This window comes from Talpa europaea (assembly GCF_964194135.1).
Source record: "Talpa europaea genome assembly, chromosome: 9".
In the NCBI taxonomy this organism is placed as follows: Eukaryota; Metazoa; Chordata; class Mammalia; order Eulipotyphla; family Talpidae; genus Talpa; species Talpa europaea.
In genome coordinates this window covers 114,136,491-114,208,579 of record NC_140076.1, presented here as the reverse complement: position 1 = coordinate 114,208,579, position 72,089 = coordinate 114,136,491, and the positions used below count along the sequence as shown (strand labels likewise).

Below are 72,089 nucleotides of genomic sequence, written 5' to 3'. Positions count from 1 at the left end.
TTATTCCCCTGGTGATCTTACTTAGTTTTATAGTTTAAAAAAGTCACCTGAATGCTGTTGATTCCAAATTTGTCTCTAATTTAGGCTTTTCCCTGAACTCCAAGCTCTTACACCCACTGGCTACTGAACATCTCCACGTGGGTGTCTAGAAGGCTTCTCAAATGTGCAAAACTGAATTTCAGATCCTCTCACTTTTCAAGTGGTGTTTTATTTTATTTTTTTAGATTTTTTTTAATTTATTTATACAAGAACTGGGGTACAGGTCAGAGGTACAGGAGGGTGAGAGAATTCACCAGAGACAGAGCGGGGAGCAGAACAGGCAATGGACCAAAGACACTCCTGAGGGGAGCAGCTGAAGACACTGCTAAGGGGAGCAGCGGTGAGGCAGGAGAGGTCCACCATGCCATATGGGTTTCTCCCTGGCTGGCCGGGAATCGAACCAGTGCTGTGGAGGCTGCGGACAGCCTCACAGCGTGGCGCTCAACCCCCTGTGTCACCGGGGAGGCCCTCCAGCTGGTATTTTAAATGCTTGCTTACACTGTCATACAATAGATAAAATTTTGAGGTCATACTTCTAGGAAAAACTACAAAGTCTATACTTACCATTTCCATCAGGATATCTCTTGGATGTCCAAATATTATTTGCTTGATATCATTTAAAGTGAATTAATATTTCCTCACCAAATGTACTTAGTAGTTCAGAGTAAAAGCTAAGTTTGTCCTGTAAATTTGCAAATATCCTTTTCTGAGTGAGCATTGCAAGAGAAATGAAAAATATGTCCACAAAATACTTGTACTCAAATTTATTTATAACAATTTTATTCAGAAGGAACCCAAATGGAAATGACCCACATCTCTGTCAACAGAGTGAATGAATTTAATGTGGTCTGTTCATGCAATAGATAGTAATTGGAATTAGAAATAAAAAGCTAATGGTACACAGAGTCTGAGAAACTGTTGGTTGTATCTGGAAGCTGGGTATATGGCCACCTTCACTCATTGTGACATGCAAGCAAGGGGCACAGGGGAGTGGAGGCAGGTGAGACGTAGCCATCTTGAAATGGAAAGGCTGGTCTCCTCAAGGACAGCTGAGATAAGATATTAGGAACGAGAATGAGTCAGGCATCAGAAGAGCTCTAGGGAAAGTAAACCACAGGAGCAGCAAGTGGAAAGGCGTGATGCAGGAGACGTTTTTCTTGTTGAAGAAGAGAGACCCCTTGTGGCTGAAGCAAAAACAGAAACGTGAGCTAGATGGAGCATTCTGGACGTCTGAAGACCAGCAGGAACCAGCTTATTATATGTGGGGTAAAATATTATGTAGGGATCTAATTTATGTTATATATGATATATAATTTGTATATCATATATTGTGGAGTTATATATATAGTATAGGGACATACTAGCTGTGTCAGCTACATGGAATGCACTCTTTCTAAGTGTAATACAGCTTAAGGAACTTGCATTGTCAGATGTGGTTACTTTGAAGAACCACAATTAAGATCAAAATAAAGAATATTTCCATTATCCACAATTTTCCCTTCTTCCTCTTTCTGGTTAATCTCCAAATTCAGTCACAAGTCACCACTTGGTCATTAACGTAGACTAGCTTTGCCTGTTCTAGAATTTCTTATCAAGGGAATCACCAGAAGGTAGTCTTTTGTTTCTGGGCTTATTTTTGTCAGCACAAAGATACCGGTATGTTCAATTTGAAAAGGATAACCTTTTCAACAAACAGTGTTGGAGCAAATATATATCCAAATGGAGAAAAATAAGCCTCAGTTCTTAATTCACCCCGTAGCCAAGATTTAATTCAAATTTAATTATCAGCCTAAGTACGGTATTGCTGGAAAACTTGAGAGGAACACATAATCTTGGCAAAGATTTCGTGTTTAGGACACTGACGGGCAAGGAAAATTTAAAAAAATAATAACATCCAAAATAATAAGATTAGGTTTCATCAAAATTCAAACTCCTTAAACATGTCTGCTCTTCACAAGACACTGTTAATAATATGAAAAGACAAGTCATGGCTTAGGAGAAAATATTAACAACACATATTTCTGACAAAGTGTGTCTAGAATATATAAAGACGTTTTAATAACTCACCCTTCACAAGGGATTTATGAATGGCCAACTAACATGAGGAACGATGCTTTTCTCCTAAGCTACCAGAACGCCAAAAATTAATATAATGAGATATCAATATATATCCAATAGAATGTTAAAATAAAAATCATTGACAGTAACACAGTAACGCATATGAGCTGGAATATGGAACAACTGGAATGCCCGGATCTTGCTGGTGGCAGTGTAAAATAGTGCAATTATTCTGTAACAGTTTGGCAGTTTCTTTTGAAGATAAACATACATTTACCATATGCTCAGAAATTTAATTCCATTTTTAAAAATTCTGTTTTATCTCAACTATATGCTTATTAGCTATGCCTTTTTTAAATGAGTTGCTCTAAGGTTTTTAACACATCTTTTATTTATCATAATCTACCTTAAGACACTATTCTGCCATTTTACAAATAATGTTTGAACCTTCCTTCCATATTTTTCCCCATCCTGTGTTTTTTTTGCAATCATGGATTTTATTTCAGTGTGTGCTGTAGACTCCACAATGCATTGTTATTGGTTTCAAGTAGTCCGTTAGCTTTGAAAGAATAAAAAGAAAAGAAGATTTTTTATATTTACATATGTACCATCTCAAGCATTTTCATTCCATATATAAATCCAAATTTTTACCCTGTGTCCCTTTTCTTACCCTTGAAGATTTCTCTTTAACATGTGTTGTTATTGGCTGATGATGCGTCCTCCCGGAGGTTTTTTGTTCTGTTTAATTACCAACTATTTACTTATGTGATTCAATCTCATGTTATGTACTTTGGGGGCTCTAAGTGTCTCCTTTTATTTCTTTTAACAGTGTCTTACGGTTCTCCATCTACAGGTCCTCCTCCACTGGACTTAGGGTTACTCCCAGGTGTTACATTGTTTGTGGTGCAAATGAGGGGGGAGTGCTTGTCTCCTCTCTCTTTCTTCTAATTCATTGTTTGCGAATAGAAACATAACAGGTTTTTATATATTGTGCTTGTATTTTGCTACTTTACCAGATTAATTGATTACTCCTAGTATTTTTCTTTATTGTAATCTTCTGGATTTTCTCTGGATAGTATCATGTCATCAGCAAATAGTGATGCTATTGCTTTTTTCTTTTCCAGTCTGGATTCCTTTCATGTCTTTTTCTTGCCTGATTGCTCCGGCTAGAATTTCCAATACTGTTTGTGAACAGTGGTGGTGATGCTGGACATCTTTGTCTTGTTCCTGACCTCAGGGAGACACTTTGCTTTCACCATTGGATGTGTTCGTTGTGGGTTTGTCACATATAGCCTTTATCATATTTAGATGTGTTTCCTTTATTCCCAGTTTATTCAGAGTTTTTATGAGTGGGTGTTGAGTCTTGTCCATTGCTTTTTCAGCATTTATTGATAGGATCATGTGATGTTTGTCTGTCTTTTTGTTGATGTGGTGAATGATATTGAGTTACACATGTTGACGCATCTTTGCATCCGTGGGATGAATCTCACTTGGTCATGATGTATGTGTGTGTGTGTGTGTGTGTGTGCGCGCGTGCGCGCGCGCTCTGTCTATCTGATATCCTTGCCTGGTTTGGAGGTCAGGGTGAGATTGGCCTTTCCCTCTTCTTCACTGTTTTAAAGGAGTTTGAAAAGCATAGGTGTTGGATCTTTCAGAGCTTGGTAGAATTCACTAGTGAAGTCATCTGACCTGGGCTTTTGTTTTTAGGGAGCCTTGATTACTCTTCTGGTTTCTGTTTGTGGTTAATCTCTTCAATCTGTCTCTTTCATCTTTGGCTCAATTTTAGAAGGTTGTATGAGCCTAAAAATTTGTCCATTTTTCTGAATGTTTGCATATAGTTACAGTAGCCTTTTATTCCTTTGTGGTTCTGCACGATCAGTTGTAATCCCGCCTCTTTCATTTCTGATTCACTTTTTTCTTAGCGAGTCTAACCAAGGGTCATTGATTTTTGTTTTTGCTTTCAAAGGAGCAGTTCTTAGTTTCCTTGTTTTTTTTCAGTCTTTTCTATTTCATTTATTTTTGCTCTGTTATTTCCTTCCTTTCACTGTTTTTTTTTGTTTTATTCTTTTTTCAGTTCCTTTATATGCAAAGTTAGAGTTTTTTTAGACTTTCTGTTTATTGATATTATCATGTATTGCTGACTGTCCTCCTAATACCACTTTCGCTGCGTCCCATAGGATCTGATAGTTTGTCTCTTTATTTTTGTTGGTCTCCAGAAAATGTTTTATTTCTCCTTTAGTTTCTTCATTGACCCAATAATTATTCAAAAGTTTTTTTTGTTTAGTTTTTGTCCCCCCCATTTATTTTTGTGGTTGATTTCTAACTTTATAACACTGTGATCATAAAAGATATAATTTCAGTTTTCATATATTTTTGAGGCTTATTCTGTGTCCCAGCATTTGATCCATCCTTGAAAGTGTTCCATGTGCACTTGAGAAAAATGTGTGTTCATTTCTTTGGGGGTGGAAAATTCTGTATATATCTCTTAAGCCCATGTGATCCATTATGGTATTTGAGGTCATTATTTCCTTATTTACTTTGTGTCTGGATGATCTAGCCATTGAGGTCGGTGTGCGGAGATTCCATATTATTAACTGTATTGATGTCACTGTGCTGCTTTAGGTCTGCTAACATGGGTTGGGCGCATAAATATTAATGACAGCTATGTCTTCTTAATGAACTGTACCCTTACATAGTGCCCATCTTTGTCAATAATCATCTTTTTTGGCTGAAAGTCTACTTTATCAGACATGAGAATAACAGTTTCTAATTTTTTTCCTCTGTGTTATTGATGGAAATGCTTTGCTCCAGTCTTTTACTGTAAGTTTATGTTTGTCTTTAGATCTGATGTGTGTAATATAGATGGGTCTTTCTTTCTTTCTTTCTTTTAAGTGCAACCTGTCACTCTGTATCTTTTGATTGGTGAGTTCAGACCATTCACACTTACAGTAATTATTGATATGAGGTGCTTAATTGCTGCCATTCTAGCTTTTGATTTTTTTTTTTTTTGGTGGTTTTATCCATCTGTTGCTTTTCCATGTGTGTCTATCTGCCTTTTTATTTAGTTGGCTTCCCACGGTGGTTCTCTCAATTTCTTTGTTTCTGCTTCTTTGAGTCTCTGTTCCAGATTTTTGTTTTGTGGTTACCATGAGGGTTATACAAGCTTTCTCTGTCTAAAGTAGTTCTTTTGTGCTGTCATTGACTTGTCATGATTTGAGTACATAGACTCTGTCTTTTATTTCCTCTCCTTTAATGTTTTGTTGTTGCCAGATACTCTTCTTATTTATCTTTCTGATTCTGTATTAATATTTATCACCTTGCTCAAGGTTTTGTGTTCTTTTGTCTGTTCTTTTCATGTAGGAGAACTCCTTTCAGTATGCCTTGTAAGGCGGGTCTGCTGGTGGTAAACTCCATTATCTTTTGTTTGTCTGAAAAAGCCTTCATTTCTCTGTCACACTTGAGTGATCATTTTGCATTTTTTAAAATTTGTCAGTTTTTTTTTTTTTTAATGAAGTAACATTGGTTTACAGCACCGTATGTGACTTAGAAGTATAGGATCAAAGCTCTTCAGATGTATGTCACCAGGCCACAGCTACCACCAACATACCTATAATTTTCCACCATAGTCCATTGGGCCTCCTGGGCACCCTGTACTCTGTCCTCCCCCTCACTCTCTGGTAACCTCAATTCTACTATCAGATTTCTAGGGTTTCTTATTTTTTTGGCTCTGTCTGACCCTTTGTTTTATTTCTCTATGTTACACATGTAAGTGACACCACCCAGTATTTCTTTCTCCTTCTGACTTATTTTGATTTGCAATAATTTCCTCCAGTTCCATCCAGATTATCACAAATGACAAGAGTTCATTGTATATATATGAGTAGTATTTCATTGTGTATATATACCACTTCTCTTACTTTACTCATCTGTCCTTGGGCATATAGGTTCTTGGGCAAATTGGCTATTGTAAATAGTGCTGCAGTGAACATAGGGGTGCATATGTACCTTTGAATGAGTGTTTTAGCATTCTTTGAGTAGATACTTAGAAGAGTAATTGCTGGATCATATGATAGATTAATTTTTAATATTTTGAGAAAACTCCATACTGTTTTCCATCAGGGTTGAACAATTCTACATCCCCACCAACAAAGTATGAGGATGACTTTTACGCACATCCTCACCATTTTTTGTTTCAGATCTTTTTGATATGGGCCCTTCTTACAGGTTTGAGATGGTATCTTGTTATGGTTTTCATTTACATTTCCCTGATAATTAGTGATAATGAGCATATTTTCATAAATCTTCTTTAGAGAAGAGTCTTAACTCTTCTGTGCTTTTCATTTGGTTATTTGGGGGTTTTGTTGTTGAGTTCTTTTTAGATCTTGGATATCAAGCTCTAAATTGGATGTTTAGATCTTCTTGGATATATGGTGTGCACATATGGGTGTTTTGTTCTTGTTGTTGTTTTGATTTAATGATAGTCTCTTTTGCTGTGCAGAAGATGTCTTAGTTTGATGTAGTTCCATTTGTTTATATGCGCTTTTGTTTCTCTTGCCTTTAGAGATGAATCCACAAAGACATCACTGAAGACAATGTTTGAAGTGTTTTCTTCTATGCATCTTATGGTTTCTTCTATGCATCTTATGGTTTCAAGTCTTACATCCTTGTCTTTAATCCATTTCAAGTTAATTCTCATATCTGTGTGAGGTATTCTAGGTTTACCCTGTTGCATATGACCACCGAGTTTTCCCACAATGGTTGGTTGAAGAGACTTTCTTTCTCTTAGCTCCTTTGTTGTAGCCATAGAAGTGTGAGTTTATTTCTGGACTTTTCAGTTCTATTCCATTGATCTATGTGCGTATGTTTACTTCAGCACCATACTGTTTTGATTAATATGTATACTGTGTAGTTTAGCTTTAAGTCTGGGAGTATGATACTATTGTTCTTTTCTATCAAGATTGTTTTGGGGGTATGAGGGTGAACTGGCTGTGCCATCTGTCACCCCCATTGATTTTCACAGTTGATTGGCCTGATCTCTCCCAAAGCTGGGGCTCAGTGGAAGAGGACAGACTTCCCTGATCAGAGATGGGCCATTTTTCAGTCAAGGGCATCTGAGTAGCTGTGCTTGCCTGTTAGAACCTCCAAACAAGCTCTCAAGATTGTTTTGGCTATTTGGGTCTTTCGTGATTCCATCCTAACCTGCAGGAGTGTTCTCTTTCTTTGAAGAATGCCATCAGGGTCTCCACAGAGATTGCACTGAATCTCTGTATATTGTTTTGGGTAATATGACCATTTTAGCAATGTTAATTTTCCCAGTCCATGAATAAGGACCATCTTTCCATTTCTTTGTGTCTTCTTCAATTTCCTTTAACAATGTCTTAGAGTTTTCATTCTACAGATCCTTCATTTCCTTTGTTATGGTTGTAAATGGAAATTTTTTTTTAATTTCTTTCTCTTCCATTTCCCTGTTCTGCTACTCCATTGAGCCATCAACCTCAAGTAAAATATCTATGGGTCAGTAGCCCCATTGCTGGTGATGAGCTAGCAAAATTTCCTGTGAACAGTATTAAGATTTTTTTGTGTGGTATGTAGGAGAGGGAGTTTATCAAAACCTCCCCATTCTACCATGCTGTGAGTGAGCTACATTGTAGGATCTCATAAAGTCTTTTAATTCCTACAAATACATTAAACGGACTTTTAATAATCTTTCATTAGTCAGAAACAGCACAGTTTTTATAATTATTGAAAAGTAGAATCTTATTTTAAGGTGCTAAGTATTTCTTATTATTAATTGAGGAAATAACTGTCTTGAGAAGATTGGTGACACAGAAAAGCTTTACAGCGATGAACACAAAATGTTTGGTAGTTAACTTACTGATCTAATTTCTCTAAAGTCTGCAGTAGAATTGACTTCACCTACCAGTCTCATTAATGAAAGTTTTCTCAGATCGGGTAGTTTTCATCTTTAGAAGAAGTTGTACTTGGTTCCTTTTTATATCTTCCATTGCCCTGCTCTTTATGTTCATGTTTTCTACAACATTATTGAACATACCGAGCATGTTTAGAGTAGCTGTTTTAATGTCTTTATTGCTTCATTTATCATCTCTGTCAGTTCTGATTATACAGGCGGCTTCTTGTTCTGAAATTACATCTTTGAATTTTACATCTTCTTACATATAGTGAATTTTTAATTGGAAGCTGGAAATAATGAATTTTATATTCTTGAATTCTGTGTTTTTTTGTATTTTATTAAAGAAGTTAAAAAGGAATGCTTTCTGTCCATCTGTTTAGTTAGTTCCAGATCAATTTGGCTTCTTTTCAAGGTTGTCCTTAAGCTCTTTTAAGACAGATGTAGAGGAACCTTCATGCTTGGGTTAATGTGGTGACATGTCCGAGGTCTGGCTGGTCTGGCACCTCTACAGACAGCCCTGGGGTAACTTGGTAGTTAGCTTTCACCAGAAACTCTTCTCGCCGACTTCGTGGGACCTCATCTTGTGCGTGCACAGATGGGACTGTGTCAAAGACTCAAAGGGATGGTGATATAAATGTCTGAGGTTCTTTCTCCACATGGCTACCTCCTTTTGAGAATCTTGCTCCACATATTCCAGTTTTGTTAATCTCTGTGTGCTTCTGTGTCTCCCCAAATGACTGTGACTGGGCTTTGTCTGGATTCCCTCTCCCTTCAGTGCAGCTGGGAAATCACCTCTTGGTGGGAAGCCTGGCAGGGTAGGGTCTGCCTTGTTTGTTTCCCTTTGCTTAGGGTCCCCAGCCCAGCGCTGCCTCCTGTCCGAGGTCAGAAGATGATTGCTTCCTATATATTTTCCACAGTTGTTTTCTGGTATGTATGATTAGATGCTTGCTTATTCATGACTGAAAGAGGAATCTCAAGAGTATCTATTTTATTGTAAGCTCACCTTACACTGGGTGACTTTAAGGGGGCCTGGAGAGGAAAGAGGAGCGACATGATTTCTGGTTCATATTTTCAATATATTATTTGGTGAGCTTATATAAAATGAATTGGAGTGACATTAACAGTGTAATCAGAAAAACCAGTAAGGAATATTCCAGGAATTCGTGTCAAGTCTGTTAGTGACTAGGTCTAGGTTTATGGTATGATAGATGATATAGTCTTCAGAAATACAGAACTTAATCATAGATTGAATATTAAATGTGGCTTGGGAATTGAGTGGCTGGTGGAAGATGAATAGAGGATCGGCTAAAAGGCAGGGATAATCAAGACTTTATTTTGAGCATAGTAAATCTGTGCTGCCTATTAGACGTCTAAGAGGAGATGTCAAGTAGGCAGTCAAATACGTGTCTCAAGATCAGGGGAGATGTATATGCTAGAGATAAAATTTGAGAGTTGTAGACATATGGGCTTTAAATTTATGGGGATGAATAAAGCAATCCTTAGAGGCTGAGTGGTGAAAGTACTAAAACTTGACATCCTCTCCTTGAAGGCAAGTGTTATTTTTAAATAAAATAAAATTTTATTTTATTTGTAAATATACATCTCTAGACCATGAGAGGAGGAGGTCAAGCAGATATGGGCTTTATATATGTCATGTTTAAAGCAAGCCGAGTTGTTAGTAGACGCGTAGCAGATGTCCAAGAAACTCAGGTTGCTGAGGAAGTCATAGTGTGGCGGGCAGGACTGGCCCTAGTTGCTGTTCTTACGAGCATGCCCCGTAAATGATCAAAAAGAATAAATTCCTCTACGTTAAATGGTTGGAAAATCCCAACCTGTAGGTTAGATGGTTGGAAAGTGGATTTAGCAACATCAGCTTGATTGTTCATTTCAAATCATGTCATAGCTACAGAACTGAGGGAAAAGAACCACAGTGAAAATGCACATCGTTCCCTCGATGGTTTTGTAAGCTGGTGGGCTTGTGTCAGATGACTTTGGTTAAGAGGCAGCCTGGCCTGTGTGGAAAATGTGAGGATGGCCATCACTGACCCTCACTGGACAGCTCGCCCGCTCGTCCAGACACCTCCCATTCGGGCTTCTTGATGCCAGAAGTAAGGAGGAGAGTGGGCTTGTTCCAAGCCTGTGTGGGTCTCTGCATTACGTAAGCCCGCTTTCCACTAGCTGTGCAAAGTCCTCCCGGCTCCCTTGCCTTCACTCTTTTATTTTAATGTGTTTTGTAATTTATAAAATAGATGTTTATGGATAAAAACAATACAAAAAAGATGCTTGAATCCCACAAAATCAATGTTTTTCTCTTCTCTTTTCTCCTTTCACCTATTCTGTGTCTTTTTTCTATCTGTGATGGAGCTATAGCTCCACGAAACAGATCTAAGGTTGTGTTCAATTTTGTATCTTTTTTTTTTTTTACTAATATCAGTGCACAAACATTTTCCTATAGCCATCAATATTTTTGAATACACAATTTCCAATGGCTGCTAAACATTCCATTATGTGGCAGTACATACTATTTCATCAATCTTGTATTGTTGAACATTTAAGTTGCTGTCAAGATTTTGTCATTACAGAAATGTATGATGCGATCTTTTACAAAATTATATGCAATCCTTTGCTAATTTCTTTAAGATAATTGTGTCGGTTCTGTGCTTTTTTCACAGGTTTCTGGAGAAGGCTTTCTTTAGGAGAGCACTTTTTCTCGTATAGATTTTATCTTACTAAGATTGTTTCTCTTCCAGAGTTTATAAATATTTAGAAATTTCGTTCAATCTACTAGTAATAGGCCAATTTCTTTGATACATTTCCTCATTGACATAAAGTGTTATTAAATCCAGACTTACTATCTGACAAGTATGTTGTTTCCTAAGGGGATGATCAAAGTGATCGCCAGCTGTCTGTTAGTTTATTCACTTAAATTTGAATCAGGGCTGGGTTCTTTGCCGGCGTGTCTGCTCTAGATTTGCAGCCTTTGAGCTCTAGTTAAGAATGACTTGAACCTTGACTTCTACACTCCGGATCCTCAACACGTCATCTGTCCTGAATCTCAGTTTACTAATCTACATGAATAAGATGTTGTCATTTATCCTTACCAGTTTAAGGATTAAATTTGATTGTTAGTCCATGTAAAAATCTCTTGAGATACAATATGCTACTCAGCTCCATCTTCCAAATGCCTCCAAGATATGTTCTTCCCAGCTCCACTGCCATCTGGCTTACCAGCACATCCCCCTGGATTATACTCCAGCCTCGACACTGACCTCCTGGTGTCTACTCCGCTCCATATCCTCTGTCCTGCTGTCAGCAGCCGGGGGAATTCCAGGGTACAAACCCTGTCATCTCACTCTTGTGCTCGGTCTTCCAGTATTTTCTTGTCATGTGTAGGCCCAAAATGCTCCAGGCTTTGACCCCTGAGGCCCTTATGATTGGGTCCCTGACTACTTAGAGATAAATTCTTCCCACTGTTCCTAGTTTCTCTTGGCCCCCTCTACACTAGATGTCTTAACATTTTCACCTGCATCAAACAGATTTCAACATGCTGTCCCCTGTGGCTATAATTACGCCCCCCACCCCCCCACCCCGCCCCAACCAGGATAGTCACACAATTCTTTTTCATTCAGCTTTCTCTGCACAGGCATTTCCTTGGACAGGGGTTCTGCCAGCTGCCCCTTGTCTGCCTTATTTTTCTATTCATCACCACCTTACACTGAACAAGACAGAGATGGCTAATTTCCATCTTACCAACTAGAACGTGAGCCCTGTGAGCCCAGGGACTCACTCAGTTTTGTTCACCCTCTAGTGCACTTAGTGTCTATTATAATAGCTGGTGCTGAAAGGCACACGCGAGTTTTTCTTAAATAAATGAATAAGTAAATCAATATGTATTTAAAATGTTCCTTGGGTCTAGTACATCTATCTGGGCAAATATAACTTAATTCTTTTCTGTTTGGCTTGATTCTGTGTAGTCAGTCTTCCTACCCACATACTCCTCCCTCATGTTAGAAAATCAGTCATCACATGTATTTTAATATTTAAACTAGAAAATGTTACATACTTTCAAGATTTTATGTATTAACTTTCATACCAGTGATTTCATCACAGCCATTTTAATTGGTCTTTGAATTGCATCTTTTCTTCCTCCCAAGAGCTGACCAACACACTTCACCCCAGTAGGTTTTGACCCCAGATGAACATTATGTGTGTTCATTTAAAAGTACCTCAAATTCATTTCTCCAAATAACAGCAGGAGATGAATATATTAAGTCTTTTAATGTAACCTTGCTTGGCAACTAAAAAGTAGCGCTTTTAAACTCTGGGCAACATTAAAAATGGACGCCATTTTGATGCTGCTCTCACCTTCCACGATGACCTTTTCCTACCTCAAGATGGAGTCTGTCCCTTTCCAGCATGACATCCTCCCCGGGCTCTTCCTCCCCTGGGGCCTGTGGAGCACGTCAGAATCCCTGGGAGAGCTGCTTAAAACAGCCTACTGGGTCCACATCCAGAGTTTCTGACCCAGGAGGTCCAGGTTGGGCCTGTAAATGTGTCCTGCTAGTAAGTCCCCAAGCCCGGTTACTGTCACTGGTCTGAGACCCAGATGTGGAGAACTGCCGCTCTGCAGAACACAGTTCAGGCTCCTTCACACAGCCTGGAAGGCGGGATGGCACGGCGCTTAAGGGTGTCTGTGACTGGGACAAATCCAGCTCTCCCATTCCCCGGCAGTGGGACTTTAATGCAGTAATTTTCATCTATTTTTGCTAGGAGGAGGGGGATTTTAATATCAGTGTTTTCCTCATAGATTTGTTAAACGATATAATACCCATAATGCATTTGGCACCGGCATCAGTCCAAAATGTCAGGTTCTACAAGGCATTCCAGGAAACCATTTCTACCTCTTCAACCTCAGAGTCTATTTGGGGATCTCTCAAACACACCAAACACCAACTCCTTGACTCCTGGCGGGGACACCTTTACTTTCATTTTACTTTGTAGACATTACTCTTCCCTTAATAATGAATTTTTATATCTCACCCCCCATAGAAAGCATTTTCTGAGCTTAGGTGGGACTAGGTGTTTCTTCGCATGAACAGTCTGTTCTCTGTCTTATATTGTGATGTATATTTGTTGTGATGGTCCCGTAGCAATGATGACAAACTTTATTTTACCAAAAGTTATATATAAATTTAATGTAATTCCTATTAAAATTCTAATGAAAACAAAATGGAAGCCAGGGGGGAGGAGACACATGAACTATGGTGATGGATTGTGGGTATTTCAGTGGTGGGAAAACTATGGTGACCACACCTGAGGGGAGAAATCCTACATTGTGGAAAAACCAAACAAGGTTGTAAAATGATGGTATGTCATTAAGAATAAGATAAAATTCTGATGGTTCTTCAAGGACATAGACAAAAATCTACAATTTATATGGAATCATAAAAGACCCTGAATATCTAAAGCAATCCTAGAGGAAAAGAAGAAAAATAAGGCACTGTGTACCTGATTTTAAACTATTTTATAAAAAAAAAAAATGGGGCCTCCCCTGGTGGCGCAGTGGTTGAGCGCTGGGCTGAGAAGCTGCCTGCAGCCTCTGCGGCGCCAGTTCAATCCCTGGCCACCAGCGAAGGTCCTGCATGGCGCGCAGACCTCTCCTGCTGCCCGCCGCTCCCCTCAGCAGTGTATTTCATCAGTCTGCCTGTTCTGTTCCCCGCTCTGGCTCTAGTGAATTCTCTCACCCTCCCATGCTTCTGACTATACCCGGTGCTTGTATAAATAAATAAATAAATCTTAAAAAAAAAAAAAAAACCTTGGTGTTGGGGTAAAAATAGACACATGCACCAATGGAACAGACTCAAAAGTCAGAAATAAGTCCATATCCACAGATATATCAATACCTAATTTATGGCAGAGACGTCACTACTTTATAATGGAGATGGGGGGGGGGTCTCTTTAACCAATGGACCTGTGAAAAATGGATGGACACAGGTAAAAGGATGAAGTTGTAGCACTCTCTAATTCCATGCATAAAAATACATTCAAAATGATTAAAAGCTTAGATAAATGACCGGCACCAATAAAATACATAGAGGAAAGATTGGTAACATGATCACAACATCTTTAGAGACTTGACCCTTATGGTAAGGGAAGACGATTAAGAATACCCCAAATTTTAAAAGTTTTACACAGTAGAAGAATATATTAACAGATTAAAAAGGCACCTTACCAATTGGAGAAGATATTCACACATCACACAACTGGCAAGGAATTAATATCCAAGGTATACAGAGTGCTTATCCAATTTATAAAAACAAGCCACCCAATTAAAAAGTGGGCAGAAGATCTGAAAAGACAATTTACCACGAAGGATATACAGAAGGGAATCAGATATATGGGAACACACTCATCATCATTTTTAATAAAGGAGATGTGAGTCAAAACCATGATGAGAGATGATCTCACACCTGTGAGAATGACATGTTAAAAAGACCTCCAAGGAAAAGAAACCTTCATGTACTGTTGGTGGGGAGTGGGGGGTGTAATTGTAGCTGCTACGATGGACAATAGTATGGCGCTTCTTCAAAAAATTAAAAATAGAACGGTATGATCCAATAATGCCACTGCTGGGTATGTACCTGAAGAATATGAAAACACTAAAAGGAAAGATATGCACACCCCCATGTACACTGCAGCACTATTCATAATATCCAAGGTAGGAGAGCAACCGAGTGCCTCCCAGCAGATGCATGTGCAAGAAGAGATGGTATATATATCACAGTGGAATAATACTTAGCCATAAAAATGTAAAATCTTGCCATTTGTGGCGATATGAATGGACCTTGAAGGGATTACACTAAATGAAATAAATCGGGAGAAAGCTAAATACTGTATGATTTCACTAATTTGTAGAATATAAGGAAAAAAGTAATCAAACAAAATAAAAAAAAAAAAAGATCCTTTAGACTCCGACAACAGAATGGCGGTGGCCAGGGGGAGGAGGGAAGTGGTGATGCATGGCTAGCAGGTGGGGTGGACATTGGGTGGTGGGCACGGCGTATTAAGTATAGTCTCTGAAGTGAGAAACTCCACATCTGAAACATGGAGATGTTGTAAACTAGTGTTGCCTCATTAAAGAGAAAAAGGGTGGAAAATACCTCCGATCGCAGATGCTAGAGAGGATGTGGACAAGAGGGGCACTAATGCACTGTGGGCGGGACTGGAAACTGGTACAGCCATTTTGGAAAATGGTCCTGACATACCTTAAAATACTATTTAAAAAAGAAATGGGAAACAAGAGGTTGGGAAACAAGAAAAGTGGGGTGAAAGATCCTGGGTTTGTCAAAATGTATAGGATTATGATCTGCTCCGATGACCCGATGAAATCCAAGAACTCATGTGAATTTACCTCCATTGATGACTTTTTGAAAATAAGAGGAAATTTTAGAATCATGAAGTCAGTGATTTTTCATAGTGGTCAGGAAACGCTGGGGCTCAAAATTCCTTAGTTAGACCTAGATAATGGGTAGATTTAGAATCATTCGAAGAAAATATTCCACAGTAGATATTTAGTAATCTGTGCAGTTACATGTTTTGGTGCTTGAAGAGATTCCCTGAAGCAATAGTTGACAGCATTGGGGCCATTTTTAGAGTGTTCTGGATGGGTGAGACCCCATAGTGAGTGTGGATTGGCTGAGTCAATTTGGATATCCAGGTGTAATGAGATGTTATTAACGGATGCTGGAATAATGAAGGAATGAAAATAATGAAATCATTTTGAAGATTTAAAGTGCTGTGGGATTTAAAATATATAGTATTGGTGCTCAGGAAAAAGGCTGAAGCTGTTTAGGAATCATTGGCATGAAGGTGGAAGGTGAAGCCATGGTTGGGGATGAAATGCACCAGGAAAGATAGAATGTGAAAAAGGACATTGGGGATGTGGCCCTCACACGTTTAAAAGTGAGAAAAATTTGTGAGGACCATCTGCAGTGGACTCGCAGATGCTCACTTCAGGCTCCAGAGTGGCTGCAGGCACTGAAAATCCCCAAATCTTAGGCATTGATTTTTCAGTAAATCCACATCTGAGATGGGTTAGGAATTTGTGTGTACTTGTGACAAATCCCCCTGTAATGAGGGTTCTGCTTTCTGTGGTCTTTATCATCTCTGTAGGTAAACCTCAAATTCCTCTACCTTCGTATCTGGTACAGTTCTTTATCTCCTGATAGAAAAGATTCCAACAGAAATATCGCAACTTGATCTAGGTATATTTATAGGAAGAAAAGAAGGTGTCTTATAGGAGGACAGGGCATTCTTAGAGATACTGCCTAGTTCTTGATAATCAATATAGCAGGAGAGGGGCGTATATTTTCAGGGGTCAAACAAAGTTGGTTGTTTTCTGGGATTGGTCACACTGCCCTGAAATGTGACTGCTATTTGCTTCAAGACAGGTCCTGAAAGATAGTAATAGGCCTAGCAATAATAATAGTAAATGTTTCTATACAGCTCACTGATCTAAATGTTCTATGTCTATTAAGTTAGTTGTTCTTCATAACAACCGTAGGGGATAGATACTGTTATGATTGCTACTTAACAGATGAGAAAAAGAAGACACAGAGAGATTAAATAATGTGCCCAAATTCACTCTGGTAGCCAGTGTCAACGTTAGGATGTAAACCCAGCTTGCCAAATGCCTGGGTCCACATTCATGGGCACGGCCATCGTGACCCGCCACCTCTGGGTGGAGCTCTTTATAAACCTTGGACATGAATTTGAGCATATACAACATTGGAACATGCCAGAATTCCACCAGAATCCTGCATTGTGTTGTGAGTGTGGACACATATTAGGTAGAATTAAAAGTATTCAGCGTTTATTTAAGCACTTACTGGAGGTCAGGATTGGTTCAGATTGCTTTACACGTTAGCTATTTAATCCTTACAACAAGCTACGAGGTAGTATTGTTACCAAATCTTATAGATAAAGAATTTAAGACAAGTAGCCTTAATAATGATACTCCAAACAATACTTTATGTTCTCTGATTATAAAATGATATGTTGTTAAAGTACTTTGAAATATTCGATGCACGTATACGAAGTAAGGCATACTCCTTATTCTTTAAGAATTCAAGACACATGGTTAATAGGCAGAAGTAGTTTTTATTAAAAATTCCAAATCTCAGAGCCTCGAGGATCTTAAAGTATTTACAATTCAATAGAAGTGATACTGAAGTTAAAATTAAACAATTCTTAAAGCTAAATTTAAATAATGAAAACCCAGTAAGCCTAGAAGCTTCAACAAGTAATACATCATCTTCTTTGCCAAAATATGAAATAGCTGTTGAGTAAGCTGAGGGAGGTCAACTTGCTCTCCATATTAATATCAGTCTGCTTGGGTTTCTCTTCACACCTTATTGTGCTTATTTGTGAATCCAAAAGTTTCCTGGTGAATCTGCTGCGTGATTAGCCCTGTTTGCAGAAGCTGAGAAATTAATAATCCCAACCTCATATTTCATTGAGACAAGTATATATTGGCATAAAAGCTTAGGTTTTTAATTTTTTTTTAATTTTTTTGTCTGTCAGTTCCTTGGTGCACTAATTTAATCTGAGCAGACATGTAAACATGTTTAGGGAGTAACAAACTCCACATCGCTGGAGATATCCAAGCCGAGGCTGGACGGCACATCTGTTAAGGTGACTCGTGCAGTTTATCCCAACCGTGAGTTTTCTCGGTAGATGTCTGTGTATTATAAATGTGCTATCGTAAAGGGCTTGAGGATTTAGTATTTCTCCTGAGGAGCAGCAGGCAACGCCTAGCTCAGGTGTTCCCAACACTGGTTTCACGTCTTCTCTGATGTGTTGTTTCCTGGAGCGGGAATCTGACAAGCCCTTGCATTTGCAAGCGATACAGGAATGTTCTTGAGTTTGGGCTGTCCTGGCCACGCAGTGCACAGATCTAGCTCTGCAGCTCAGCCCCCGGAATTCCTATTGTTAGGGGGAAAAGGCTGTCCTAAAGCTAATTCCATACAGGCTTTGTGGACTCCACCCCCACCCCAGGTCAAAGCCAAAGACACTGGGAACTCCAAATCCCATCACCACCCAAGGGAAGGTGGCTGGGACCTGAGGGTGGGGTTCAGCAGCCAGGTGGATATAAAAGGCAGACACGTGGGCGTTGGGAGCCCCCATTTTTGGCTCTCGGCCAGCTCGCAGCGTCGGCCAGCTCTGAGAGTGCCTTTCAGATTGGGTAGGACGCATTAAAGACTTTATTTCCCTATTTTCTCCCTGAGTTGTACATTTTCCTTATTTCCTTTTCCCTTGTAAATACACCTTTTATTAACCTTTTGTGTGTGCCTATAGTGGAGTATTCATAAGTCCCTTGTAAGCACGCGGGTGAGGACCCACAGCCAGGAACCCGTTCAATATCGGGGCTGCCCTATAACACTTTCTGTGCTGTAAGGGATTGTTAAAAAAGGCCATTTTCCTTAACTTAGATTTCAAACAAGACTCCGATTAGTGGCTTATGTATAAGCATCTTTAGTACCTGCTCTTTAGTGTACCCTCGGTCTGGCCGCCTGCCTTTTTGCTCTTTCTTGCCCCTCTTGCTAGGATGTGAAAGGTTCTCCCTCACTGTGTTGCTTCTGTATGTTAACTAGCATGTGCCTGACGCCTGACACTGGCATTGAGTCTTCCTAAGTGGACCAAAGTCAGTGCACCCCCTGGGCTGTGGTCTGCACCCTTCGTCATCTGCAGAACACTGCCTTCTGCTGGAGAACTGTGCACCTTGACAACCCTTCCACATGCACTCTAAGAAGGGCTACAGCTGCACCTGGGAGCAGATAACTTTTATCATTATTGCACAGTGTGCACCGGGCACCTGTTTTATGTCAGGCCCTTCTGGGCACTGAAATATGAGGCATGGTTCCCTCCCCCAAGAAACTCCCAGATATGTAGGTGACACCATCACCTGGTTCTAAATCCCTCATTGCTATTTCCTGCTTTTTGGAACTCTGCTCCTTACTGCTCCCTGATGGCCAGTCTCGGCACTCTCCAGGGCACCCCCCCCCCCAACCCTGGCCATACATGCAAATACCTCTCTCTCCTGTGTTTATTGAACTGATAGCATTGTTTGCTATTCTGCCCGGATAGCAGGACACGAACCACAGCCTGTCTACACAGTTAGCAGTTAAATATGGACTTTTTGTACATTTGAGCAAGAACTCTTGGACGTAGGCCTTGTTCTTGGACAACATATTCCATCTCTTTTTTTCTTGGAATCGCCAACCTAGAGTAACATGTACTTTGGCATTGAAGAGCGATGGCCCTAACTTTCTGGCCTAGGAGATGTGAGCTTTTATGGTCCTTCCTTTTCTGGATTACGCTGGTGTTTTACCAACTTATACTATTTATCATAGTACTAAGAGACAACCTAGAGAATTCTCTTGGTTCCAGACCTAATCATTACTACCACCATTACTTTCCAGAATTCTCTGCAATCATGGGAATTATAGGTGGGTACCAAACATCCCCTGCTGGGTGCCGGGCAGCCCTCCTCCTGCTAGGACTTGATATGGACCTAGGATATGAAACAAAGTTTATTACTCATAGATGATCTTTCTAGAGTGAAACTTTGGCTTTTATTGTGTCTAGACAGTGGGGCCAGTTTGGGGTTAATATGGTTTGAACTTCTCATTGCTGTTAGGGGAGGGAGTTTCTAGGGGTTTTTTTTTTGTTGGCTTAGCTAGGTGTAGAGCAAAAGGGAAAGGTAAAAAAGAGAAACTTGGAGGATTTCAGCCTTCAAAATTTCAAAAATAGAGTCTTTATTACAATAGAGAATAGTCATTCTAAGCAATATTGTTAACGTTCTACTTTGCATGCGGCGCCACCAGCGCCCAAGATGGCTGTCTCAGCTAGTCCAAGAGAGCCATTCGGATGTCCCCTAACGGACCGTTCCTGTCATGGCAACTTGGTCACTTGGACTACTCTGCTGGAAGAGCCTGAAGTAAAAGTGCTAGGACTGGGTTATTGGGTAAACAGCAAAAGTAACAACTCCTGCTCTCACCACTTGTTTGTGAATCCATGATTTCTGGTTGTAGAAGAAACTATACCATGTATTGTTCACTGATTCAAAACATATATTGCATCTTGTCTGAAACATCCAGATGTTGGAAAATCTTGTCTTCCAGCTGGCACTTTAGCTGAAGTTTCAACTGACTGTTCCAACATTATATAAGGCGATTTGCCTGTTGGTATAAGATACATGATTAAAGTACTTGGCTACGCTTGTTTTTCTGTGAAATGAGTTCCTGGGTCATTAACCAGTGTTAAGTGTGTGATAACATAATGGCAACTAAGACATCCCATGAGCGCATGAGTGGTGAACTACCAGAAGAATACATATATTCTTTCAGTATGAAAATCTGTCTCCTCCATAACGGAGAGGTCTGATGTCAACCGCCTGTTGGTGGGAATAGTGCTATCCAGGGCTCTGAGCTGGTGTCTATTGTTGATAAATTAGGCTCTGAGCACAGGGAGTAGATCAGATGGTCGGAGAAGGCTTGGTGGAGGGAAGCCAGTGTTGGTAGCCCATGCTCTGCGTCATGCTGGCCGTCGCGACTGAGTATGCACGAGGCCACTATCAATGGGTGGGGCCGGGAAGGACTGACTTCCCCCGCTGAGCATGTCACCTTGTCCACATCATCACTGAAAGGTCCTCGGTGTAAGTGTTCTTTAGTGAGCAATCCCATGGGATGCAGATGTCTTTGTTGTTTGCCCCATTCTAGGAGGTCTATTCGTCCCCTCCCTCGGAGCCTCCTCTTAGCCATACCCGTTCATTCCCTCTCAGGTCTTGGCCATCAATCCAACTAATTGGCCACTCCCTGTGAACTGGTATCAATTCATATTTCTGGTCATCTCTCTCTCTCCAGGCAGAAGAGGGAAGCAGGTTTGTCTCCAACTTCTGCTCACTGGGGGGATGACTCTTCCCATTGCCCTTCAAGTCCACTCCTGAGTGGGGCTGTAATGATGCATCACTTTACTGTGGCTCATGCTGAAGTATTCTGCGGAACTCTGTGGAATCCAGTTTCCATTTTTTTCTCTTGTAATTTTGATTAATTTTCATTAGTTTTTATGAAGTAGCCTTGGTTTACAGCACTGTACGTGATTCAGAGGTACAGGGTCACGCCTCTTCAGATGTATGTTACCATACCACAGCCACCACCAAGGAGCTCCCCACTTTGCTCTCCACCCCAACTCTCCTGCTCTGGTAGCCTCAATTCTACAGTCAGATTTCTAGGGTTTGTTTTGGTTTAGTATTGTCTGTTCCTTTGTTGTGCTTCTCTATTTTTCACACAAGTGAAACCATCTGTTTTTGTTTCTTTCTGTCTTATTGTGCTTAGCATAAAGCACTCCAGTTCCATCTATGTTGTTGCAAATGGCAAGATTTCATCTCTTTTTAATATGGCTGAGTATTACTCCAGTAGGTATGTATATATCACATCATCTTTATGAACTCCATTTGTTTTGGGTATGAAATCTGCTTTCTTCATACTGGACTGATCTAATATAACCTTCCCTTGGCAGGAACTATCATATCGGGGCTCTGAGTTGTTTTCTATTGTTTAAGTTGTTTCCACAACTTAGCTATTATACATAGTGCTACAATTGAGATAGGTGTGATTTGAATTAGTGTTTTTTATGTTCCTGGGGTAGATACCTAGGAGAGGGATGGCTGCTCATTGAGTAGATCTGATTTAATGTTTTGAGACACTCCCATGTTGTGTTTTCATAGGGGCTGAAGCAGTCTACATTCCCACCAACAATTTATCATGGTTCCTTTTTTTCCACACCCTCACCAATATTTGTAGGTTCTGGCCTTTTTAATACAGACCGTTCTCACAGATGTGAGGTGGTATCTCATTGTACTTTCGATTTGCATTTCCTTGATGATAAGTGAAGATGAGTGTATTTTTATGTGCCTATTGATTATCTGTATATCTTTGGAGAAATGTCTATTTAGCTCTTCTGTCCATTTTCAACTGGGTTATTTTCTTTCTGTTGCATTGTATGAGTTCTCCTTAGATTGTGGGTATTAGCCCCATCAGATGTATGATATGCAAAAAATTGTGTGCCATTGGGTATAGTTAATGCCCTAGATGATATATAAGAGACCTATAGAAATTGTGGGTTTAGAATTTTCTTTGTGATTTCACAATCCATAGAATCAGATTTTTGTTCTGAAATTAATCTTCATGTGTTTTGAGAGAGAAAAGATGCTGGATGTCTGATCTTACCTTGAGTGAGGAATTTAATGACCAAGTCTATCATTTTCTTCCTGTGAGCTTCCCATGGTAATCAGAATAGCAGTCAGTATAGGACCTTGTCTTCATTTCTACAATAAAGATCTATTGCAGCAGTAATCTGGTATTCTGAAGACTGGTTTTCAGCAGACATTTTATTTAGGACAGTAATTGTTGATAGTTTCAAGCATCTGTTTTGTTATTGTGCACCACAAAAATTAGGTTTCCTGATTTCCGTTGGCATGACATCATCAATATATTCAAACCTGATCAGATCAGATATCCAACACTAGACTTCCACCTTTGAGGATCTGTTTCCTAGAACCATTCTGGATATAACCCAGCAGTAGTCATTGTTCACAGAGGAGATTTTAAAAAACTACTGTAGATATTTCAACACGGAGGAGTTTAACATTAGGAAATGTTATAAAATTGTTGGAGAGTCTGTAGAGCAAAACAAAGGACAGGGCAGGGAATATCATCCTCTCTGTGGAGGCCTCCGCCCCCCGGGGGAGGCCCTCAGTCCTTATTAGTGTGGCCTTGTTTCAAGAACAGCTGTTGCAGGTGACTGCAGACATCAGCTAATGCCCCCACAGGAGCTGGCTGCTGCCACTGCAGAGCTAGTCTGCTACTGCTACCTGCTACCATGTCCAGAAGACATCTCTTCTTTATCCCCTTTTCCATCTAATCTCTCATATACTATTCTTACAGACATATGTTGACAGAATAGAAGCTGTAATCTTGCTGGCAGGGGAGCCTAGGGAATTAGGTTTCTAAGCTTTCAGCCCCTGTGATAAAAGGATAACTTAGAAACATAGAGTGGTGCTGAGAATACAAGATATCTGAAACATCTTGACTTTGCAAAATGGGACGAACAGGTTCCTGTGAAACAGGAAGAGAGAAAGGAATGAATGCCTAGGAAGATCAATTTTAGGAACAGGTATGAGGGAATTGAGAATCTACATAGAGACTCTTTAAAACTATGTATGTTATAACAGCTTGGAAATTTGTTTAAGGTAGTTGCATACCCCAGTTTTAAGACCACTAATCTAGACACTAACATTGCCAGGGGACATACACCCCAGTCCAGCCAGCTTCCTAAGGGCACCCTTGACCTCCTTGTTTCTCAGGCTGTAGATGATGGGGTTAAACATCGGGGTCACAACACAGAAGAGCACAGAGACCAGGATGTCCATGTCCAGGGAGTAGCCTTCACTGGGTTTGTCATAGTTGATGTTAGCTGTACCATAAAAGACCACCACCACAGTGAGGTGGGAGGCACAGGTGGAGAAGGCCTTGCTCCTTCCCTGAGCAGACGGAATCCTCAGGATGGCGGAGATGATCAGTGTGTAGGACACGGCAGTGAACAGGCAGGGGCTCAGGCCAATGGTGGCACTGGCCACATGCAGCACAGACTCATTGAGCGAGGTGTCCGAGCAGGAGAGCTTCAGGATCAGCGGGATGTCACAGAGAAAGTGGCTGATCTGGTTGGGCCCACACAGAGTGAGCGTGGCTGCCAGTGCTGTGTGCGTCACGGAATTCACCAGCCCACACATCCAGGACCCAATCACCAGAAAAACACAGACCTTCACACTCATGAGGATTGGATATCGAAGGGGGTGGCAAATGGCCACGTAGCGGTCATAAGCCATAGCAGCCAACAAGACACATTCAGAACCAGCACAGGTCACGAGGAAAAAGGTCTGGGAAAGGCAGCCGTCATAGGAGATGGTCTTCTGCTCCCGGAAGAAGTTCACCAGCATGACCGGAATGGTGGTGGATGTGTAGCAGATGTCCAAGAAGCTCAGGTTGCTGAGGAAATAATACATTGGCGTGTGGAGAGCAGGACTGATCCTGGTGGCCATTATTATGAGCATGTTCCCCGAAAGAGTGATCAGGTAAATGACCAGGAAGATCAAGAAGAACAAGCCCTGTAAGTTGGGGTGGTTGGAAAATCCCAGGAAGATGAGTTCAGTGACGTATGTTTGATTGTTCATTTCAGATGGTGTCATAGCTACACAAATGAAAAAAAGAAAAAACAGTGAGAACATACAGAAAATACCCCAAATGAATTTGTAAACATGCTAGGCCTTGTCAAATACTATTGGATATAAAACAGCCTCACTATGGAAAGGTGTGAAAGAGTTTCTTCAAGGAGAATAGTTCTCACTCAGGAAATCTAGACAATTATAACAAAGTAAAAATCAAAATCAACAAGCAACTCTAAACCAGAGACACACTACGGGGTGGGGGGAGGAGGGAGTAGGATCAAAACAAGGGGGGTGGGAATTGTGTGGCGAGTATAACCAAGATGAAAATGCATACATTGTGCAAAAATGAAAAATGATGTAAAAAATATATAAAATTTAAATTAAAAAAAGAAATACAGACAGCTCGGACACAGGGACCTCCCACAGATTTTTGATTTGGAAGCATATCCTTTTTATCTATTACTGAATTTCATTTACCGATATTTTGTTTAGGCATTTTGTATCTGTGTCCACAAGGGATAATAATGGTCTAAAGTTTTATTTTCTTGTAACATTTTCATCTAGTTTTAATATCTGTTATCACATTAGTGCTGGATTATCAAATGTGTTAGGAAGTTTCCTGCTTAATTTTCTAGGCGAGATTATATAGACTTGGTATTTTTCCTTCTTTGTACACCTGGTTAAATTTTACAGTAACATCATGTGGTCCTGGATTTTTATTTTTGAGATATTTTAATCTACACATTTAATTTAATATGCATAAAGCCATTCAGGTCATATATTTCTTCTTGAGTGAGTTTTGGTACTTTTTGGTGTCTTTCAAGAAAGTGGTATATTTAATCTATGTTGTTGAATATATAAGCATAGCTTTTGAAGTGTTCCATAATTATCCTTTTTTAGTTTATATTTAAAGTGTTTCTTTTAGGCAGTATGTAGTTAGATATTGCATTACTGAAAAAATCAGTCTTATGATCTCTGTGTTTTATATGCCATTCATATTTAATGAGATTATTAATATGACTAGATTAGAAATTGCCATGTTATCGCTGTTTTCTGTTCCTTTTATTGTTTGTTTCTGTTCCCTCATTTTCTGTCTTGAGCATGCTCGACTGAGCATTTTATATTTTTCTCATGTTTCTTTTATTTACTCTTTACCTATTTGTAAAATTTTCTCGTTCATAAACAAAACAAATAACCCAATCAAAAAATGGGCAGAAGAGCTAAATAGACACTTTTCCAAAGAAGATATGCAAATAACCCACAGGCTTATGAAAAAAATGTTCATCATAATTTATTAGAGAAAATGCAAATCAAAACCACAATGAGATACCACCTCACACCTGTGAGAATGGCCCATATTGGGGAAAAAAAAAAACTAGAAACAATAAGTGCTGGCAAGGATGTAGCGAAAAAGGACCCCCTACACAGTTGGTGGAAGTGTAGACTGATCCCGTCACCAGGGAAAGCTGTGTGGAGATCTCTCAATACACTCAAAGTGGGTCTTCCATACAACCCTGTGATTCCACTCCTAGGAATCTCCCCGAAGAACACAAAAACACAAATTTGAAGGGAAACCTGCCCTCCTGTGTTCATTGCACTACTATTTACACTATCCAAGATATGGACACAACTTAAATGCCCCCAAACAGATGACTGGATCCAGAAAAGGTGGTACATAGACACAGTGGGAAACTACTTACAGCAATAAGGAAAGATGCGTTCATGCCTTTTGTGGAAACATGGATGGAGCTGGAAGGGATTATGCTAAGCAAAATAAGCCAGAAGGAGAAAGATAAATACTAGATGGCTTCCCTACATGTTGAATATAGAGAAGCCAAACAGAGCCGGACAAACCTTGGAAGCTGCCCATAGATGTGAGGCATCCGGGAGGGAAGGGGTGAAAACGGGCAGGGGAAGCACACAAGGGGCTGTGGGTGCTTTGGTGGTGGGAGAACTATGGTGAGCACACCTGAGGGGAGAAATCCTCCCCTGCCCCCAAATTGAGGATGTAAGAAAAAGGTATTTCATTAAAAAATAAATTAAGGAAAAAAAAAGATTATCATTGAAAAAAATTCTGATCTCCCCTTCAGTGGCCAACACTGCTCTCAGGAATTCTCTCAGTAAAACTAAGAACCCCCAAGAAGCCAAGGTATGTTCCAGAGTCTTGTTAAATAGTTGTCAGAGAAAAAGTTCTCCTGAGGCACAGAGCAAGCATTCAAAGCCCTGGGGGCTGAGCCCCACTCTTGTCTACATCCGGGGGTCACTGAGATCTGGCAGGCTATGTCCCCCCAGAACTAGGGGCAGGGGAAGAAAAAGGAACATTTTTCTTGTTGCCACAGGAATTGAAAAATATATTGTAAATAATCTGAGTCTGCTTTCCTACAATCTACTCCTGTAATTGTAAGGTGTCTAAATATGTTTCTGGTTTTTTCTCACTTTTTGCTATTGTTGTCACATATTTTACTTTTACACATACTATGAACTTGCACTCCATTAGGACTCTTTTGGTTTTAGTGGCCAATTTTGAGCAACTGAATTTATAAAAATGAATTTATTTTACCGTATTAGTCTCTTATGGTTGTCATAACAAATTACCACAAACTTGGTGACTTGAAACAAAAGAAATTTATTTACGCACAGCTCTGGAGGTTAGAAGTCTGAAATTAAGGTGTCTGCAGAGACATACACCCTTCGAAGGCTAGCGGGGCGAGACCCTTCTTGCTCCTTCTCTGTTTTGGGTGGCTCTCGGCAGTCCTTGGCTCTCCTTAACTTTGGTGCGCCATCACCCCACTGTCCACTTTTATCACATGGCTTTCCTTCCTGTGTGTCCCTCCATGTGTGCCTTCCTAGTCCTTACAAGGAGACCATCCATTGAATTTAGGGCCTGCCTTCATCTGGCGTAAATTCACCTTTGCTTCAATGCTCTCCTTAAACACCCTCCTTGTAAATAAGTTCCCATTCTGAAGTTTTCAGTAGATGTAAGTTGGGGTCGGAGGGAGGAGAATATTCAACCCAATGTATTTACCTTCATTTAATGCATTTCTGATGCTCTTCATTCCTTTGTATAGATCGAGTTTCTGACGTGCATCACATTCTTTTTCCCTGAAGAACTTTCATTAACATTTCTACTATAGTGTGTCGGCTAGCAAGGCACACCTTCAGTTTTTGTTTGTCTGAGACAATGTTTGTTTTCCTCGGTCACTGAAGGAGTTCGTCTATGTTCAGTTTTTTGTTTATTTGCCTTTTCTTTTAGCACTTTAAAGATGCCGTGCCAGTATCTTCTTGCTAACATAGTTTCTGATGAGAAGTCGCTTGTAATCCTTAGTCATTGTGCTGTGTCAGGTTAGATTTTTTTTTCCCCTCTAGCTGCCTTCAAGATTTGCTTTTTGTCTTTACAGCAACTTGAATATAATATGTGGAGAATTTTGTTTGGGTTTTGAATTAATCCTCTCTAGTGTTCTCTGAATTCTGAAAAATTCTCAGTCATTATTTCTTCAGCTATTTATTTTGCTCTACTCTGTCTCCACTTCTGGGGTTCTTATTATGTGTATGTTAGTTTGGTATTGTTTCATAATTCTTGGGTGTTCTTTTTAGCTCCCCTTTTCTCCTTGTGTTTGGGTTTAGATAATTTCCACTGACCTGTCTTTAAGTTCACCAATTCTTTCTTCAGTAGCCTTCAGTGTCCAGGCTAAAAATGCCTATCAAAGGCATTTTTCATCTTTGTTATTTTGTTTTTGATTTATAGCATCTCCATTTGGTCTTCTCATATTTTATCTCCTTCCTGAAATTAACTGATCTTATGTTTAGCTTTTCCATTTAGATCTTTAGCCTGTTCTTTTAATTTTAAATTCCTTGTCTAAGAGTTCTAGTATCTTTCAATATTGAGTCTGGTTCTGATATTTGTATTAGATGTTCAAAATATTTCTTATTTTTTGTATCCATTATAAACCTGAACATGTGTTAGATAGCATATATTGGAGATGAAATACTTTTGTTTGGAGAAGACCATGACCTTCCTTCTGCTATACTTTAGTGTAAGCATTCATACAGTGAACTATTGACTGAATTTGTGTTTGTTGTTCTAAGGTCACTCCATGTGCACCACAGTCTTCAACTTACTGTAGTGATATGAGTATGGACTAGTGAGCCCACATTTCTACTTCCTACTTGGCTTCAGATTATCAATTTCCCCTGTTTTATAGCGATAAACTGCTTCTTGAAGATCTCTAGCTATACAGACACCTCTTGAATAATGTTTTATTCAAGTTGTTTCATTATAACTTTGGTGGGGGAAAAAAATCCCAGCCAACAGTGAAAAGAAACAATATTTGAGAACTGATTACATTATACATCATTTTGCTTAAAACCAATTTCCAAGTATCCATCCATGATGTTGAAAATTTATATTCCCCTACTATTTTTACTTAATGCTTATTAATAGGCTGCTGAAGAATAAGAAAGAAGTGCTCTCTAATGTTCTGGTTTGAGCATTAGTCTTAGGTGCTGTGAACCTGGGTCTTGGGGGTGTGGCCTTCACAAATAATCCTATCCCCCACCCCTTAACCTGTGGTGCTGGTCTAAAACATAACATATGCCTGCTTTTCACCTCCAAGGGGTAGAATTTTTTTTGCCTGTGTTCCCTTCCCAAACTGAAATCGGTTTCCACAGTACCCTAAGGTGACAGCTTATATCATTCTGCCCTTGTAGATTACAGCACTGGTTCTGTAGAAAAATATAGAAAATTAATATGGGAGTTTTGGCAGTTGCTTTTCCCATTATCTACCACAGCACTCCAGCCCAGCCTCTCACAAGACTTCTGGTCTTCCTGTGAGCATATTCATGGAGAAAAAGCAAGAAAGAGTAAATCTCACATCACGACCCGCAGTAAATGGATGCTTTCATGCGAGCCTACACTTAGCCTCTAGCAATTCATTACATGTTCTGCCGGGTTAGTATACAGCACCTGTGCCTTCTGCCCCGGGTTAAAAGAACCATGAATTCTTGTGATTACCTCTCTCTCCCCCGATTTTATTTTATTTGTCTTGTGACCTCAAGAATTTAATGAGTTAAGCAAAGTCATTAATTTGTATTTTCCCCTGCTTTTTGTTGTTGGTTTAGTAATGGAAGCAATGTGCTTCCCAGGTCTTTAAATATCCAAGCTAAATTCAAAGTCTACACAGTCACCTTTGAAAATGATTTGGCATTTTCTAGTAAAGTTAAACATGGTTATTCTAAGCCTGACAATTTCATTCCTAAGCATATTTTCAATAAAATTGGATACACATTTCACGAGACGTATATGAAGATGTTCAAAACAGATTTACTCATCAGCTCAAAGAGTGTGCCTATCAACAGGAGGGTGAATAATCAGATTGAGTATCATGTTGTGAAGGCTACGCCGTTATCTATAAAAACACAGATTACTGGTATGTGTAATAACATTGATGAATCTAAAACACATTTTGTTGAATGAAGGACGCAAGACACAAATGTATATTTACTATTCCTTTCCATTAACTGAAATTCAGTATTGGGAAAAACTAAGCTGAGGTAATCAAGCGAGGAGGTGGTTATTCCTGTAAGTAAGGGATGGTATTACCTGGTACCCAGCAAGAAAGAAATTTCTAGTGAGTGATGGAAGTGTTCTGCATAAGTGATTTTGGTAGTTTATGCATATGTAAGAATGCATCGGCCTGTGTACTTAAGGTTTGTGCCTTTTCCTAAAGGTGGGCTCTGCTTGGATTGCAACAATGAGGAAAGACAAGAAAGCAGGAGGCACTTTTCAGTGCAGTTTTCGTCTCAGGATTGGTCAGAACCAGACCTTAGCATGATGTTGCTTACTACCTGTTTTCCATTTTTACGTCTCTCGCCTTCTCTACCACAGGGCTATCTCAGCATATGTCACTTTACCCATCATCTCGGGTCACTTTCTTGACAATGTTATTTGGAGGAGTGAATGTGAAAGGTGCTCTGTGGACAAAGCCAGGCTCCCCTTAGATAGGGGGGTGTTTGTGTGTGTGAAGCTGCATGTAGATACGTGCGTGTGCATCTGTTTTATTGGGGAAGAGAACTGTCCCAGCGCTCTATGGGATGGCAGGTCGGCTTCCCAGGCAACAGCGGTGGCAGAAGTCTGAAGTGAAGTAGACCGTGTTGGATCTGTCCAGCCAGAGGGCTTGTGTTGTCACTATAGGAGAAGGGACACCAGGACACTAGGAAACTTCTCTGAGAGCTGCCTTGCTGGAAACCCCCTCACTCACAGCTATATCCCTTGCCCCTTGTGTTTCCTCCTGGAGGGGATGATGGTGCTGCCCAGTTTTAGCAGATTAATCCCGAGGAGCACAGGCTTTTATTTCAAGCACAACCTCATTGGTGCCCAGAGAAGGGGACAGGGCATTGACTCTCCTGGGGTATCAGGCTAGGCTGGTGAAGTCGGGTCAGCCCTGCCTTTCTGGGTAAGGTCCTTGGGCACAAAAATTACTGAGTATTCCACAACAGGGGCCTCCAAAAATATCCTCCCTCCTTCGTGGACCAGCAGAGAGCCCAGATGTCTGCTCAGAAGCCAGGTTGTGGTTGCGAATGAGCAACGCTGGCTGCAGAGAGTCACCAAGGGCCTGTAGACCACATTCTAGGAGAGGACAGGTTGGAAGCAGGGGTCATCTGGAGGGCAGTCGGCTGGACTTTAGAAAACAGTCAGCTTCGAGAAACTGGGAAAGCTCTTCAGATGCAATAAATGCATGTGACCCCACCCAGAGTCTTGTATGCAACTGCAAACTCAGAAACCCATCCCCGGAGCCCCTTGTGGGTCATGTGATTTTGGTTAAAACACCTTTGTTTAGTCTAAGAAGGTAGTCTGAGAAGTAAACACCAGAACAAAATTCACGGGTTCAGAATTGAATATGTAGGGCTTGGGAGGTTGGAGAAAACCCATGATGGAGCTGTGTTTGGAGTACTGTGGTGTCAGTGGGTGGTGAGAACATGGCGAGACCTCCAAATTGGTTTGGCAAGGCTGAGATCATTAATTAAAACGGAATAAATGAGGTACAGCAGGTATGGGGAGAGGAGATGGTGGATTAGACTTGAATAGTGTTGGCGCGTTAGGTACCTGTGGGATAGCCATGTGGAAATGCCCAGTAGGCAGCTAAAAATAAAGGATTTGCTCTCAGGAGACAGGAGAGCTGGAGAGAGGAATTTGGGCCTTGCTGTCTCCAGGCAGGCTGCTGAAGCCCTGGACGTGCATGAAACCAAGCAGACAGCAGCATAGACTGAGAAGAGAAAAGCGTAAGTGGGACTTGTGTGCTCCCAGCGTTGATAAGAAATGTGGTAGAAGATACCCAGGAACGATCCTGTTCCGATAACTGTAGGCACCGCGCTCCCCAAGGCTCACAGCACTGAGTTACAATCAATATTGGACTTGAGCTGGGGCCTTGAGGGCTCATAGAAAGTTCTTACGTTGTTTTGTTCTCTATTTTCTACATCAACCACATAGATGAACTTCAAGTCATTCAAAAACGAGTAATGTGAATTTTTAAGTCCTGCTATCAGGAAGGTAGATCTAACAATAACTTTTGTAGATCAGTGTCTAGGCACATTCATGAAAAGAAGTGAAATTCCTCATGGAAGGTAATTCCATATTATTTTTTCTGGAAGCTGACGCATCGTCTGTGGAGAGCCAAACTGTGAAACTGAGATTTTAATGTTTGGGGATTTAAAATACATGGTTCCTGAGCATGCAGGGAGTCCTTTCATTGTGAAGACCTGATTTCTAATTGAAATCAGCCCCTGAGGAACATATTAATGGGACATTTTATATATAAATATATATTCTATTATATGTGCACATATATATATGTATACACACACACACACACAATGCACACACAGGGGAGTCAGAACTGTAATAAAAATTTTGGATGAAAGGAGAAGCTGAGTAATGTCCAACCCATTTTCAGGACAGCAGTTCTGAGTTATCATCATCTTAATCACTGTCATCCATGACCTAGCAGCACTTACGGGCTACACTGGGTGTGAACAAGATACCTGCACCCTGAGAATTTACATGCTATGACATAAGAATCAGCCGCCTCAGTCTTAAACCATCTGCTTAATAATAATGACTTTATTTCCCACCATCGTGTGGAAAAGATTTCAGCAGGAAAAAAAAAAATACCTTACGCATCAGTTACGCTGGTTCTATCCATAAATAGCTATAAAAATTTTTGTATATTAAAAAAAAAACCTTGCTTATTAGAGTTTTAAAATGACATGCTTTTCTTTAAAGATATGTTCTGCATTACCCAGCCACTCAAAGAAACAAAATAAAGTAAGCTAAAACCCAAAGGTTTACTTTGCATGGTGCATTTAACCTGAAAATTTAACTAGGATTTTCCAAACTGAGTAAGGGCTGGAGACACATGGTAGATAAAGTAGCTTACACCTAGGACATGGTACATAACTTTTTCCATGTGTGACACCAAGCTGTTCACATGTTGGTTAACACAACAAACTATAAGACAACCTGTTGTGCCCATTTTGCAGATAAAGAAACTGAGGCTGGTGTTTAAGTCCTAGAATATCAGTTGTTGTTAGGGATGCTTTGTGACCAGACAATGATAATTTATATTTCTAAGGTGCTTTCCAGCCTCCAAAGCTCAGCTTTCTTAGCTTTGACTCTGAGTTTCAGAGCCTCGTTACTAGACAAGCACGACTTTGACTAAAAATTCCAACTCTCAGGGCCTTGAGGAGTTTAAGTAATTAAATTTCAGTAGGAAGTTGGTACTGGAGTTAAGCATAAATAATTTTTGAACTCTAAATATAAGCTGTGGAAAGTTAACCTGAGGGTCTTAAAAGAGGATTTTTGTTTGTTTGTTTGTTTTGAAAATGAAAATTGTTTTGTTGACTAGCATAAGGAGTTTGTTTCCTCAAAGAAAACACAGTGAGGCCACAGGTGTGATTGTAGAAACTCTTGCAGCTGGCGAGGGGGTGGGGGGGTGGGGGGGCGGGGGGGGCGGGGGGAACACGACCATCAGCTCTGGTGTCAATAGCACAAAAGCAATGATCACAATTTTTAAATCTAATTTTTAAGTTACTCAGTAAACTGCTGACCTACCACCAATACACACACACACCCCACCCCCATGCCTTAGTATCTCCACATAGCAGCAGAATTTCTCTCAAAGAAAATCCAAATGATTTCAGGTGCTTGTGGCAGAATGAGTTTCTGGGATTTATGGCCACGGCACACATGCGCGCTCCACCTGCTTCCGTTTATACCCATTTATACCATTTCCCAAATACGGGCTGGGCCCCGAAGGACAATCAGAGGTTGTCACTTAGGTCGGTGCTTCCCAAACCTTCACGAGCATGGAAGTCACCTGCGTTCTAAGTTTCAGTGATGCCAGGCCGTGGTGCCCAGGCCAGACTTTTAACAGGGAGAACTGCCCTTACCCATAACTTGTAGGCTAAAATTCCTTTCTCAACAAATTTACCAAGAACAGCCTCCATCCTGCTCGTGCATTTCAGCACTGACGTTCCTTTCAGCCTTCCCATCTCACCGCGCCTCTGTTGTAAGAAGGGCAGACAAATGACTCCCTCTCTGCTATGTAAGAGCCTTCCAGCTAGAAAATTCTTCAAGCTATGAAATTCTCATTTCCTTTCATTTTTTCCCAACACCTCTTCTTGGTTATGGCTAGTCTCCAACTCAAACCAATTTATTCCCCCTGTAGGGTCTCATCTCTCCTTACATCCCAAAGGGGAGAGAGACCTGACTTTTACTCTCAGAGAATTTACAATCTAATGAGATGGTAAACCGCAGTGAGGTAGGAGCTTTGTATATTTTCTTTACTTTAAAAGATGGCAGGACCGCACTGTTTGAGCACCTCTCAGAATAGGACACCCCTCTCGAGGCCCCCCACTCCATCGGGGGCATGTGCTCCCTGGATGGCCGCTGCGCCTCACTCTGCAGGCACTAGCCAGAGCCTCGCATACAGTGTGAGGCAATAAGTGGTCGGGGGGGGGGGGGGGGGGGAGAAGAGCCTTAAAGAACAGCCATGGCAGGGGAGAGCAAGAAGTTCATTTAAGGACTTATTATTGCTGTAGGCCCTAAAAGATTTAGAAAGATGGCGATTTGGGGGCAGGAACGTGAGGTAGAAAGCTGGAGAGCAGAAGCATAAAGGCTGGGTCCTTGGACTGAGCTTGGTTCTCCTGAATCACTGCAAGTTTTGTTCCTCCCACATTCATCCCAAGTCACACATCCCTTTAAAACCACGCAGAGAACAAGCCCACGACTTGCTTCTCAGAGACCGTGAATGCAACTTGGGCTGCGTTACTTCCAAAACAAAGGGCTCTTCTTGCTCAGACGACGTTTACTCCCCAGGGATACTCTCCCCCCCAGGAGGTATGTTTGGCTTTGGAAACCTTCTTGCCATGTCTGTGGTCAGCAGCTCGGGGCTTCTGAGCGGCCAGTGTCCTCCTGTCCTGTGCACGTTGCTCTGCCTCTCGCTCACCGTTGCTCTGCCTCTCGCTCAAGGCCAGTTGGACATGTTCCATGCCAGGCGCTCCTCGCGGGCTGCCCCTCGAACTGTCAAGCCCCCCTGGAAGTGTGGGTGCTGTCAGTAACCCCATTTCATAGATTAGAAAGCTGAGGCTCCAAGGAGCGAGCCCGGTGGTCTGAGAGAGTGCCTGGTCCTGACTACTGAGCAACACGCGCTGCTCCCGTGGCTGAGCCTGGCGTCCATCGCCGGGAAGGCGTCCTCTCCATGCATTCTTTGTCCTTTAACTTTGCACCTTCTTGTCTCACTCACTGATGCTGGGCCAGATGAGAAGGCGCTTATAGTCCACATGGGGGGAAGGGAGGGAGCCCCTTCCTGAGAAGTTCAGGCGCAGGCGAGGCTGCCACATCTCTGGCAAAGAGGACTCAGCGCAGTCTCAAGGGAGGCCACTTGAGTTGCTACTACAGTTCCCTTTAGCCCCGAGAGCCCACTGCTCCACTGGTGTCCTCCACACCTGAAGGTCCGTCATGCGTGAGGCTGTGGAAACTGTGTGAGTCACGTGAGCCATCAGACTTGTGCTTGTTCCTATTCGTTTACCTTGAGAAACCCCTGGAAGCATCTGTGACCTCGTGCAGGAAGGTAAATGTTTCACATGCGTGAAAGTGTCATTGGCACTGACGTTGTGACACATGCTCAGTGCACGTCCCACTGCACAGCCCCTGCAATCTCTGCAGGGACTTCACGTCCTTTACTTGGAAACAATGACCCACACACAGGAAATTGCAAAGAGATTTAAGGGGCGTCCTGTTACTACACTATTTAAATGAGAAATAGATGGGATTTTTAATTTCAAAAGTAACACAAACTCACTGGAAAACTTCATATGAGTCAAAAGTACATAAAATGTAGCGGGAAGCTCTTCACCTCTGCGCCATAATCCGCCTGGCATTGCTGTTAACAGTCTCGTGTGTGTCCTTCCAGCCCTCGGTTTACAGCCCATGTTAATTTCCAGGTGAAAGACGCTAGCTTAGAGCCAGGCCCAGCTTTTCTTCCTCCCTGCGTAGTCCTCGATGATCGGTAACAGAAACCCCAGTATGCCAGCTGCTGCGGGTTGAGTGCTGCGGGGGTGCGGGCACTGCTCATTCGTACACACTCTCGTGCATGGATCGCAACAGTCCCGTGGACAATATTTATTAGGATTTGTCAGTGAGGAAATTGATGCTTGATGTCACACAGCTGTTAAACCCTAGCCTGGAACTTCGCGCATGTTCCTCTGACTCTGAAAGCCTTATCTTTGCAACTCACTGTCCGACAAAGAACAGTCATTCCATGGAGTAAGAGAAAAAGTAAGACAGCGGCTCCTCACCAAACAGGGAAAATCTCTACGCTTTTTGAATTTCCTGAGAATTCAGCCAAATCCACATTAAGTAAACTAACCAACCATCCAACCAAACAAAAGTTCACGGTCACTCCAGTCAAACCAATTTCTTGGATTTTCACACATAAAAATGGTTGTATTATTAGTTACCTCCCCTCCAGGAGCCCCTTCCCCTAGGCAGTGTCAGGACAAGCAGTGGTTGCCAGACGAGGGTTTCTCCACGTCGGGTCTGCCCTCTCGTGTCATAGTCATTTCCGAATCAGTGTGTTCAGTCTCGGGGTTGAGGAGGGGGGCCCTACAGGTGTCTCACGGGCATGGCTCCTGTCCCCAGCCGGTCCCTGCACAGCTCAGCGCCTTTGTTAACATTTGAGTTTCTTTCTCGCGGGTCGACTGTCAGAGTGGAGAAGGGTTGGCCCCACTGCTGACCTCCTGGGAGGGGGCCCTGGAGGAGGCATCACAACCCTGCGTCTCGGAGCCTGGTGCTCCCGATGGCTCCGACCCCCTGCCCACTGCAGCTGAGTGGGGGCCCGACCTGGGTCACAAAGACTAACAACCCAGCTTGAAGTCGGTGGGGAAGAAAAACATAAAACCCGGTGCTCTCGTGAGACCCACAGAGAAAGAAGAAATTGAGAAGGGGCATCTCAGCTGAACCTGGGAGGAGATTTCTGCCCAGTGGTTCTGGTGCAGACACCTTCCTGACCTGGGAAAATAACAGCCCGTGAGGTCCTAGATGTGGCACCCGGGCTCCTGGGTGTCCTGACTTTCTGCTTTTCATAAGAACGATGGCTCCCATGGAGGCCGTGTAGCCCCCAGCCAGGGAACAACAACCTTCTTTCTCTCCCAGCCAGTTACTCATCCAAAAGGCAAATGGTTGAGGATGAAATTATTTTGGAATAAGTCTTTGAGATTTCTTAAAAAAAAAAAATGACAGTGGGGGAGGAAAATGATTCCTAAGCGTCAAGGCCCCCGTGCAGTTTGGCTTGCAGCCAGCCTTCCAAATATCAGCATGTCGCCACAGGAAGAACCTCCAGTTAGCAAATGAATGTTTCCAAAGAGAAGTGCTACGCAAATTTAATTCTATCAGCTTAAAAAACATTGTATCTACCTGTTGTCCACTGTAATGTACCACAGGAGGCCTGTGTCCTGCTTTCTCCCTCAAAATTTACCCCTTCTGTCCTTCCTGTCACAAGTAGAGAACTAAGCCTTGGCATTCTATATTGCTTCCCACAAATTTTCCAATCTTACTATTTTATTGGCGGAGTTCAGACACCACTTGGGTTCTGGAGTAGATAATCTCTCAAGTAATCCTACTCCGGTTCCGTAAGCACTCGCGTAGAGTTTAACACACGCAGAAAGGTAGGAATAGTCAGGATGTAAATGCCATCGAAATGATAATGAAAGCATGCACCATATTTTATAAGCTTGCTTTTAAAAGATAAGCATACCCTGGCACTCAGGCGCAGCTCGCGTTGCCTCCGTTGCAATGCGCACGATGACTCCGGCCTCAGGGTGCCCTTGCTCTCCACTCTAGCTCCGGGGCTGCGCAGGAGACGCTAAGGCCCGCCAGGCTGCCAACCACCATGCTCCAGGAGGACAACCTGCCATTCTGGGGCTGTGTAGAGCACGCTCACTGCTAGTGAAAATCTTTCTTTGATCTTTTAATGAATTCATTTTTCTAGCATGGACACTTAATAAATGCCTGTGAACTGACCTTGGGGGACCAGCCGTGTGATCTCTCTAAGCAGCTGTTCTGGGGCTCCTCGGAGTGCAAACCCAACTCAAGGGCAAAAGCCAGAATAGAATGTGTGCAAATGAAGAGCAATTAATTCTCTCTTGGACTCATTAAAGTCATGACGATCATTTCCCCCAACTCGCTGTGAAGAGATCAGCTTCTGTCTCTTTTGGGATAGCTGTAAGTGCCAAGTCAGTGCTAGATTTCTATTAGGAAGTTGTACTTGGAGGGTTGACTTCTCCATCCGGTTGGGGAGAGCAGAAGGAGGTGTGGGTGTGGCCTCGTCTGGTTGGGTTTCTTGCAGCCCCTTCCCTTCAGACCCAGACTGTTCCGGCTACAGCTCTGGGGTTGACTGTGTGTCTGGAAACACAGCGCCGGCAGCATGACCGTGCTCGTGGTGCTGAGTCACTGAGTCAGGGTTGCACCCATGGAAGTAACAGACATTAAAGTCATACAGTGGAGAAGCAGGGTAAAAATGCAGAGCATTAGAATGACTTTGAGAACAAAGCGTTCAATAGGTCACAAGTGCACATCACCCATACGTTTCAAATATGGCATCAAAACAAAAGCTACAGAAGTAACCATAAGGCAATAAAAATGAAACCCAAACAAAGCAGGAAAAGAGGAGTCAAGAATAAAAAGTCAAAGACAAACTATAAAATATACATAAGACCCCCCCCAAGTGTATTAGAGAAGAAATAAGGTAACAAGAGCCTTGAATAATGAGCTAGATAAGAGAAGTTTAATAGATATCGGTAGAACATTCCACCCCAAACTGTAGCATATGCATTTAGTCATCAGTAAACATATGAAGATTGTAATCACACTAAGCGCTCTTCCCGATAATAATGCCATAGCTAAAAATTATATGAAACCTGGAAAAATATTAAACATGGAGATTAAACAACACATTGCACAATAACCATTGGATTAAAGCAGAAATTAGAAAGTACTTGGGAAAAGTTGAAAAATAACAAAAAACCTCAAAAGTTCCTAGAAATAAGGATTGGTAAAGAAGCTATACACATGATGAAATATTATTCAATTATAAAGAATATAAAATGTTACTATTTACAGGAAAATGGAAGGAACTTGAGGGGATTTTGGAAAGCGAAGTTAGCCAGAAAGTTAAAGACAATATTGGCTGATGTCACATACGTGAGTAATATAAGGAAACAAAATGAACTGACAAAGCAAAATAATTAGAAACTGATAAACATAGATAACTGAAGCTCCTAGTCAAGATGGTGAAGCGAGCAAGGGTGGCTGGTGGTGGGTAAAACCAAAAATGGAAAGTACTGCAAGTTCATTATTTATTATAATCTGGAGGAAAGTGAGTCCAGTCATTACGTTTTTGGATACTTTCTTTGGCAGGACAAATTTGATCACATCCTATTTTGATAAAAATCTTTCATTGATACACACACTTCAAATCACCCTAGGACTAACTAATACAGAGCTCTATACTTATATGTCAAAAAATAAAAATAAATATTTTTAAAAATCAAAAACAATTTTCCAAAAAGAGAAACTAATCACTGGTGTCACTAGAGAACATACATCCTCTCGCCAGCTTCCTCATGGCACCCTTGACCTCCTTGTTTCTCAGGCTGTAGATGATGGGGTTAAACATTGGGGTCACAACACAGAAGAGCACAGAGACCAGGATGTCCATGTCCAGGTTGTCGCCTACATTGGGTCTGTCATAGTTGAAGTTGGCTGTTCCAAAGAAGACCACCACCACAGTGAGGTGGGAGGCACAGGTGGAGAAGGCCTTGCTCCTTCCCTGAGCAGACGGAATCCTCAGGATGGCGGAGATGATCAGTGTGTAGGACACGGCAGTGAACAGGCAGGGGCTCAGGCCAATGGTGGCACTGGCCACGTGCAGCACAGACTCGTTGAGCGAGGTGTCCGAGCAGGAGAGCTTCAGGATCAGCGGGATGTCACAGAGAAAGTGGCTGATCTGGTTGGGCCCACACAGAGTGAGCGTGGCTGCCAGTGCTGTGTGCGTGACGGAATTCACCAGCCCACACATCCAGGACCCAGTCACCAGAAAAACACAGACCTTCACACTCATGAGGATTGGATATCGAAGGGGGTGGCAAATGGCCACATAGCGGTCATAAGCCATAGCAGCCAACAAGACACCCTCGGTGCCAGCACAGGTCACGAGGAAGAAGATCTGGGACAGGCAGCCGTCGTAGGAGATGGTCTTCTGCTCCCGGAAGAAGTTCACCAGCATGACCAGAATGGTGGTGGATGTGTAGCAGATGTCCAAGAAGCTCAGGTTGCTGAGGAAATAATACATCGGGATGTGGAGGGCGGGACTGACCTTGGTGGCCATTATTATGAGCATGTTCCCCGAAAGAGTGATCAGGTAAATGACCAGGAAGATCAAGAAGAACAAGCCCTGTAAGTTGGGGTGGTTGGAAAATCCCAGGAAGATGAGTTCAGTGACGTGTGTTTGATTGTTCATTTCAGATGGTCTCAGATCTACAAAACAATGAGAAAGAAAGAAGCTGTGATGAGAATGCAGAGAGCACCCCACTGTGGGTTTGTAAACTTATGGGGCATAGCAAATAATGTTGGCTAGAGAACAACTCAGACTGTGGAGGAAGGAGTGCAGAAGGTCTGTGGGAGGCAAGTGCTAGTACTCTTGGCACTGGGAACTCACAAGGAACTTACAACTTACTTACTAGATGTTTCTCCAAAGAAGATAGACAAAGGGCCAGTGAGAACCTGAAAAGGTATTCAATATCATTATTGTTAGTTAAGAAAATACAAAGCAAAAGCAAAATGAGATGCCACATTTTATCTACAAGAATGGCTACAATAAAGAAAATGAAAAATACGAAGTGTTGGCGATGGAGAAAATCTGAACCCTTGTGCTTTGCCGATGGAAATGTAAAATGGTGCAGCTACTGTAACCGTGAGTTCCTCAAATAATCACTCATAGAACATGCTGTATGATGCAGTAATTTTATTTTTAGGTTTACACTCAAAAGAATGGAAGCAGCATCATTCACAGTAGCCAAAACACGTACACAAACTGGTCTATCGACTAATGAATGAATAAACACAATATGGTAGAGACATACAATGGGCATTTACTCAGCCATAAAGAGGAATGAGATGTTGGTGTATACTATAAAATGGACAGAGCTTGAAAACCGTATACAAAGTGAAATAAGCCAGACACAGAACAAGGAATATTGCTTAATACCACTTAGATAGTGTGCCTAGGACAGGCAAATTCAGAGAAAGAGTAAGTAGAAGTTACCAGGGGCTGGAAGGAAGAGGTGATAGGGAGTTATTATTTAATTTACACAGTTTATGTTGAAGACAATGAAAAAAATGGTTATTAGTAAGAGTGATGACTACACACGTTGTGAATGTATTTAATTACAGCAAAGTGTACACTTACAAATGGTTAGAATGCTAAAGATTATGTATGTTTTTACCAGTCTTTAAAAAAGTAACTTATCCCTGTTGGCTATTTGCATTTCTTCTTTGGAAAAGTATTGTTTAGCCCAACTGCCCATTTTTTGGATTGGATTGTTTGTTTTTGTTGAATTATATAAGCTCTTTGTAGATCTTTGATATCAGTCCCTTATTAGATGTATGGTGTGAAAATATTTCCTCTCATTCTGTAGGCTCTCTGTTCATTTGGGGTTGCTGTCTCTTTCGCTGTACAGAAGCTTTTTAGTTTGATGTATTTCCAGTTGTTTATATTCTCCTTTGCTTTTGGAAACTAGTCCTCAAAGATGTTTCTGAAGTTTATGCCATAGAGTGTTTCGCCCTTTTTCTTCTGTATGCTTTGTTGTTTCAGGTCTTACCTCCAAGTCTTTCATCTGTTTTTGAGTTGATTTTTGTTTGGTGTGAGATAGTAGTCTAGCTTTATTCCTTGGCAGTCCAGTTTTTCCAGTACCATTAACTGAAGAGACTTTCCTTGTTCGGTGTATATTCTTTGCTCCTTTTCATAGATTAGTTGACCATATATGTGTGGTTTTATTTCTAGACTTCCAATTCAGTTCCATTGAGCTGTGTGTCTGCTTTTGTTCCAGTGCTATGCTGTTTTTGTTATTTTGGCTAGAAGGGTAATACCTCTATTTTTCCCCTTTTTAGTCAGAACTTTGGTTATTTGGGATTTTTTTTTGTGATCCATATGTATTTCAGCAATATTTGTTCCATTTCTTTGAAGACTGTCATTCAGATATTTTATTTTTGAAATTGCATTGACTCTGTAAATTGCTTTGGGTAAAATGGCCACTTTGATAATGTTGGTTCTTCCAAACCACGAGCAGGAAATATCTTTCCATTTCTTTGTGCCTTCTATTTCCTTTAACAGTGTTCCGTAATTGTCCTGTAGAGGTCATTTTAACTTTCAAAATAGATAACTTTTACACATTGGAAATTTTAACATCTTACTGTATATCAACTTTCTGTATAATTTTCAATGACAGAATTAAGCTAAAACATTTCTGATATGAGGTCAATTATAGCAGAAATTGTCCTGTTAAAACCCAACAGATACATGACTTGATTAGCTTTTAAAGATGCTGCCAAATTCATGTCCTCAAACGGGCTGAAGAAACAAAACAATTTCTTGAATTACTTAATCAGCAAAAGACTTTGTCTAAATGGCCAAGCCTTAGGAAAAGCTGCATCAATAGTATGTAAATGCAAATTAAAACAATGTGAGAAGGAGGGGGTTAGGGAGGATATTCTTGCCTTGTTACTGCACCTAGGGGAAGCATTCAGTATTTTACCATTAAATTTGATATTAGATGGTATTTTAAAAAATCAAACATTAAGGCGTTGCCATCAGCCTTACCTTAGCAGTAAGAGTTTCATGAAAGTTAAATCTTACTGAAGGATTTTTCTGCATCTCTTGAGATATATTTTCTAATAATCCTACTCCTGGGATTCCGATGACCTAGGTATTTGGTATTGTACAGTAGTGCCGAGATACTCTACAGGTTGGTTTTGGTTTGGTTTTGTTTTTTACTCTCATTTCTCTTTGTGTTTTGGTTTGAGTAATTTCTTTAACATGTTTTCAAGTTCACTGATTCTTTTTTTCACCTGATGCAAAATGCATCTGCCACTGCTTTTAATTTCTAACACTTCAATTTTAGTGTATGTTATTGAAGCAAGTACATTTCTAGCATTTTACAGGACCTTGTTTCCATCTCTCTGCTGAAATTACCTCTCTGATCTTGCATGTTGTTTATCTTTTCTAGTGGCTCCTTTAATTATTAATCATAGCAATTTTCAGTTCCTTGTCTGGTAGTTTTAACATCCCTGTCATGTCTGCATCTGATTCTGATGTTTGCTTTGTCTCTTCAGACTGTGTTTTTTTCTTGTCTTTGTGCATACCTCATAACTTTTTGTTGAAACTGGGAAAGTTGTGTAGCACAGACGAGACCAAAGTAAAAATATTTTTGGTGGCGGGTTTAGAGATGAGTATGTCTCTCCTCCTTGACCTTCAGTGTGGGCATTTGAGCTAATCTGGTGAGGAATTGGCTGACGATGGAGTTTCTGTTCCTGCTATAGTTACCCTTGATGCATCACGTGGTTCCAAGTTCTCTAATGATATTTTGTGTTTAGGATGAAGGAAAGTTTGTTAGTTTTTATTTTTCACATAACCTACTTCCTGCTTGGCTATGGGTCTTCCTTTAATACCAGTAACCCCAGAGGCAATATGCTTCCTAAAGATGTCCCGGCTGCGTTTCACTGGGAATTTTACTTGTTGCTTGTTAATAGGATGGTGCAGATCCAGGAGATAAGGGTAAACTGAGCCTGGGTCCTGGCCTTCACAAGTGATTCTGCCTCTGGCCCACCTGCAGCATTGGTCTCGCACACATTCCTGCTCTGCATCTCAGGGGACAGAATTTTTACCCTGGCCCCTTCCCCAGATATGATAATTTCCCACAATGGCCTAAAATCACAGCTTTTTGTTGCTGGTCTTCTCCATAAGCATGTGGTGGAGTTCATGGAGGAAAGAGGGTGAAAACCTTGTCTGTGGCCCAAGGGCTTCACACTCTCACGCTAGCTCACACTTAGCATGGAGCAACTCAGTAAATTCACAAAGAAGCTGGCTTCTATCAGCTTATAAGACACCTGATGGCTTCTGCCTCCGGTGAAAAAAATTCTTGGGTCCTAGATAGGCTGTAATAGTCTACTGCCCCAATTTTCTGTTCTGTTGTTTGCTCTGCAACCTCAGTTCCCTAATGGGTTCATGAAAAGTCATTAATTTGTATTATGTCCACCTTTACTGTTATTGTTGTAATGCTGAAAGCAACACTCACCCCAGCTCTAAATCATTTCAGCATTGGTCAAACTCAAGTCCCACCAGTGATTAAAACCAGCTAAATATTTTCCCATTGTATTTTACTTTTTGAAACAATGGGTTTGAAGTAAATTTTCATTTTAAAGTGGAAGTTTAGTTCTATTCAAAAAAAGGATTGAAATCCTTAATGAAAGGTGGTCCCACAAAGAGAAACCCATGTATCGATTTCTGAATTCTCATTTTTAAGTTGTAAAAGTAATTTATAAATGTTTAGGGACTTTAAAACTATGGTTTCTGAATTTGCACGCACTTCTGGTTTTAAATGTTTTCAAAGATTTGGAGTTCATCCCTGAAGAACGCTCACGGGGTAGATATATACACATAGGCATATTGTATGTACATATATATGTGTATATGAGTCAGAACCACAGTAAGATTGTTTTCCTGTTCTGACGATTTGTCTACATTTTTATATGGGCCATGGGGATTCCACATGGTTGTTTTTATAGAGGGCAATAGTAGTGGGCCATCATCATTAAAATCCATGCACTATAATCACGTGCTAGCTTGGACCCTGGCATTTGGAGTTTACATGCTATTACATGTGAACAGGCAGCCCAACTTCAAGCCTTCTGCCTCATGGGAATTACCTTTTCCCCCACTGTTAAGTGAAGATGGATTTTAAAGGGAAAAATTGAGGATAAGTTTTCATAGGTTGGTTCTATATACAAAGATGTCTGGCCTGAATGAAATCTTCTTGAATTTAGTTTTGGTAGGTCAAAATAAATTTAGGATAACTCATCTAATGACCAAAAAACAACAACAACAACAACAAAAAAACCACTGCAGTGAGCATCTTGGAAAAGCAACATTTTTACACAGCTACACACAACCAGGCTTTTCCAGACTAAGTGATGTGTAGAGCCCCAGAGTTGTAATGGCTCAGGTTCGTGAAGTGTTGTGTTGGCTAACCTTAGGGGGTTATTTCCTTCAAGGAAACAGAATGGGCATAATATAAGCCAGGGTAACTGGTGTGATTGTGAAAACCCTGAGCGTGCATAAGGAAAACATTCATATTTAATTCCAGCAATGCAAAGGCATGATTAAAATTTTATATATCATTTTCACGCTGCCTAGGAAGTCAACTATCTGCTCAAAACATGGACACACAAAATGACTAATAAGTGCAATCAGGATAATTTTTCTAAAAGAATCAGATTTGAGGAGTTTCTGGAAAAGCTAACTTATTGCTGTGGGGAATAAGCTGCGCTCACTCTGCTGCAGATTTGCGACCCTCCCTGTCTCTGGGCAAGAGACCAGGCGAAATACTGAGAAATCATCATGTCGGCTAGCGAGCCTCCAACTTTAATATGCATGCAAATCACATGTATTTCCATCAGGTGAGACGGATGAAGTTCTTTCCATCTCAGACCGCCTAGGGTGATGATGAAAAGATGAACCTGTTCCCATGTTCAGTTCTGGAAACCTGCCTACCAAATTTGTGATTAACCGAGGACACCTCAAAGCAGGGCTGTGTTTCCTTAAACTCGGGTGTGTGTTGCCAACACCACCCCTGTGTGCCTGTTGTTGCTTGCCGAGCCCTTCAGTGTGCAGGCCTTTCATGGGCTACCCCAAGAATTCGCAAAGCAACCGAAAGAGTAAATTCAGCCCTTCAAAACATTGTCTTGGTTTGAATCCAGAATCTCAGTTTGATCCCTGAGCAGTGCTCCTTCCCAGACCAGTGTATGAGAGATGGAAGACCCGGGCCGCACGCCTTACCTGCTTCCTCTCAGGTATTCCTTAGTAATCCACTGAGTCACATTGTCTAGTTCCTGTTGAATTGAAAACCTTTCCCTCGGGCCTTGTTGTCCTGATGTCTGTTCTTCCTTTGTTCTGTTTAGCCTTGCAACTTCGTGTTCCATAAGCTAAATTTAAATTACTTGAGCCGGCATTGTACAGTATAGAGCTCCTGTGACTAGAGCTGTTTAAGCAGGGCTGGGCAGCTGCATTTCCTACAAAGAGGAGGGGTTCAAGTCTCCAGTGAAGGCCATTTGAGTTGCTTCTACGGTTCCTTTCAACCATGAAATTCCTTGCTTTACCAATGTCCTTACACAGACAACCCCAGCCTCCTTTCCATCCCTGCCTCCCCCATCCAAAAGTCTTATGATTGTGGTAACGAGAACCTCCCTATAAAGGAGCGGTCGACTGAGCACCAGCGACGTGCCGGACACTGCGGGGCACATAATACACACCATCCACGCGTGCACCGTGCCGACCCGATGTATTCTAGTGTATTTGCAAATGAGGACGCTGACACTAGAGGTTGCGCAGCTACTATGGCCAAAGCTTGGCGTTAATCCCATTTCATCTGATGCTGAAGACCATAGTCTTTCCAGCTCACTGTCCTGTTTGAACATTGCTTAGAAGTAGAAGTTAGAAAGAGCACCACGCAGGGGAAATAGTTAAACCTTTTAAGGTTCCTGACAGCTCAATCAAAGCAACACACCCACCCCACAAAAGCCAAAACATATTGGTAACATCAGTCAAACCAAATTCTTGGATTTGTTCTTATAAAAAGAGTTGAATGATTGACACCTACTTCTAATCACCTCTGCCCCCGAGCAGCCCGTGTGAGCTGGGGCCCGCAGAGGTGACCAGACAAGGGTTTCTCCGCCTTCTCGTGTCATAATCATTTCCGAATCAGTGTGTTCAGTCTCGGGGTTGGGGGGTGGGGGGGGGCCTACAGGTGTCTCACGGGACATGGCTCCTGTCCCCAGCCGGTCCCTGCACAGCTCAGTGCCTTTGTTAGCATTTGAGTTTCTTTCTTGCGGGTCGACTGTCAGAGTGGAGAAGGGTTGGCCCCACTGCTGACCTCCTGGGAGGGGGCCCTGGTGTCACAACCCTGCGTCACGGAGCCTGGTGTTCCCGATGGCTCCAACCCCCTGCCCACCGCAGCTGAGTGGGGGCCCGACCTGGGGCTCAAGGACTAACAACCCAGGTTGAAGTCAGTGGGGGAAGAAAACATAAAATATAAAACCATGAGTCAGGCTCAAGAGAAAGAAGGGGACGGGAGGGGGCATCTCAGAGGGACTCAGGAGGACATTACTCCTCAGTGGTTCTGGTGCAGGCATCTTCCTGACCTTGGAAATTAACAGCCCGTGTGGTCATAACATGGCACCATGGCCCGTGAGGGGTTAACTTCCGCTTTGCATAGGAGAGGGGTTCCGGTGGAGCCTGCCCGGTGACTGGGCCCAGCTCCAGCCAGAGAATAGCAACTCCATGCTGCTTTCTCTCCCAGACAATAACTCTTCTCAAAGGCAAAGGGTTGAGAATGAAATTATTTAGGAATAACCCAGTAACTCTGAAAACACAGGGATGGGGGAGGGAAATGATTCATAAACTTCAAGGCTCCATTATAGTTAATAAATCGCTTGCAACATACCTTCAAAATATCAGTGTGTTGCAACAGAAAGATGAGAACTCACAGCTTAGTGAACAAAAGCTTCCAATATAAGTGTGGTGCCAACGCAGGCGCATCTATTTAAACAAATATTTTATGTGCTGTTAATGGCTTGCTGTAATGCAGCATAGGCTAATGCTTTCTCTCTTAAAATTATTTCTTCAATCTTGTTAAAAACCATAGGAGTAAGACTTTACATTATCTATTATTTACCTCAACGAGTTTTCCGATCGTCCTCTCTCACTGAAGGAACCCGGCGCTCCTTGGGATTTCAAGGAGATAATCGCAGAGCTCATTGCTACTCTAATTCTGTGACTATTGTAGACACTGATACACACAAAACGACATGAAACCTATTATTTATTACCTAAATGTCATGGAAACGTGTAGCTATTATAAATCCTGAGAGGCAGGCATACCCTGGCACTCAGGCGCAGCTCGCGATGCCTCCGTTGCGATGCGCACGATGACTCCCGGCCTCGGGGTGCCCTTGCTCTCCGCTCTAGCTCCGGGGCTGCGCAGGAGACTCTAAGGCCCGCCAGGCTGCCGGCCGCCAAGCTCCGGGAGGACAACCTGCCATTCTGGGGCTGCCTAGAGCACGCTCACTGCTAGTGAGAGTCGTTCTGTGATCTTCAATGAATTCATTTTCTAGCATGGACCCTTATAAATGCCTGTGAGCTGGCCTTGGGGACCAGCCGTGTGATCTCTCTAAGAGCTGTTCCTGGGCTCCTCGGAGTGCAAACCCAACTCAAGGGCAAAAGCCAGAAGAGAAACTGTGGAAATGAAGAGCAATTGGCTCTCTTGTGGATTCATTAAGGTCACGCCGATCATCTTTCCCAGCATACAGTGAGATTATCAGCTTCCTGTCTCTCTGGGGACATTTGTGGCATAATTTCAACACTAGATTTTTTGCTAGGAGGTGACCTACACCTGAATGATTGCCGCCCCCACCTATTAAAGAGAGGGAAGACCAAGGCCCAAGGGTAATTTTATTTGGTAGGGTTCTAGAAGGCACAGAGAATTTTCTCCATTTTTACTAGTAGCTATGGTCTGGACTTTGGCCTTTGACACCTCCTGCTTGTCTCTGCAGCTGGATGTGGAGTTAACATGGAGTAACGTGGGGTCGTGCTACCAGCAGGTACCTGCACCCACCCCCAAGCTCTCCGGTCCTCCTAGGGCAGCTCACTTGCAAGTGGGTCCTTTCTTCCCCACCAGCATCCCCCATGTCTTCACGACCCCTGATTTCTGTTTTGCCCTTGCTTGTGACCTGGTGATGACACCATTGCTGTGGAAGTCTACGGGAGGAAAAGGCAGAGCTGCCAAGCAGTCCTGTAGGGCACAGAGGAAGGGAAAGCGAGTTGAGAGTTAAGTCTCTGAAGTTCCAAAGTCATGTCAGCAACATGGATTTTTTTCACATGTAAAGAGGAGGCACTTTATTAAAGGTCTTAGAATCATTAGTGAGACACAAATCAAAATGAGATAGCACCTCACTCGCTAGATGGCCCTCATCCAAAGGGCTGATCACCAGTGTTGGTGAGCATGTGGAGACTCTGGACTCCTTAGATACTGTAAGTAATAATGTAAAATTTTTCTACTATTTGGGGAAAAGTCTGGCTGTTCTTCAAAAGTTTGAGGGTTACTCATGACCCAGCAATTCTACTCATAAATACATACCCAAGAGAAACAAAAATATAAGTCCTCAAAGAGTTACACACAGATGTTAATAGCAGCAGTATTCATAATTACCAAAAAGTGGAAACACTCAAATGCCCATTAACTGATGAATGGATAAATAAGATGTGATGTGCCGTGTAGTTATTTAGCATAAAACAGAATGAAGTCCTGGTACATGCTACCAATGGATGAAGCTCTAAGACATTCTGTTAAGGCAGAAACTAAAAGGTCAAAGGGTCCCATCATGTATATTTCCGTTTATGTTAAATGTCCAGAATAAGTGAATCCACAGAGATAGAAAATAGATTAATACTTGCCTAGAGTTAGAAGATTTCAGGGGAAATAAGTGACTCCTCTCGGTTATGTGGTTTCTTTGAGAATAGTGAGATGCTCTGAAATACCAGTTCACTGAGGGAGCAGAGCAGGCATGAGATTTCGATGTGTCAGGTGGTGAGCTTGGGCCATGATGTTGGCCCTGGGGGGTGGCGGGGGGCAGCACAGTTGCCAAGAGATTCTACATAGAGGACAGAATGTTCACCTTTCTCTGCAAGTAAGAAATACTCCCGAATGGAGTTCATCACAAAACCTACCTTACAAGAGATGCTTAAGGGAGTTCAGGTTGAAATAAAAGAATACTAACAGTATGAACGTAGAAAACCCCTTTAAAGCAAAGAATGTATTATCCATTTTCAGAATACCATCATTCTGCAGCAGTGTTGCATAAATGACTCTTAATGCTGGCATAAAAGTAAAAGGAGAAAAGTATTAAGACCCACTATAGCTGCAATGCTTTGTTATTGGATACACAATGTAAAAGGTGAAATTGTAACATCAATAACGTAAAATTTGTCACAGGGTCAAATTCTAGGTACTGAGTCTGAAGTCTTTTGCCCTGTTAATAACTCACACAACTATGTTTTATTACACAGAGAAAAGAATTTGTAAATATTAATGTCGTTAATCACATACCTTCAAGGTAGGAAGATTATCCTGGATTCTTCAGGTGGGCAAAATCTAAGCACACGAGCCCACAGCAGGGCTCTTTCTCTGAGTGACAGCAGGAGATGCAGTCAGAGGCTCAAAGCACAAATAGGACCCCACAGGTCATTGCTCACTCGAAGACAAAGGGGGGAGCGTGTTAAGAAACGCTAACGTTGGTTCTACAATCGTAAGAAAGGAAGCTTTGCTAGCAGCTTTAATCAACTTGGAGATGGAACATTCCCCATAGTCTGTAGATAAGAATCCAGCCCTGGGGACACCCTGATTTCAGTGAGGCCAGACTGGGGTGTGTCTGGACCGCTGAGAGGCGGCTGACCACGTCAGCCACAGTGAGCCTGGATTTCTGACCCACGGAACTGTGGGACACCGGGGTGTCTCAAGCACTCCATTTGTGGTGATTTGTTATGGTGCCAAGAGCAAAGGAATACATGGAGACTACACGCTCTTTTTCTTGGTGTAAGTGAGTGGTCAACAGCCAAATCCAGCACACTAACTTATTTTAATAAAAGTTTATTGGCAGATAACCAGACCCATAATTGTATGTATTCCTCTTGGTTGCTTTTACGCTACAAAGGCAGAGATGAGCAGTTGAGATGGTGCAGAAAACCTAAACTGTTCACTGAAAGGTCCTTTACGAAACACACTCGCCAACCCTGACATAAGCTATAGGGCTTGGGAATTTCCCAGACTTGAGTTGAAATCATGCCTTTGTCATTTGTCAGCTTTCATCCTGAACAACTTCTTCAATTTCTATAAGCCTCCACTCATGTTTAAGATCTAATCATGTCTGCCCTGGAGTTTTTGTTAAGATTGACTTGTGTAATGAGTACTAGAGCAGTGAACATGTTAACCTACGGTACATACTGTCTTTCAGTGACGCCATCTTCATTTCAAGTTCCTCTTCAAACACCTATTTCCCTTCCATAGTTCTCCATAGTTTTCTCAAATCCTCACTCTTTGTGACAAGAAAAATATTGTTTTCTATTTATTGACTTGCCTTTCTTTTGGGCGATGGGTATATATGTCACATATTTATCTTTCATGAAACAAATGCGTATGATCTAATTATCCTTTTTTTAACAACTGCATTTTCTGAATAGATTTTCACTAGAATCCTTGGAGGGAGGGAGGTAGATGTCTTTCACACTTTTTTATATAATATTTCCTCTACCCAAGTGTCCATCAATGGGTGTATAAAGAAAATGTGATAGAGATATATGATCTCGCTTATTATCAGCAACATAATAGCGAATATCATTATAGACCCTGAAGGTATCAAATGGATAATAAGGGAATACTACAAATAACTCTATACATGTAAAATCAACAAGTTACATGAAATGGAAAATTCCTCAAAAATCTATAGTTTTTTTTTGCATACACTGTCCAGCAGACACTAAAAACTATATAGAAATGCAGAAGATACAGAGTCGTTCCTAATGATCAGTTTAAAGTTCCTCTCAGGAAAGCTATTGTCAAGATACATTTGTGTTGCCTGGGGAGCTTCATCTCTTTACCCTCATATGATATTTATTTTACCCACTGCCCCCGATGTCCCCACATAAGTTCAAAAAAGCAGTCAGTAATTAAGGATTCTGTGGAAGATTGGCGGAAAAGGTAGCAGCAAATTTCCAACCTCTATATTTTTTATAGAATAGGAAGATCAGAAAGTAGGGAATTTTTAGCCCACTTTTATACTTTATTGCCTTAAATGGTGTGTTAGGTATCTAGAGACTTGTGCATATGATTTCCACTTGTGACAATTCCAGTGGGAACTCCATGTACTGCAGATTGTATTTCCTTTCCATTCTAACACACTATGTTTAGTGCATTCAGTCGTCCAACACTTTAACAAAAGCGGGCAAGAGCAATATTGTTTTCTAAAGTACAAAATCATACCTTACTGATTTAGTGTTCTGCAAGTAAGGAATGAGGCAAGTGGATGGGGGAAGCCCATGGTTCAGCCAACAGATATTTATTAATCATCCAACCTGTCCCTGGCAATTAGAGTAAGGGAAACTATTCTAAGTCTGAAATTGTTTTTGAGAAGCTTAATGTCAAAGATAATTAAAATTGAACTATCTTGGAACTGTTGTCACTTTGATATTGGCAAGGGAGAAGTAAAGAGCTGCCTCTTAGGATGGAGAGACTTTGATTGAGATTTGTCAAGGACCTGTGCTTGGGCTGATTGCATTTAAAATCTTTATATTTACCCTACAACTCAATAGATGGTGCAGCATTAAGCCTCTACATCTGAGAACGATGTGAAAGTCTACCAGGAAGCCAAGAATCCGTGAAGGTATTGAGACAGATTCCAGGAGCAGTTCCCATGTTCCTGATGGTGTGTAGGAGTCAGGAGCACTTACTCTCTCTGAAGGCAGACCTAATACTTAGTGTCGTCCAAGCAGAGCTTCCAGAAGTTACTGGAGTTGTCCTCTGCAGACCCATTCCATGTATTTCTTTGATTTTTAGAAGAAATAAAATATTGATCATCAGCAAAAAGGGAACTAGAAATGAAATATACCCTCAGAGACAATAGCCCCTGGAAGAGCATTCTGGCTCCTGACCCTCAATAATGAGAAAAAGGAATAATTAAGGACAAGAAAAATGAACACGGGGGATTAGTAGACAAATTATAAAAACTGAAAGATTAAGAAATAACATGACTAAACGCCATTAAGTCATGAAGGATATGGATAAGGTGAACTTGACTCATTTAACCTTTGTAGCTTGCAGAATCCTGGTGGCAACTATACTAAACAGTATTAGCCCCGCTTACAAATAAGGAGACTGGATAGCCTAGCTGGCGAGCTAAATGAGCAGGGTCCGACAACCATCAAGCAACAGAGCCGTGCCTCTGTAGGGTGTTTGTCCCTCAACTCCAACCCCTGTGGCTTCACTCAGCAGATCCTCATTGCTCCCACAAAGGAAGACTTAGAGGAAGTGTAAGGGACAGCACAAAAGAGGGTTAAACAAATTGATGGACAATCGAAGCAAATGCTTCCTTGCAATAGCCAGGATGTACTCCCTGAATACGGTAGAAATACAGCAAAAAGGAGTCCAGCTGAGGCGGGCCAAAGAAGGACAGTTGACACTGCTGACCAGCCGTGTGTCAGAGGCGTCGAAACCCCTTGGGGGGCTTCATGCCAACTGCACCAGCACCCAAGATCAGCCTGGGTTTTCTCTTTTTGATCATTTTCAGACTGTAGTCCTTTCTTTGAAATTTCGGGAAAACGTGATTCTTTGTCAATGGATGATGTTTTTAAACACACCAAAGTCATTTGAAACAAGTTTTTTTTTAGGGACCAACCCAGTGAATGAATAAATTTGAGCAAAACCATCTCGGTTTATAAGGTGGTGAGACGTGTGTCCATGTGGAGCTAGAAGGTTGGCTTGAGAGGGCGGGAGAGCCAGGCATCTCTCTAGAACCTCCTGGTTGAGACTGTGGGCTCCTTCTTCACAGCCCCCAGAGACTGGGTGGGTTTTCTGGGAAAGAGTGGGTGTTTCATGATTCCCTTCGTTGGAGTGAATAATTGAAAGTGGAGAGTGATATGTTAGTGCTTCTTTGAAGGATGTAATTAGGTAATATCATGCAAGAAGGAAACTGTCATAAAGTTAATAAAATGCAAATGAGAAGGAGCTGCAGCTCTGCTCATCTGCATCGTCTCATTTACAGAATTTAAGATGAGACAATAGAGACGACCAGGAAGCCCATAGATGCATCCCAGCTGCTGCGGTCCTGACCTCCCACCGTCCATCAAAGGGGCGCGGCCGCTGCTGAACGGCTGTCTTCACTGGACTTGGATCTGGAATAAAGAGGAAAAGGGATAAAATGTGGACTCCTCAGTGAACACAGGTAATTTTTTTATTATTATATCAATAGTTTTCAAACTCTTTAAACGTATGAGCTGTCTGGGAACCTTTGAACACATGCATCCACACTGGCGATCTCTTGACCACAATAATGTCAGAAAATATTGCTGTTGCCCCTTCTGAAGCCATCTTCACTCCAGGACCTGACTGGATCTCACAGTCACTGGTGACTGTCTTAGTCACAACTTACCCAATGCTTTTGAAACACATTTTAAGTTCCTGTGAGACCTACCTGGTGATGAGCTTATTTTATGAGTTTCAAAAAGTGCCATTTCTCTCTTCCAGGACTTTGAGGTTAGTGAATAAGCAAATCTCTTTATCTCATTAATAGGACATAAATTTAATTACTTCCACATAATTAGAATCCTCATTTCCAGAATCAAAGTCCAAATCTGACCTTAAACACAATAAACTCCCTTTTTTCTTCTGAATAGCATCTCCAGTTATTTAAAAAATCTTCCCTGGACTTTTTCAAGTTAGGACCAACTTGTTTTTGAGGCATTAACAGCGAGATCTACATAAATCCCCTGGAGCAGAGGTATACCAGGAGAGAGTTTTGTTTCCAGTATGGTTTCTAAAGGTTGTCTTCATTTTTCTATGTCCTGTTCACTGACCAGGACACTTGTTCCCTATCCTCGGGTCAATCTGTAATGACTTTTAATAGAATCTAATAAGGGAGAATCTTTAATTATGTGGGTATTTTAAATTATTTAAGATAGCCCCCCAACTTACGATGGTTCGACTTACGATCTTTCAACTTTGTGATGGCACCAAAGCATGGAATTTGTGTCTTTCCCAGGTTAATGGGCCTCAGTGGGGCCCCCTCCTGAGGTCCTGGCCAAGAGCCACAGCCCCCAGTGGGCCACAGGGTCACAAGGGTGAACAGCCAGCGCCCTACAGCTGTCATGCTCCCAGGGCAGTACTTGAGATGTCATAGGAGACTTGACTTTACTCTAAAATAGGTTTTGTGCTAGATGATTTTTACCCAAATGTAGGCTAAGGTAAGTGTTCTGAGCACGTTTAATGTAGGCTAGGTGACGTTAAGATGTTTGGGGCTTAGGCATATTAAATGCATTTTCAACTTATTTTAAACTTTAATGTAAGATGTTACCAAGATGTGAAAAGGCAAGGTAGAGCTGTCTTCCCAAATCCATTCCTTTTCCTTCATATTCATTATGACATCTCTTAAGCCTGTGCCCGCTGAGAGCCCCGACTTTTCCGTGGTCTCTCTCCAGTGGAGGTCGCCCCTCCCTGCCTGGAGAGATCTGCATGCCCTGGGGCCTGAGGGTGACCATGTTCTCCGTTCTAGTCATCATATGCCTGCCAGCTCAGCAGTCTGTGCCCTACCCTGAATTCTTGACCAGCCCTGTGCCTTACTCCTCTTAATCTAGTGCTGTGTCTACCTTTATTCAGTATTTCCTGAGCTGGCATCCTCTTGATGAGAAGAATAATCCCCCATCAATGGTGGGTTACACTTTTAATCATTTGTGGATATTTAAATGAGTACCCAAAGATACTGGTTTCAGGAAAAAAAGGTTGGTGGGTGTGAGTAGTTATGACTAATCACTAGACTCTAATATGACCCAAACCTATGGCTTGAGAACCTCTGAGAGTAACAGAAGGTTTCCAGTGGATTGTGACAGTTGTGCACACTATCTCCCTAGGGTAAAACCCCAAGAAGAAATAAAAATACAGTCATTGGATTTTTATTTCCTGTATCTATTTATCCATTCAATTCAAGAATTCAGGCATGACATTTCCATGGTTAAATAGGTTATTTTGTTTTAGTCTTGAATGATCTAATTTTGTGCAACTTTCCCAACATGGTTGAGATTCAGCAGCTGATTCCCACAGGAGTCCTTCTTGTAAGCAAGGGTCACTTCTGTAAAACCCTGACTTCGTGGTCGAGAGAGGGCCACCATCTCCCATTCTCATCCTTGTCATCTTATAAGATGTACAGGTACACAGATGGATGTCATTCAGTCCTAGAGAGGCAACTTCATCTGCTTTGCCAATTTAGTTATGTGTAAGACTTAAGTTGAGTATATTTAGAACATCTTGGATATGTGTTCTCCCATACGGTATAACCCACACTTTCCTAAAAACTTAGATTTTAGAGAACTTTTAGATTTCTTTGGATTTTAGATGGCAGAAAGAAGTGATTTTGTTGGTCCACTTTCATAATTTACTGGTTTATTGGTTGAGCACCAACAGTGTCTGGACAGAGAAATGATCATATTCTCTTGGGAGCAAGAATGATGATAAAGTTACTATCAATGGAGAAAGGGACCCACAGAACTGGGAGAAGTCGCCTGCAGAGGTGACAGTGACCTGTTGGGAGCAACCTAGAGTAGGCAATTGTCACATTCTATTAGAGTTTACTCTCAGAGTTTCTCAAGCCATATGTTCTAGTAATATTAGCTTTTGGAGATCATTAGAATTACCCATACCCAACAACCCTGCTCTCTGGAAACCAGAAGCGTTCTATTCCTGCATTATAGTTTCACCAAAGTCTCTGATAAAGAAGAAACTAGTAGTTGGGCCTCCCCGGTGGCGCAGTGGTTGAGCGCTGGGTTGCGAAGCTGCCGGCGACCTCTGCGGCGCCGGTTCGATCCCCGGCTGCTCCCCGGTCACCTGAGGAGGGTCCCACTTGGCGCGCAGACCTCTCCTGCCGCCCGCTGCTCCCCTCAGCAGTGTGCTTCGGTCTTTCTGCCTGCTCTGCTCCCCGCTCTGGCTCTGGTGAATTCTCTCACCCTCCCGCGCTTCTGACTGTACCCAATGCATGTATAAACAAAAACAAACAAACAAACAAATAAATAAACATGCCTCTATTAAAAAAAAAAATTAAAAAAAAAGAAGAAGAAACTAGTAAATTTGGTGTGTTTTCTTAAACACCAGCTTTATTTCATTTCTTTAATAAGTGGGCTCTTTCCTGAAGTCAGTCTTGGGAACAGATATATATAAATTTGACAAATAAGGACACAGCAGTACCTTTTTCAAGTGCCTTTTCCACCACACTTATCTCAGTTCCCAGAATTTAGTAATTAATATGAAAAGCTAGTTGAGTTGGCACTTAAACACACCACGGATTGACTGATTGGGAAAGCTAGTTGCCCTCTTTGTTAACCATATAATGGTGATAGTTACCCTTGATAGTGCTTCAACCTTGTGCCAGAGTCTGTTCTGAGTACTTTATATGCATTATATCACTTAATCCTAACAACGTTTAGGAAATATGCTATTATTAGCCCCAATATGTAGATAAGGAAACTAAGGATCAAAGAATTTAAAGAACTTTCTAAGATCACACAACTAGTAAGCAACTGGAGGCCCCATTCAAACTCAATTGGACCTATTTTGTAGGTCCAAGGTCTTGAGTCAGTTTTTGTCTAAGTTAAAAAAAAGAGAGAGAGAAATTTAAGGGTATGGCAGGAGGATCAGAAACTTTGGATCAGGTTCTGAAAATATCAAAAACAAGTACTTTGGAAGAAAGAAATCACTTCTTATTATTCTATCATGTCCCCAAGAGCATCATTAGACTTAGAGCTCTTTTTTAGAAATGTCTTGTATTTAAGTTTCTGATCAACGTGGCATATTTACAAAGTTGAAATTATTCTATTATTCTGATGTTACTATCATGTGAACAAACGGTGCTATTTTAATTCAAAATTCCAGAGAATATTGTTTTTGGAGTCCTTATCTGTTCAAATTACCTGAGTGATTTTTCCACGTGAAACAGAAGATACTGTCCACTTCCCTTTTATGTATTTGTCCATGCAGTTTTCAATCTGAGGGTTTCATCCTCATTTTACTGCTTCGCAAAAAAGAAATTAGTGATGCCAGCGATATCCGCCTTAGAGATTTTGGTTTAGAGCAGTTAAACAGAAAGGATTTATTTGATGAAAATAGACATATGAAAAAAGACAATAAAAGTGATTAACTGCTCTGTATTAATTTCGCAGTAAATAATCTGGAAATAAGGCTCTCAAAATTCACTGGCCTGGACATTAACCCAGCTTCTTAGTGTAAATGTCTTAAAAGAGGGAAAAAAAGATACGTGCAAAGCAACTAGTTGATGGAATTCTCACTTTTAGTTCATTCTTGGGAGTTACAGAAATCGGATTTTCGTTTTCTTTTTTCACCCTTGTTGTTCACCTTGGTCTGAATTTAGGTTACTCACACTGATCTGTCTATTGATGCTTAACTGTAGAATTATTGCAAAAGAGAGGAAGCCATTTCTCATGGAAAAAGTGTGTGTGTGTGCGTGCTCACGTGTGTGTGTGTGCGTGCATATGCGTGCGCGAGTGCATCTCGGTGCTCATCCCAGGACTAGAGTCCAGAGCAGCAAAGCCTCACTCATGGCAGAGGCTCATATGGTCTGCAAAGGTCACAAATTTCCATAGAAATCACTCAAGCTTAGCATTCAAGCAGGGCTGGGCTTGCTTGTCAGCTTCTCGCTGTGACTTTATCATTCATACAAAAACTGGAGGGAAATCGTTCCTAATCACCCTTGGCTGACATTCTGGCTCTCCGAGCACAGCATGTCTCCTCTGCAGCCTCATCCAGGGTAGCTGGTATTAGAAAAGACAGCCGGTGTCTGTTCCTGGTCATTCAGAGATGCCCTTCAAAGGGCACCTCAGGGTGGGGTGGGGCTGCAAGGAATAAGAAGTCAATGGGAAAATCATCACTCTCACAAGCTTTGTTTTTTCTTTGACTTTTAAAGCGGTACCTCAGGTTGCTCGCCCCTTCTATATCAAGAGTCAGAACAGACAGTATTGTATATCCTACTGATGACTTACTCGCAGTTGGGGTTACCCTGATCACTTTTTTGGAATTAAAAAAAATAGAAATACCATGGAATCTCAGCGTTAGGGATTGAGTGTTCATATGTTGAAACCGTAAACTCAATGTGCTAATACTTGAGATATTTGAGGTGAGCCCTTTGGGGAGATACTTAGGGCCACTGAGGTCATGAGGGTGGATCCCCATGGTAGAGTCAGTGTCCTTAAAAAAAGAAAGAGACCAGAGCATGTGTTCACATTCATATTCTCTCTCTCTTCCTCCCTACCCCCCACCACCCCTCCCACCTGAGGATCTAGCAAGAAGACACCCACAGTCTGGGACATGTCCTCACATGTTGGTTGAGCACCAACATGTCCTCACATGTCCTCACATGTCCTCACCTGCCAGCTCCTTGATTGTAGACGTCCCAAACCCTCCACCTATGAGAAATAAGCATCTGTTAAGTCACCCAGGCTATGTGTTCTGTTACCCTGAGCTAAGTCACTCACGCGCATCTTATGTCTCTAGAGATTAGCTTCCCAACATCTGTAGCCATAGCGCACTTGAGAAACTGAAAGGATTGGCGCGGTAAAGAGAAGGAGAACCAGGCTGAGTTTCTCACAGGCAGAACATTTGTTGAGCTCGCAGGCGAGGTTCAGGGGGAGGGTCGTTCTGGCAGGGTGCAGCGAGGTTAGGCGGGAAAACTGGGTTGGCAGGAAACAGGTTTAGGCGGAACAAAGTTGTTTTTCGTGGAGCCGAGTTGTTTTTCTCCTGCTTATGGCTTCAGTTTCAGTTTGGTGGTATCCGTGGTACTGGTGTAGGGCCATCTTGTTTCTATGTGGGCTTCCTCATTCCTGGCCCCTGCAATAGACCTTTCAGAATCAGAAAATATTTCTGATTAATTAAATTTATATTTTACATAATTGCTCATTTTTGTACAGTGTTTGCTTTTTCCTCTCAGTTAAATAAAGTTAAAATCTCAGTTAAAATCTCCTACCAGCCAGCCACATGCCCTGCCAAAAACACTTTAGAAATAGACAACTACTTTATGGTTTTTTTGAAATATAATTGACACATAGCATTGTGTAAATGTAAGGTATACAACAAGTTGATTTGATGCATTCATATATTACAGTTTGATTACCACAGTAACGTAACACCTCTATCATGTCACACAATTATCATTTTTTTTGTGTAGAAATATTTAAAATCTTTTCGCAATTTTGAAATATATAGCATGGTACTGTTGATTATAATTACTGTGGTGTTCATTAACTCTCTGGGACTCATCTATGAGTCATGCTGAGGTGGCTCGAAAAGGAGGATTTGCCTAAATCAATATTGTAAATTGTCCCTCTGGTACTTTGGAGGTTAAAAAAAAACTCATTTAGGCTTGGGGTGTGTGAGGAGTATGTCCTTTCTTGTGAAGTAAAAGAAAGTCAAATGTACAAGTGGTAGTGGCGAAGGGCCCCTCAGTCCAGGAAAATATTCCTAGCACAATGAAAATCATTCCATAAACTAGATGGGTTTTGTCCTTAAATGAAAAAAAGTGTGGGTACATGACAGGTTAGAAGCAAACTGATTTGTAAAGGACACTATTATTAATTGCAACAAATTGATAGGCCAAAGCCTGGAATACCAGAAAATATTTCCTCCAAATAGTATTTTCCAAAATGTACCATAAGCCAGATAGTTTCCAGTGATAACCTAAACATTCATTGCAGTTAACTAATCAAGCAGCTGAAAGGTAAATGAAAAAATGGAGGCTTAATTTCTCATCAGTAGTTTCAGATAACCCTACTGAACTCCCCCAAAATGTTTAAATAATTGCCAGCTCTCTTTAAGGATAAATAAGAAAATACAGAACAAACCTAATTAATTACACAGAAAAATATGATAGAAACTACCTCACCCTAAAAAGTGGAAAGATTCCCCAAAATGATCAGTGCAATGGGCAAGATACCCCCTCAAGTATGTCAGTCTTTTTTTTCCACTTGCTGTATCTACATATCTTGCCTAAACGTACTTTTGGCAAGCTCATTTTCCAGTTTCTCCCATCTTTTTTCCGTGATGCCAAGAAATTTACTGAATCTATAGCTTTACCAGTGGAAAACACAGCCCCACACCATTTCCCATTTATTTACTGCTCCATTAATATTCCCTACAATTTTCCTGAAATCCATCCTGATTATTAGTCTCATTACCCACAATCATTCCAACTCAAGTATAGATTAAATAACAAAATTTTGATCTGGGGAATACAGTGAATTTCACATTCTGATATTCGCTGCTGAATCCATTGGCTCTTTCTGACTCTGAAAGAAATGAGAGGTAGATCAAGGTTGATGGACTTGAGCAGGAAGAAGTGGAGGTTCATGTTTTTGAACTATAAATATAGTGTAAGAATTTAAGTTGAAATTGTTATGCTCTTTGTTTTCCTGCTCTGGTCTATATATACCCAACTGGCATCTAAGATGAGAAAAAAACAGTAAGTCAGGAGACCTTCAAATTAGATATTGAGCATTTCATGGCAAAAGTGAGGGCAGGGAGCAGACAGGAGCGAGGAAAGTCTTTGTTCTTCATATGCTCTTCAGCCAAGACCTCTGCAGTCAGTTCTTTGCAGAGCCTGGCTGTGTCCCCTAATAGTCAGCCTCAGGAAGCCTAAACACTAATCAGTGGTAATTAAAAGTTTCACTGGGCACTATTAAAACTTTCAAAGTCAATGAGTTGGAGTAGCAGTGGCAAATGAGTGGCAATGGGGATTGTTAAATAGCCACTGTTTGCAAGATACATCAGTGGTAGGAGTGTGCAAATTAAAAGATTTCTCCTGCGACACCAAGTCACTGGGAAACTCATTTAATCACATCCCTAAATAATTACAAGCTCCGTGCCTTCATTAAGAACCAAAAATAAGTGCTTGCACCATGTGCAGGTAAATGACAGCAGGGACATGCAAAAGTTGTTTTCTAGTTCAGACTCAGAAAAATGTGTCATTTTTATTGGTGGAAGAAAAAATTTCCCTATAATAATTTTGTGATTATGATCTCATTAGGAGCCATGAGGGAGCTCAGGAAGCCCAGGGCGCTCCTAAAGTGTCCTGTTATTTCCATCTCCTCCTCAATAACAGCTTTATGGTAAAACTAACATAATGAGACTTAGTACTCTTTAGCTTTTTTATCTGGGGGTTCTTAGTGACATTAAACACATTAAGGTTAAGATAAGTCTCATAGCAAAAATATCAGGTAGCAAGAGATCTACACAACTGGCAATGGGTAGATTTTTTTTTCTATGAAATTTCTCAATTTCTTTGGAGGTTGATTTGGAAATAAGGAATACAGAAGAAATCAGGAGGATATGCCATTTTTTAGCCATTCTTTAGTGGGAAGTAATCGGTCCACTTGACAATTAATGACAGTCTCTTGTCCCGAGATGCTGGGTGAGCCACCGATACTGAGGCCAAGGTCTGTAGAACCTTGACAAGAGCTTCTGTTTGTGTGGGAGCAGGAGGAGGTCACTCGTTTCCTTTACAAATATGCGTTAAGCTCCTGCTAGGCAGAAAGCCCTGGGATAAGTGCCAAGGGGGATACAGTTTTGAATCATTTTTAAATCCTGACTTGACAATTATGCACTTATAGAGAAGATAAAGCAAGTTCATCAATACTTTAATGCAAGATCTATTGCTTATAGATGCCTGAAAGATTTCTGGAGGATTATAGAAGACACTACTAAGGTTATGTAATAAAACTTAATTGAGTTCCAGAGAGAGAGAGATGATAGCATCCAACAACAGCAGAATACACATTCTTCTCAAGCTCGTGTGAAATATTCACCAGGGCAGATCACTTTCTGGGCCATAAAATGCACCTTTACAAGTGCAAGTGAACAGAGATCACACAGTGTGTCTCCTCTCAGACCACTATAGAATTAAATATAAATCAAAAACAGAAGATCACTGGAAATTCCAAAATATGTGGAGACTAAACAACATGCTTCTAAATTACACAGGGGTCAAAGAAGAAATCTCAAGGGAAATTAAAAAAAAAATTTTTAATCAAAACCAGCTTATTGAAGCTAAGCTTTGGAAACAACCCAAATGCCCAAAAATAGATGACTGGATCAAGAAGATGTGGTACATATATACCATGGAATATTACTCAGCATTCAAAAAAGATAAACACATGCAATTTGCTGCAACATGGATGGCGCTGGAAGGGATCATGCTCAGCGAAATAAGCCAAAAAGAAAAAGAAAAATACCGGATGGTCTCACTCATAGCAGGAATCTAGAAAACTTAAATAAGGGACCAGGAAAATGAATAACTATAAGAAAGTGAAAATCAAAATCAACAAAAAACTATGAACCAGAGACACTTTTAGGGGGGCGGGGGCGGGAGGGGAGGGATTGGGGTCAGAATGGGGGGCTGCAATTGTATGGGGAATATAACAATAAAATTTATAAAAAAAAAAAAAAAAAAAAAAAACTTTGGAAATAAGTAAAAAAAAAAAAAAAACAAAACCAGCTTATTGAAAGTTGTAGAATGCAGTGAAAATAGTGTTTTGAGAGAAATTTATGGTATTGAATGCTTACATAAGGAGAAAGATCTAAAATCAATAATCCAAGTTTTTGCCTTGACAATTATGCATTTAAAGAGAAAATAAAGCAAGTTCATCAACACTTGCTGAAAGAGAACATTAAATCCAAATTAAGCAAAGAAAAGAAATATGAATTAGAGCAAAAAATCAAAAAAATTGAAAATAGAAAATCAACAGAGAAACTCATTTCCTTTTAGCTTTGAAAATGTTTCATTGTCTAAAACTACTACCACTTTCTTATTTATTCACCTACTGAAGGAGATCTTGATTGCTTTCAAGTTTTGGTATTATGAATAAGGTTCTTCTTTTCCATTCCTTTGGCATGAGTACTGGATCATACGATATTGGTGTATTGAGCCTTGTAAGAAACACCAATCTGCCTTCCAAAGGGCCATTTTACATTCCCACAGTAACGTAGGTGAATTCCTGTTGCTCCAAATCCTTGCCAACATTTGGTGATGTCAGTGTTTTGGATTTTGTCCATTCGAATGGGCACTCAGTGGTATCTCCTTTTAATTTGCATTTTCCCTGATCACATAGGAGGGAAAGCACCTTTCCAGATGCCTCTCTGCCACCTGTATATGGTTGGTGTTAGTTAAGGTCTTTGGCCCATCTTTAACTGTTTTTTTTTTCTTTTGTTTTAAGAGTCCTTTTATATGGTAGCTAATAGTCCTCACTCACATGTGTCTTTTGCAAATGTGTTCTTCTGGTCTGTGGCTTGTATTCTCATTCTCTAGAAATTGTTTTCATAGAACAGATGTTTTAAATTTTGTTTGATTTTATGTTTATTGAGATACTGTTGATTTACAACACTGTACATGGTGTAGGGGTATGGGTTCATACCTCTGGAAATGTAAGTTATCACATGACACCCACCACGAAGGCACCCATATCCTCCAACACAGTCCACGGTGCCCATTGCAGAGACAGTGAAAAGATCAGTGGTTGACGGGAGGTGGGCGACAGTGGACATCCTCTGTGCAATGCTGTCATGGTGGGCCTTGTCCAGGACCACAGAATACACAGCATGGAGAGGGGATTCTAAAGAGTGGACTCTGGGTGACTATATTGTGTCAGATTTGTTCATTTTAACAAATGTGTGTTGATGCCGGGGAGGCTGTGTGTGTGTGGTGGTGGGGAGCGAATGGGAAGTCTCTCTACCTTCCTCACAATTTTGCCACAAACCTTAAAAAAAAAAGGACTGAAATTCCAGTACCTAGTGTGACGCTGATGAACCTGAAAACATTTCAATACTGATTGAATGAAGCCAGCCCCAAAAGTCACATCTCGTATTATGACATTAGATAAATGTCCCAACCAGCATTTCTATAGATGTAGAAAGTGAACTTACAGTTGCCAGGGGCTGCTGTGTGTAAGGGTTTCTTTGGAGGGTGATGAAAATGTTCTGGAATTAGATAGTGGTGATGGTTGCATGACTTTATGAACATACTAAAAACCACAGAATTTTACACTTTGATAGGGTGAATTCCATGGTATGAATTATAGCAACAGTTTTTAAAAGAACAGTGAATGCTTGAATCTGAATGAGCTAATGGGAAAATCAAGCAAACCCCTTCCTTGGTGACATTACTGGCATCTGAATGCATTACACCATAACTACTTTGGTCAAACAATTGACCCAGTAGCCCCACAGTTTCAGTTAGAGGTAGAGGAGACGGCCATTTCCTGTCTTGACTGCCTCCAAGCCTCACCCTGCACTGCCTCCGGCTGTCTTTCTCCTTATTGTGCTGGTAAATATGCACAGAGGCTCTCAAATAATGGACAGAGCCAATAAACATGATGAAGAGATTAATAACACAAGCAAATCATGAAAAGAAAAGCACAAACGACTGGCCTGCAGTGTTGTCAGGACACATGCACCCAAGTGAGAAAAACAGCCTGTTGGATTCAGCTGCTAAGGAGCAGCGATTTATTTAGAGAGCAGCTGCCTTTCCAGAATGGATTCTCTTCCAGGAAGAGTGATGAGTTTGTGTGTATGACAAGGGTGGGGCTTGTTAACGATTGTGCCCAGGATGACTCACTTGCTGTCTCTCAGGATTGTGCAGCTGGGTGGTGAGTCGCTTCCAGCAGGGTGTAGATGACACACCCTTCTCTACCTGTCCTACAACCTACAAAGGGACAGAAAGGCCATTGTTGCCTAGGATTTAGAACTGGATGATACTCATGTTGCTCATGTCACTGAGAGATTTTATGAATAGGAAGCCATTATCATACGTCTTCGAACCCCTCAAATGATGAGGGATTCAAGGAGTTGTGCATAAGGTCTCTGCAAAAACAAGAGGGAAAAACCCCCACAAAATTAACAATCACCTTTTACCACCTCCCCAGGTCCCACCAAGGAGAGTGAAGAGGTAAAGACCCATGAAAACTGCCAGTTTTGGGTGAGGAGGGAGCAGCACCTCTGTCTTCTTTCATTTGACTGCCTCATAGATGAAAGCACAGAACCCCCCAGAGGTAAGAGTGTACAGGCGTTATCTCCACATCCCCTCCGGCATTTGTTGTTGTTGTGTGTGTGTTGTGGGGGGGTAGTGTGGGCCATTCGTTGTGGTTTTGGTTTGCATTTTCCTGATAACTAGTTGGCCATTCTCATTTATTCTTTGGAGAAGTGTCTTTTAAGTTTTGACTGGGTTGTTTATTTTATTGAGTTGTGTAAGTTTTTTGTAGTTCTTTGATATCACTCCCTTAGCTGTCATCTGGTGTGCAAATATTTTCTCTCATTCAGTGGGATGTTTCTTTGTTTTGATTATTTATTGTCTCTTTTGCTGAACAGAAGCTTTTTAGTTTGACATAGTCCCAGCTGTTTATTGCCGCAATAGTCACAGTAGCCAAGATATGGGAACAACCCAAATGCCCCAGAATAGATGCATGGATCAAAAAGCCGTGGTATATTTCTACAATGGAATATTACTCAGCGATAAAAAAAAAGACAAACCATTTTGTGGTTTGTGGCAACTGGAAGGGATTATGCTAGCCGAGATTGGTCAGAAGGGAAAAGATAAAATACAGGTGGTCTCACTTATATGTGGAATACAGAGGAACCAAATGCAAGGTCAAGAAAGAGTTGAAACGAGCCAGCAGACCATAGAACCAAAGCATCCAGCAAAGGGGGGAGAATAACGCGGGAATACGGTGATGGTCCAGGGTGATACGGTGGCAGGACTATGGGGACTACAATGATGTAAGAAAAAAAATTTTAATAATTAAAAAAAAGAAATGGAAAACAACTCTTTCTCCAGATGTCCAGAGAAGTTCCTCCCCATTCAGTGCATCCTGAAAATTGCAAAGCAGAACCAGGCCCCACCCGACCTGTGACCATGTGGGTATTTCAGGGCGATGACAGGCTTACGTGAAAGAACTGCAGGGACAGATGAAGGGCCTTATCCCAGGTCTGCACCCCAGTTCCCGTGACTAGTTGAGCTTGGGCTTACTAACTTACTCTGCTTTCTAACTTCTTATGCTTCGGCTCCCTGTCTGCATGATGGAGATAATAATTGTATTTAATCTACAGGCATGTTAAGAGGATGAAATGGAATCATGTGTGAAGTTCTGGACGTATTCAGAAAATATTAGTAATTGTTACTCGTCAGTATTATTAATATTACTGTCTTCCCTAAGGGTCATGCAAACATACAGGACAGGGGAAGGAGGCTGTTACTGGTTCCGAGCATCAAGCGGTAACTATAAATCACTAGAGAAATAAGTTGCTCTCCCAGTAACTTTGACTGTATTTTGAAATTATGGAGCTCTGTTAAGTTAATGACCAGAGTCTCTTTCTGGAATTCCCCTCCTCTGGAGTCATGCGGCTCGGCTTAGTGACCAGGCGGCTGTAGGCGCAGGAGCGGGGCCTCCAAGGGGAGGAGTGGAGCGGGGAGAAGGGGGCGCTTCTCCCCGACAGCTCTGCTCCCCGGTTTCCCAAGGGCTCACCCAGGATTTGCTGGCTCAGTGGCTCCGCTAGCCGTCTCTCTAGCAGCCTTGGGCAGCTGGGGAGAAAAGTGACGTGAGAAAGCCAAGTGCTAGCACGCGCGGTGGCCTGCGGCCCTTCTGCGGGAGAGTTCGCGTTAAGCCGGCATTGCCCGGCTGTCTGCGCTCGGGCATCTCGCGCCCGTGTGTTTTTAACTGGTTTTGTATGAAAAGGCTTCTGGTTCCTTTCACTGGAAGTTCTTAGTCAGCGTGGGAGTGTGGGGTGAGTGGGTAGGTGGGAGGTGTGTGTGTGTGTGGTGTGTGTGGTGTGTCTGTGTGGGTATATGTGGTGTGTGTGGGGGGGTGTGTCTGTGTGTGTGGTGTGTCTGTGTGTGGTGTGTGTATGTGCCTGTGTGGTGTGTGTGTGGTGTGTCGGTATGTGTGTGTGGTGTGTCTGTGTGTGTGGTGTGTGTATGTGCCTGTGTGGTGTGTCTGTTGTGTGTCTGTGTGTGTGTGTGTGGTGTGTCGGTGTATGTGGTGTGTCTGTGTGTGGTGTGTTGGTGTATGTAGTGTGTCTGTGTGTGGTGTGTTTGTGCCTGTGTGGTGTGTGTGTGTGGTGTGTGTGGTGTGTCTGTGGTGTGTCTGTGTGTGTGTTGTGTGTGTGTGGTGTGTCCGTGTGCCTGTGTGGGGTGTGTGTGTGGTTTGTGAATGAGCACCAGCTCTCCTGCGCAGGACACGGAGCAGCAGGAGGCACCTCAGACTTACCATTGCCAGGAGCCACTCTCCCACCTCGTAGCAGACACACCCTTGACAGACTGTCCCTGGTCTCGGGGGTGTGGGCCTCTGGCTGGCTGGACAATGAATCGGGACTGGCCTGGACTGTTCTGAGTCATCTCCCTCCTGTCTCGACCAGAGATCCGTCCACAAGCGCAGGAAACACTGGTCTCTGCTGAGGAGCCTGTGTCTGGGCAAAATGCGACGAGAGCCTGAAAGAGCGAATCCTCAGTTGCTGTTTCCTGTTGGTCAGGAGGAGAGTTTGTCACCACGGGCCGAATCCACGGAAACTTTGGGTGGGGAGCGGGGGGCCGGGGGGGACGTGCGCCACAGACACAGGCTGGAGACCCGAGCGAAGGGTTTGGCGACAGAGCAGATGACCCATTAGGGGCGCAGTGGGTCTAGCTAACGGGACTCCTTTCCGTGGGCACGAACAGAGCTGCAGAGCGTGCGTGCAGGGGGCTGTGCAGGGGGCTGCTGAGGGGGCAGGGGTCGCTCCAGGACCGCGGGCGAGAACACAGCTGGACCCGCGGGAGATGCAGGAAGCAAGAAATATTTTTGTCTTTTCTTCTCTGCCCTTTGCCTCCCCAAGTGGTTTTCTCTGCTCCTTTGTCCAGAGAGTAGCCGTGGATCTCAAATTTACGTTTTGCTTCTAAACAAATAAAAGTCGGCAAATTAAACCACCTTCACACCCAATTCCAAAACCCCAGCAGGGAAAACCTGACAGCCCCAGCCTGCCGGGTGTTCAGCCCTGGCTCGGTCAGCCAGGATGCCCGTCACAGGGGTGCGGGCGGGAGCGAGCGCTGGTCCTGAGGGTCAGGAGCAGGTCCTGGACCGTGACCCGGGCAGCGCTCGGAATAGTTCATCCCTCTGGTGCTTCTGGGCCTCGAGGAACCTGGCGATGCCGAGGGACTCTCCCGCCTCTCAGGAATTAGCTGACTCCAGGGTAGGTGGTCTAACTGTGGTGTTTCAGGGTGTGGTGTAAGTGGAGCCCCAGTTTCTCTGTGCATTGACACCGTGGTCCAGAATAAATGAGACTCACAAGGCTTTCGAGGGGGTGACACGATCTGAGCAGGCGTGTGAGCACATGGGTGCCGTGAAGCCCCTCCTGCGTCCTCTGCGTGTCCACTCTCTTGCCCTCAGGTGCCCACTGGGCCGCAGGGGTCTGGGTCTTTGTGGGCACCAGTATCACTCAGATGCCCAGGCTCAGTTGCTAAGAATTCTGAGTCAGCGATGGGGGTGGCACCTGGGGATCTGCATTTAGACAAGCATCTCAGCCCACTCCAGTGCACAAAGGCCTGGAGTCATCCTGGAGAAACTTGGCCCCACCTGCTGGGTGGGGCTTCAGGGTCCTGACGACGCCCCCAGCTAGAGCTGCCCTCAGCTGTATCTCCTGCGTTTTATATGCCTCCATAAATCACACCATTTCCTTTGTTGACTCAAATCTGCATTAACTACAAAGACATCTTTTTGGCACCATGTTTTATTATATCTTCCAGCTTCACTCCCAGTGTTGGAGCTGCTGCCTCTTAATTGTCTTTGATGAAGCTTCTATTTTTTTCTCAGCAAAACTCTTTTCCTTCAGGAAAGATCTTCCTGCTGGTGACGCTGATTCATCTGATGCTCTTACAAGTGTTTATCTCACTTGGCCACACGGTTGTGGAAGGGGAGAGGAATGTTTCGTCTTTTGACCTAAATGCCTTCTATTCCTTTTCGGCTCAGGAGGATGTAAAAACATGCAACAACTGAAAACACTGCGTATTAAACTGAGAACTGGGAGTTCTAATTTACCTGTATATCCTACAAAACAGTTAAATCCTACAATGCCAGGACTGACACAGAACTTAGAGCATGTCTAGCTTAGTCCATCTATAGGTTGGTTGTATTAATATGAATTATATGTATTAAGTACCCACTACATGCTGGGTATTCTGAGTGATTTGCGTGCATTTTTCATGCAATCTTCAGAATAACACTTGAGGAAGGGAACATTATTCCTAATGAAACCAAGATTTAAAAGCACATACTGCTATTAGGGATTTATCCAAATAACATGAAAAATCCAATGCGAAAAGAAGTGTCTGCACCAGCGTACACTGCAGCACTCTACAATTGCCAAACCATGGAACCACCCAAGTGCTCATCAACAGATGGATGGAGAAACCATGGAGCATACATCCCGTGGACTATTATACAGCTGTGAAGATGGAACAGTGGCATATGGGACAAAATGGATGGACCTTGAGGTGACTATGTTGCTTGAAATCCATCAAAAAGTAGCAAAGGCTGTCCTGTAGCAGGTGCGCCACTGTGAGGCAGAGGGTCCCCATCCCTGGGGGTGTCCAGAGAGGCTAAGTGCTGCTTATCCCAGAAGTTTGGGAGGAGGTTTGGGCCTGGGTGTGGGGCTGTGCCCTGTGGTCCCTCAGACCCCTTCCAACTCTAAGAATCTTATTCTAGTGCAACAAACAGGTCTTGGGAAGCTACTAGGCAAGAGACACTACTTTCGGGTTTTGAAGCACAAAAAAATAAGCAAGGCATGATCCTAACCTTCAGATTACTTACCAACAAGCAGATAAAAGGGGGAGCAAATAAATATGCGTGGTCCCTCGTGCCTTGGATACCCGAGGTGAAAGTCCCGTAACACCTCACTGGTGGGAGAATGGAGGTTGATGTGGCTGCATCGCCCACCAGGTGCCGCCCTGCTGAACGGAGATCCCACTATGGGGTGACACCGCCGGCACGTTATAGTGGGATTTGTGCAGAAACTCGGGGTGATCACACCTGGCCCTTGCCCTCCATCTGAGAGGTCCTGCTGCTGTGGACAAAGGAAGAAGCAAACCAGACCCGGGCAGAGGCCCCCAAGCAGCCCCTGTGCTCGGTCCCGGTTCCGGTGGCGAGGCTGCAGGCCTGAGTCGGGCTATGTGGGGTGGCCTGGGGGCCAGGCAGGCTTGCACTTCCTGCCTGCCACACGCAAACCTCCTCGCAGATGCTGCAGCTGGGGGGACAACAGGAGAAAGACAGGCGTCTGCGCTCTTGGTCTCCACCGCCGGCCGTGGGGCTTCTCCACTCCGAGCGCCAGGCCCACCGCCCAGTGGGAGGGGAGCGAAGTGGTGGAGGCTGCCGGGGAGAAGCCGGGGAGGGGCGTGGGCACCCTTCCCTCTTCGGCTGCGATGCTATGGTCTCTGAGACCGTCACCTGCCGTCACACCCGCCCAGGTGGGCGCTCCCCGTCGTCGAGAGACAGACGGCCCCAGCCCGCGTCCCTCTGAGCGGCCGGGAGGGAGCAGGAGGAGCGTTGGCTTCCCGAGACCTCAGTGTCCTGCACCCCGGGGGCAGCCGACCGCTCCCGCTTACCTCCTGGGACTGCTGGGCGCGTCGCTCCCTCTGCTGCGACTCTGAAGAGATGTTAGCTGTGCTGTGGCGTAAGGCCGAGCATTAGTTGGAATCTGGGAGAATCATTTCTTAAACTCTCAAGACAACTCCCTGGACATACGCCTGTAGCGGGTCTCCTGTCACATCTACCCATAACCTGTGACACCTGCTCTCCTAGTGACTCGTGACTTGGGATTATCACTAAACAGCAGGCGGCTTTGCCCTCCGTCATAGCTGTCTCCCGACACTCTTCTGTCAACTCCGGGCCAAGCTGTTTCCTGAAGCAGAAGCTCCCGAGAGTGTAGGCCTCAGTCCCCTGAGGTGCGTGAGGTTTCCCGGCGTGTTTGCACCACACACAGGTTTCCTGGCTCTCCTTGCCCTGGCTCCGGGGAATTCCTTACGTCTGTCAGTCCTGCTGCTGTCCCTGGCTACTAACTGACCGCCGTTAGCGGTACCCCCGGCGT

General features: G+C 42.3%; 2 protein-coding genes across 2 annotated transcripts; both read right to left on the bottom strand.

The window, feature by feature from the left end:
* Positions 1–23,351: 23,351 nt before the first annotated feature.
* On the bottom strand, positions 23,352–24,314 carry LOC311176838 (olfactory receptor 5V1-like; the record flags this gene model as incomplete). The annotated part of the gene is made up of 1 exon (XM_084242477.1): positions 23,352–24,314. One exon carries the CDS (start codon positions 24,312–24,314, stop codon positions 23,352–23,354), a length of 963 nt encoding a protein of 320 aa, XP_084098603.1.
* A 15,036-nt stretch (positions 24,315–39,350) lies between these two features.
* LOC311176524 (olfactory receptor 5V1-like) lies at positions 39,351–40,366 on the bottom strand (the record flags this gene model as incomplete). Its single annotated transcript, XM_084242110.1, has 1 exon — positions 39,351–40,366. One exon carries the CDS (start codon positions 40,364–40,366, stop codon positions 39,422–39,424), a length of 945 nt encoding a protein of 314 aa, XP_084098236.1. The 3' UTR covers positions 39,351–39,421.
* Positions 40,367–72,089: the final 31,723 nt, after the last annotated feature.